The 58,732-nt window shown below is 39.3% G+C and overlaps 7 protein-coding genes and 1 pseudogene across 8 annotated transcripts; 5 read left to right on the forward strand and 3 right to left on the reverse strand.

Annotated features, from left to right (window-relative positions):
- Positions 1 to 3,352: 3,352 nt before the first annotated feature.
- LOC311496539 (CD209 antigen-like protein 2) lies at positions 3,353 to 3,691 on the forward strand (the record flags this gene model as incomplete). The annotated part of the gene is made up of 1 exon (XM_084556426.1): positions 3,353 to 3,691. One exon carries the CDS (start codon positions 3,353 to 3,355, stop codon positions 3,689 to 3,691), a length of 339 nt encoding a protein of 112 aa, XP_084412552.1.
- Positions 3,692 to 6,637: 2,946 nt separating this feature from the next.
- Positions 6,638 to 10,456, reverse strand: LOC311496540 (uncharacterized protein C8orf76-like; the record flags this gene model as incomplete). The annotated part of the gene is made up of 7 exons (XM_084556427.1): positions 6,638 to 7,759; positions 8,576 to 8,666; positions 8,792 to 8,927; positions 9,063 to 9,207; positions 9,281 to 9,355; positions 9,649 to 9,792; positions 10,337 to 10,456. 7 exons carry the CDS (start codon positions 10,454 to 10,456, stop codon positions 7,598 to 7,600), a joined length of 873 nt encoding a protein of 290 aa, XP_084412553.1. The 3' UTR covers positions 6,638 to 7,597.
- Positions 10,457 to 10,877: 421 nt separating this feature from the next.
- On the forward strand, positions 10,878 to 13,778 carry LOC311496625 (uncharacterized protein). Its single transcript, XM_084556523.1, has 5 exons — positions 10,878 to 11,171; positions 11,320 to 11,343; positions 11,480 to 11,753; positions 12,185 to 12,336; positions 12,716 to 13,778. The coding sequence occupies exons 1-5, from the start codon at positions 11,138 to 11,140 to the stop codon at positions 13,057 to 13,059; spliced, it is 828 nt and encodes a 275-aa protein (XP_084412649.1). The 5' UTR covers positions 10,878 to 11,137; the 3' UTR covers positions 13,060 to 13,778.
- Positions 13,779 to 18,017: 4,239 nt separating this feature from the next.
- Positions 18,018 to 19,824, reverse strand: LOC311496541 (zinc fingers and homeoboxes protein 1-like; the record flags this gene model as incomplete). Its single annotated transcript, XM_084556428.1, has 5 exons — positions 18,018 to 18,295; positions 18,431 to 18,575; positions 18,649 to 18,699; positions 19,017 to 19,223; positions 19,705 to 19,824. The coding sequence occupies 5 exons, from the start codon at positions 19,822 to 19,824 to the stop codon at positions 18,141 to 18,143; spliced, it is 678 nt and encodes a 225-aa protein (XP_084412554.1). The 3' UTR covers positions 18,018 to 18,140.
- A 421-nt stretch (positions 19,825 to 20,245) lies between these two features.
- Positions 20,246 to 23,762, forward strand: LOC311496713 (uncharacterized protein). Its single transcript, XM_084556672.1, has 5 exons — positions 20,246 to 20,539; positions 20,688 to 20,711; positions 20,848 to 21,121; positions 21,559 to 21,710; positions 22,090 to 23,762. Exons 1-5 carry the CDS (start codon positions 20,506 to 20,508, stop codon positions 22,431 to 22,433), a joined length of 828 nt encoding a protein of 275 aa, XP_084412798.1. The 5' UTR covers positions 20,246 to 20,505; the 3' UTR covers positions 22,434 to 23,762.
- Positions 23,763 to 29,041: 5,279 nt separating this feature from the next.
- LOC311496542 (C-type lectin lectoxin-Lio3-like) lies at positions 29,042 to 29,404 on the forward strand (the record flags this gene model as incomplete). The annotated part of the gene is made up of 1 exon (XM_084556429.1): positions 29,042 to 29,404. The coding sequence occupies one exon, from the start codon at positions 29,042 to 29,044 to the stop codon at positions 29,402 to 29,404; it is 363 nt and encodes a 120-aa protein (XP_084412555.1).
- Positions 29,405 to 30,037: 633 nt separating this feature from the next.
- Positions 30,038 to 51,391, reverse strand: LOC311497028 (uncharacterized protein C8orf76-like; annotated as a pseudogene). The gene is made up of 7 exons: positions 50,749 to 51,391; positions 31,436 to 31,579; positions 31,127 to 31,177; positions 30,909 to 31,053; positions 30,640 to 30,775; positions 30,370 to 30,502; positions 30,038 to 30,231 (listed from the first exon to the last, which is right to left on the reverse strand). The product of its transcript is annotated as an uncharacterized protein C8orf76-like (transcript).
- On the forward strand, positions 36,860 to 40,199 carry LOC311497033 (zinc fingers and homeoboxes protein 1-like). The gene is made up of 5 exons (XM_084557132.1): positions 36,860 to 38,269; positions 38,808 to 38,951; positions 39,269 to 39,319; positions 39,393 to 39,534; positions 39,670 to 40,199. Exons 1-5 carry the CDS (start codon positions 38,150 to 38,152, stop codon positions 39,822 to 39,824), a joined length of 612 nt encoding a protein of 203 aa, XP_084413258.1. The 5' UTR covers positions 36,860 to 38,149; the 3' UTR covers positions 39,825 to 40,199.
- Positions 51,392 to 58,732: the final 7,341 nt, after the last annotated feature.

Genomic DNA, 58,732 nt, shown 5'->3' on the forward strand with positions numbered 1-58,732 from the left:
TGAAAAGATTTATATTTTATACTTGTTTGAGGACAAAACCCAATAAATTTTAATCAAAAGATGTTCACTTGTGAGAGGCATTTTAAGATAAGACATGTTTATTGATCCCACGTATGGGAAATTAACTTGTCACAATAGCACAGAATTTGTCAAAATATACAAAACAGTGACGAATAAAAAAAACACAAGTACTGACTGGAAAAATATATACAAAAAAATAACAACAAATATAAAGACATTCTGTATATACACTGTGGTGGTGGAATAATAAATTTACAAATAAATAGATTGCTAAAAACTTTAGGAAAAACTATAAGTTGGTGAGGTCGTGGTTTGTGCAAAAGGCAGTGCAAAAAGGCAGATTTATTTGTGCAAAATGACAGTTCTTATTGACTCAGACTGGTGTTGTACAGCCCGATGGCAGTTGGAATGAATGACCTGCGGTAGCGTTCTTTCTTGCAGCGTGGATGCAGCAGTCTGCTGCTGAAGGAGCTGCTGAGGTCTGAAACAGTCTGATGCAGTGGGTGAGAGGGGTTGTCCATGATTGATGTCAGCTTGGCAAACATCCTCCTCTCACCCACCTCCTCGATGGAGTCCAGAGAGCCGTCCAGGACAGAGCCCGCCCATCTGACCAGCTTGTTCAGTCTCTTCCTGTCCCTCTCTGAGCTTCCACTGCTCCAGCAGACCACTGCATACAGGATGGCAGAAGCCACCACAGAGTCATAAAAAGTCCTGAGCAGATGCTTTTTACATGTTTTGCTTTAAATAAATGCAGTATGAAACGGTCTGGACTAATGTCTATACAGAGGATACAGTGCTGCCTACTAACACCTTACTTTATATTTGACTCAGGTTTATTCATCAATGTAGCTACTTATTAGTTATTTAATGAATGATTACTCTGTTGACTTTGAAACATGCTTACAGGAAATGTTATTTTTATTCCTTCAGTCTAACAAATGTCTGCCTTTTGAACTCATTCATTCATTCATTCATTCATTCTTCTTCTGTACCCGCTTATTCCTGTTAAGCATCGCGGGGGTCTGCTGGAGCCTAGCTGTCACTGGGCGAGAGGCGGGGGTACACCCTGGACAGGTTGCCAGTCTATCGCAGGGGCAACACAAAGAGACGGACAACCATTCACACTTACACGCACACCTACAGCCAATTTAGAATCACCAATTAACCTAATGAGCATGTCTCTGGAAGGTGGGAGGAAGCCGGAGCACCCGGAGAGAACCCACGCAGACACAGGGAGAACATGCAAACTCCACACAGAAAGGAACCAGTCAGACTTCTCACTAAAAACATAAAAACAACATTACTTTATTCAGGGACAGGGATGATGTCCCACAGTAAAATGGCTCATTACACAACACCCTCCACTGGTGATGCAAATTTCAAATTGTACTTATATGTGTTGAAACTTTGTGAACTTTATGGGTATAACATGTTGACTGATGCAAATGAGCTGCTTTGACGAATGAAAACAACCTGAGCAGAAACAAGAATGAATAATGTTAGTGTGTTTCAATGTGGGAAGCTGTGGAGGAAGAGAAATAAATGTGGCTTTGTCAAGGAGAGGGGTTCATTTTAAAACTGGTGGATCTAGAGGTAGCTGAGCACCACCTGGATTGTCAGTTTTTGGTGCTTTGAGATAGAGGGGAGACATTTGTGCAAAGCCTTTGTGATTTCCAGTCATTGGTCTGTGGTCATTTGTGTCGAGCATCTAGTCAACAGTTACTGCAGTTTCTTCTCCTTCAAAGCAAAGATGCTGTGGACTCTGCTGTTCTTCTGTTTGATTGGTAAGTTGCTCCTTTGGTTCACGGATGCACAGAGTCAAATGTGAATGTGAGAAAGTAAATGATTGACAAAATAATAAGATAAGCATGTATGTGACGAGAATGATAAAAGAAATTCTGATGTAATTCTCTGACACTTCACATTTCACAGGGAGGTCTGCTCAGGACCAAGGAGGTAGAGTTAAATGCATTTCTTTGCTCTACTCTGTTTCATCTCTCTTGAGTCATGTCATAAAGTATAACAGCATTGCTGCTGAAGATGTATATGGGTCAATATTATGAAGTGAACTATTTTCTGTTTTCTGCTACAGCTAGCTGCAAAACAGGAAAACTGATACAGGGAGGAAAAACAAGTCAGTCTTCAACCTACATCCATCACTATTCTGACAGAGCTATTGATGGGAAATATGGTCAGTGTGCTCACACTGAAAACCAGACCAACTCCTGGTGGACAATGGATTTACTGGGTCTATATGAAATTTCCTGTATCAACATCAACAACACTTCTGGCAATATTAACCTAATGAATGCTCGGATCCTCATTGGGAACTCATCTGAAGGAAATTTTTCCCACCACAATGTGTAATGCCTTCACTCTACTATGAACCATAGGACAACCTTTTACAATAGTCTAGTGCTGCTTGTGATTTATCCTTTATTTATTTCTGGGATTATAATTTGTAAAAACAAACTATTATAATACGTACTGTATTCATTATATTCAGTAAGATAAGACATTCTGATATGAGTGTGATATGTGGTAATAAGGGAGAAGGATATATATAGCAGACAGTACTCAGGAGAACTGCATTCAGTACCACTAAATATCAGTTTTAAACTTTTTTAAAAGTCTGCTCTCAGACAGTTGCAGCTAACTTCACTCAACAACATTATGCTGTATTTGTGGGTGTGGGGAATTCTGTCTTCTATTGATACTTAATCAAACAGAGCTGGAAACAGAACTATTTCTCACAGTCCAATCTGTTTCTCTCTTTCTTTCTTTCTTCCATCCAGGTGTACAACTATTAATGACACCACCAACGGAAAAAATCTAACATTTACATGTGACAATGGACCAATATCTGGGCGCTACGTGACCGTACACTTAGAAAGAACATATTTTTTAGTGTTGTGTGAGATGAAGCTCTACAGTACAAAGAAATATGGTAAGATAAAATGTTCTCAGGTAACTGGTCAGTTAATAAACAAACTTGCAGAAAATGTCTCTATTGCAGATTACAATCCACTGTATGTTTAATAGCAGATGTGTTTTATTAATACAACATGTTAGACAACGCCACTCATAGAGGAGCAAACATTCACACTGACAACTCTTTATTATTTTTCATCACTGAATGGTCACAACGTTTTATACATGATTTGATTCATGATCGATTCTTTTTTTATTCTCTAAAACCTTAGGACTAGAACGTATGTTTGAGGAATCTTGCAAATTATACACCATATAATCAGGTGTAGTTTTTAAACTTCTTTTTCTACTTAATTGTCAATGTTCAGCTTATTAGATGTCTCTCTTTACTCAAGGCTTGATGCTGGTCCAAGAGAACAGGACCTGGGAAGACGCCCTGTACCACTGCAGAGACTTAAACATGGATCTGGTGTCCATCCTCGATGAAGAGACCCAAGGCTGGGTTGAGTTGGAGGCCAGAAATGCTTCCAGTCCCTTTGTATGGCTGGGTCTTCACTACAGCTGCACCCTGGATTTGTGGTTCTGGGTCGATGATCATGTCGTATCATTTGAACGCTGGGGTCCAGGAGAGAAAGAAATAGAAGACTGTGACATGAGTGCTGTCATGGACACAGAAGAAAAACACTACTGGTTCAAGAAGTCTGACTATGATAAGTTTAATTTCATCTGCGCAGAGTAAAAGGCTTGTTTAGCTTTGCTTACTGAGTAGTGGACTTCCCTCTAATATACTACATATCATATGTGAGGGGTCCTGGCCCAGAGTAGCAGCTTTTTTAAATGTAGTAAATGCTGGTGAAATTAAATTAGTTTTTGTTTGTTTTTAACAGGTTGTAATTTTTTCTTTGTTGCAGTTACTTCACTCACTGATAATAATGTATTATGATGGTTATATGACATGAATTATTTACCTTTTGCTGGTGTGTTTTTGCTGCATATTCAAAAACAATTTTATTGATAATACAGAAATAGTTGTAATTCGTTTGAAATAAATGTGAATTCAGAGTGTAGTTTCACTTGAAAAAAGAAACTTCTTTGCCCATGTGTATCTTCTACTTGTTTGTTTATACAAAACAGTTATATTTGCATCCTTCAATGTGTATATTAGCTTGAATGGGATTTACAGAGTATGTTATTTAGGAAATGTATAGAGATATATGTAAATGCTACTTATTCGTGTATGGGTTCTTATCGAGTCTAAATAAAAGCAAAGATGTGTTTGAACAGTTTATTGTCATTATATTAATGAAGGTGACACACGAGGTTGTGTCGCATCAATATTTTTTGCGTGTGTGAAATAATTTTTAAATCAACATCTGATTCATCAATGTGAATATTTATTGTGCAAACTGCAACAGATTTGAAAAAAAACAACAACAAAAGAGAACACAACAGAACATATGCCATGTAAACAAAGGCTATATGTGATATGTGATGTATATCTGTGTGTTTTAGAGAAACAGATTTTTAACCTGTACTTCGCTGGCTCGCTGGGGACGTACCGTCTGGAATTGGAGGGGTCTCTGAAGGATACCAGCTGCTCATTAACAGAGATCTTGTCCCCTGGATTGAACAGGAGTGGGACAGTGAATGGACAGTGAAGAACGGGCGAGTCTGGTCCATCCATCTCATGCCGAGATGCTGCGCTACATTCAGGCATGATGGCAAATCTTGTGGTCCCTGACATCATGCTGGTGAGTGCCTGAATGTAGCGCAGCGTCTTGGCATGAGGTGGAGACCAGACTTGTCCATTCTTTGCAGTCCACTCACTGTTAGGAAGGACATGATCCACAGCGTCCTCTCCACTTTTAGAGGAAGGGTCAGAGGCACTCTCAGAAGTGAAGGACTCAAGGTTCAAGGTTCAAGGTTCTTTATCTGGCCATTTGTGCATAAACCAACAGTCCAGGCACATTAGAATTCTTGTGCAGGGCTCTCACAGAGTAGACAGTTTAGTTAAAAAAAACAAGTATAAATATAGAAATCACTATACAACAAAAAATATAAATACAAAATATAGAAGCTATGCAACTGTAATATTACAAGAAACAAGTATGAAGGTGAGAGGGCAATGTTGGTGACAGAGTAATAAATAATAGTAGATAGATAAACTGCTTAGACTGGTTCTCGGAATGTGAGGTGGGGGTGAGGGGAAGAGCAGGAGAGAGGGAGAGAGAGAGTAGTGGGAATATTGCACTGATGAACCCTGCACTGATGCTCCAGTGAGCATTCCATGTCAGACTCCCCCTCAAAGCTTTTGTCTTCTTCAGATGAGTCCTGCAGCTCGCTGGCAGATAAAGGCTGCATGATCATTTCTAAAGCCTCTTCTGCACTGAATCACTTGGTCATTTTTGTTCCTTCTCTTCGCTCCAGGTCTTTCTCTGCTCATCTCTTTCTTCTGTCTGTACCCGGCTTGCCTTAGGCAGATGAGTCCCTCCATATGAGCTGGGTTCTGCTCGAGGTTTCTTCCTGTTAAAAGGGAGTTTTTCCTTGCCACCGTTGCCTTCAGGCTTGCTCTGGGGGTTTCAGGCCGGGTTTTTGTAAAGTGTCTTGAGACGATTTGTATTGTTATTGACGCTATATAAATAAAATTGAATTGAATTGAATTAATGAAATGTCCCACCAGCCAAGCTGCATGTTTTTCTTTAGCTGTGAAAGCAGTTCGGTATACACACTAACAGTTGTTTTTGAGTACAGCAAAGGCAGGAGGCCATGTTTTTACTCAAGCACTTCTTCAAAAACTCATGAAAAACATCCCTCAAAAGAATATGTTCTTTTATCAACCCTGAAACGATCAGTTCATGCTACAGATTCATACTCACACTGTCTTTCTTGCACACGCGCGCACACACCCGTAAACAGACACACACACACACATTTGGGGTCCCCTGATAGTCACATGGCTCCATAATATAAATGGGAAATTTACAAGAATTTCATGCATCTACCTACAAAAGGAAAATGGTTGAATCTGATCAAATACAATAAAAATGTCAAGTATCACTAGTTTTCTTGTAAATGAAATGCTAACATTACAGAATGCATGGTTTTATACTGCAATGACAGTCAGATTAAAAACCGTGGTTATAATGGAAGTCTATGGGGCATTTTTGACCAAGAAGGTATCCAGAGGGAGTATCTGGCACTATATAAAAAATACTAATGCAATCAAATCAATTTTATTGCTAATCTTTGACATATTCAAGACTTTAATCACCACCAAAGCCCCATCCATCTACTGTTTAATTTATGGAAAATATTTCATTTTTTATTTATTTTTTATTTTTTTGGTAAACATTATATACTTCATATTTTCAGACTGGCCATTTAAGGGGTTAAAATCCTGAAAACTATTGAAATTTTGGTAGTTTTGAGCAGGTCTGAAGGTGTTTAAGAGCTTTTTGGGGAAAAAAAAAACTACTGATTTTATCGCAGTTTTTTTGGGCGTGTACATTTTTGCCACAAAGGTGTCCAGAGGGTAGTTAATTTGAGGAGGGCATAAGGGGTAACCTCAGCTAGCAAGCTAGTTCCTGCTAATTGTATTTATCCTCAACTACAAATATAAACACTAGTTAAGATCATACATTTTTAGTCTGTGACCCATGTTAAAAACAATCTCAAGCTGCATTTATATAATAAATACAGACTCGTCTTTAAATTGAGGGCAAGGTGCTCCATGGTTAGGTGTGAGATATTCCTTCATTATTTATTTATCCATCAAGCAGGTTAAAGTTTAGCCTGCCCCAAAAATCATCGAAAACAAAGTCAGACCTGTTCTGCAACGACATTATCTGATCAGATGAAACTGAGATCAACCACAATGACAGAGGGGGAAAAAGTATGGAGAGGTCTTGGAACAGCTCTTGATCTGACACATACATCATTATCCGAAAAACATGGTTAGGTAGTGTGATGCATGTCTAACTTCTACTGAATCTGGGTCACTAGTGTTTATACAATGTTTTCACTCATGTTATTGTACCTGTTAATCACGTAAACAACCTTTGTATGACATTTATAACTAATAAGTAGCTACGTTGATGAATAAACCTGAGTCAAATATAAAGTAAGGTGTTAGTAGGCAGCACTGTATCCTCTGTATAGACATTTAGTCCAGACCGTTTCATACTACATTTATTTAAAGCAAAACATGTAAAATGCCTCTCACAAGTGAACATCTTTTGATCAAAATTTATTGGGTTTTGTCCTCAAACAAGTATAAAATATCAATCAATGCTTATGACAGATACTCTCAGTTTCCAACACACTTCAGGATTTGCAGTGTAAATGTTAGTTTCACAGATAAAGAATAACACTGGTTGGGACTGTCATCTTTGACGAGATCCACTACAAAAAAACACAAGTTCATCAGTTTTACTCCCACATCTCCATCTAGTGGTCAGTCTGGGTAAGGCGTACCGGATCATGGGGGATTTAATGGACTGAGTTCACAGCTTATGCTTTAAAATATGTGGATCTAAAAACCACGTATATGTCAGTTAAAATCAGGAGTGATCTTTTAAATTGGCTAAAAGAACATTTATGAAGGCAAAGCATACACTTAGATCACTGAACATTCAACAGAGGAGCATCAGGACTTGTATCTGTGTGTCCCATCAGTCTCCAACATGTCTGTCAGTAAGATCTTGTTCCACCAGCGCTCTTTGAAGCTCTGCAAACACACACTGGTCAGATTCTCTCCGTCCTGGTAGTCCTCCCTCATCTTCTCTGGGATCAAGTCCTCTGACATCACCTGACTCTGTAAGGAAGAAGGCCCAGCAGAGGCTGTACTTTCTGCGTCAGCTCAGGAAGTTCAACCTGCCTCAGGAGCTGCTGATAATCTTCTACACTGCAATAGTCCAGTCTACCCTGACCACATCCATCACAGTCTGGTTTGGATCCGCCACCAGGCATGAGAGGGACAGACTGCAGAGAACAGTCAGGGCTGCAGAGAAGATCATTGGTTCTGACCTTCCCTCCATCCAGGACCTGTACCAGTCCAGGGTCAGGAAGCAAGCCAGTAAAATCACCACAGACCCCTCACACTCTGGTCTCAATCTGTTTAGACTCCTCCCCTCAGGCTGGCGTTACAGAGCACTGTACACCAAAACCACCCGTCACAAGGACAGTTTCTCACCCTGGGCTGTCGCTCTGATGAACTCTGAGCAGTCACAGAGTGTGAGACCATTCGCATGAACAAACAATAACTCTGCACTACTGTACATAGTCACTGTACAAAACCCTGGTTTGGTGTATATATCTGCTCCTATTCTATATTTTATGTGTATAGATGAAGATTTATTTTATTTTATTTTAATTTAAATTTTCTTTCACTTATTTAAGTTTGTGTGTTTATGTACCAGAGAGTAAAGTTACCGGAGTCAAATTTCCTGTATGTGCACATACTTGGTCATTAAAGCTGATTCTGATTCTGAGAAGAGGGAGGGGAGTGTGTAACAATATAAAACTTTAACTCTGCGCCAAATCTGCTTCCACTTGAAACTACCTGTAATTCAGGCCTTGGAGCAGCATGTCTGCACTGAACAAGTGTGTAAGTGTGTTACCTCACCTCAGTAAGAGCCTGCAGCGTTGTTTCTTTGAGATTTAGCCGCTGCAACACAAAGGAGGACTGCTGCTGCTGAATGATTCTCAACAGGAGTCTGTGGGAAGAAGAAGAGAGAAGGAGGACATAATAATTTAAGTGTAGCCCAGTGAATGTGCATGAGATTTTAATCCAACTGCTTCTGGGAAACTGGTCAACAGTATCTAAACACAGTGGCTGTACCTCGTCCTGATGAAACAGGCGCAAGCTTTGAGACGAATCCTGTCCTCACTGAGCTCTGCTGCCTCCTCTTGCTGCTCCTCAGTCGCCCCATCCTCCTGATCTGCTTCTGATTTACATCTCGTGGCAGAACAGGATCCTAATAACATACCAGAGTTAATTAACCACGGGAGTAAAACAAAAATAAAACAAAGATCAACAATCCACCTGCATAATTAACATCTTGAGAGCAGGTATGGGTGTTAAGTGAGACAGGAAGTGAAGTTAACGTTACCTGAGGTCCCGTCATTCTCCAGCAGCTGCAAACACGTCTGTCCCAGGCTGAACCAGTGCCAGGGGTTGAACGGTAGCAGGCTACACAGCTGCTGCAGACACCACGTCTTCGATCCTGCGGCTCCAAAATGCTTGTAGATGCTGACCTGTAGGAGAAGTTTAAATCAGTTTGAATACAATGGAATGACTTCATCCTTGTGTGTTCTGGCTAATGCTGACCTTAAGCAGCAGGAGGCTGGTCAGGTGACCGGTGTTGGAGGCTTCTTTGCTCTGGAAAAAAAGATTATGCAGATGTTATCAATTTAAGCTTTTAGACTGATGTCTTTACATCGCTTTAGTTTAGTTTAAAATCCACAAAATTCTGCAAATTTCCCTTTGTTAGCTCATAAGGTTCACGGAAATTAAAAATTATCCAGCTGCCATATACTAGTGGTTTTCTTAACCAATATTATTTAAAGTAAGAACTTGTAAAATGTCTTACTTAATCAATGTGACATACAGTATAAAGAATATGACAGCTCCAGGTAGTTGTATCACTTGTATGGGTCACTGTTCAGCACTGAATTTGAAATCAGGGAAAGAGTTACCAGCAAATCAGCCAAGTCCAGTGCCCTGTCTCTCTGTCCCAGTTTGGTGCAGCATCGGGCCATTCCCTCCAGTACATCTCGTCTGATGCTCAGGTTGTTGTCGGCGATCCACTGCAGGCAGCTGCTGTACGCCTCCAAGGCTTTCTGAACCACACACACCACAAGAACAGAAACAGACGCTTTCAAATCATGAGAGTAGAAGGTGGGCTGTCAAAATACAGCAGATTTGGGATTTCATTCCTTCAATCTGGTTCCCTCAAGTCTATAAATGTGTTTAAATGTCTGCTCAGAAGTTTTTTTTGAAGCAGTCAGGGAAATGTTACTGTTGAGCAACATGCTGCTAATTAAAGTCAACTTAAATTGCATTTGTGTTCTTTTGGATGAAACATATAGACTAAACTACTTTCCTGTTTAATTCTATGACTTGTTGTTTTGAAGATGATGAAATGGTGAATTATGGAAACAAGGCTACTGATACGCTCTCTGTATTTGTTGTTAACAACATAGAAACATTCAAATTCAGGGAAGTAAAGTAGTGAATAAACAGACTGGGAAAATTTTTCATTTTTATTTCCTGAAGGCCATGAACTCAGAGTGTTTCTGTGGAATGCCTCCAACGTTGCTGGTGATTTTTCAGTAATACCTGGTGACTGGACTTAGAAAGACTGAGCTGAATGACTTTAATTACCTGATAGTTCCCTTGTCTAACGGCCAAGTCTCCTCTAAACTTGTAGACTTTCTGCTTCTCCAAAAAATCGTCAGTATCCAGAGCAGCACTCTCACAAAACCACTGCAGACAGAAACACATCACGGAGCAGCTTCAGCCAGCTGACGTATCTTCACTTCTACTCTGTTTATTTACATGGATGTCCTTAAATATGCTCATCTAGACAGTGTTTCTCCACACGTGCAGTTAAATGAGTGATTACTCTGATGACTTTGAAACATGTTTACTGGAAATGTTATTTTTATTCCTTCAGTCTAACAAATGTCTGTCTTTTTAACTTCTCACTAAAAACATAAAAACAACAGTACTTTTTTCAGGTTCAGGGATGATGTTCCACAATAAAGTTGCTCATTACACAACCAGCCTCCAGTTGGTGAAGCAAATTTCAAATTGTACTTATATGTGTTGAAACTGTGTGAGCTTTGTGGGTATAACGTGCTGACTGATGCAAATACTCTTGAGGTGCTTTGACTAATGAAAAGTACCCGAGCAGAAACAAGAATGAATAATGTTAGTGTTTTTCAATGTGGGAAGCTGTGGAGGAAGAGAAATAAATGTGGCTTTGTCAAGGAGAGGGCTTCATTTTAAAATTGGTGGATCCAGAGGTAGCTGAGCACCACCTGGATTGTCAGTTTTTTGTGCTTTTAGATAGAGGGGAGACATTTGTTAAAAGCCTTTGTGATTTCCAGTCACTGGTCTGTGGTCATTTGTGTCGAGCATCTAGTCAACAGTTACTGCAGTTTCTTCTCTTTCAAAGCAAAGATGCTGTGGACTCTGCTGTTCTTCTGTTTGATTGGTAAGTTGCTCCTTTGATTCACGGATGCACAGAGTCAAATGTGAATTTGAGAAAGTAAATGATTGACAAAATAATACGATAAGCATGTACGTGACAAGAATGATAAAAGAAATTCTGATGTGATTCTCTGACACTTCACATTTCACAGGGAGGTCTGCTCAGGACCAAGGAGGTAGAGTTAAATGCATTTCTTTGCTCTACTCTGTTTCATCTCTCTTGAGTCATGTCATAAAGTATAACAGCATTGCTGCTGAAGATGTATATGGGTCAATATTATGAAGTGAACTATTTTCTGTTTTCTGCTACAGCTAGCTGCAAAACAGGGAAACTGATACAGGGAGGAAAAACAAGTCAGTCTTCAACCTTCGACAATCTCAATTCTGACAGAGCTATTGATGGGATACATGATCAGTGTGCTCACACTGAAAACAAGCCCAACTCCTGGTGGACAATGGATTTACTGGGTCTATATGAAATTTCCTGTATCAACATCTACAACTCTGATTCTCAAAATATTGACCTAACAAATGCTCGGATCCTCATTGGGAACTCATCTGAAGGAAATTTTTCCCACCACAATGTGTAATGCCTTCACTCTACTATGAACCATAGGACAACCTTTTACAATAGTCTAGTGCTGCTTGTGATTTATCCTTTATTTATTTCTGGGATTATAATTTGTAAAAACAAACTATTATAATACGTACTGTATTCATTATATTCAGTAAGATAAGACATTCTGATATGAGTGTGATATGTGGTAATAAGGGAGAAGGATATATATAGCAGACAGTACTCAGGAGAACTGCATTCAGTACCACTAAATATCAGTTTTCAACTTTTTTTTTAAAAGTCTGCTCTCAGTTGCAGCTAACTTCACTCAACAACATTATGCTGTATTTGTGGGTGTGGGGAATTCTGTCTTCTATTGATACTTAATCAAACAGAGCTGGAAACAGAACTATTTCTCACAGTCCAATCTGTTTCTCTCTTTCTTTCTTTCTTCCATCCAGGTGTACAACTATTAATGACACCACCAACGGAAAAAATCTAACATTTACATGTGACAATGGACCAATATCTGGGCGCTACGTGACCGTACACTTAGAAAGAACATATTTTTTAGTGTTGTGTGAGGTGAAGCTCTACAGTACAAAGAAATATGGTAAGATAAAATGTTCTCAGGTAACTGGTCAGTTAATAAACAAACTTGCAGAAAATGTCTCTATTGCAGATTACAATCCACTGTATGTTTAATAGCAGATGTGTTTTATTAATACAACATGTTAGACAACGCCACTCATAGAGGAGCAAACATTCACACTGACAACTCTTTATTATTTTTCATCACTGAATGGTCACAACGTTTTATACATGATTTGATTCATGATCGATTCTTTTTTTATTCTCTAAAACCTTAGGACTAGAACGTATGTTTGAGGAATCTTGCAAATTATACACCATATAATCAGGTGTAGTTTTTAAACTTCTTTTTCTACTTAATTGTCAATGTTCAGCTTATTAGATGTCTCTCTTTACTCAAGGCTTGATGCTGGTCCAAGAGAACAGAACCTGGGAAGACGCCCTGTACCACTGCAGAGACTTAAACATGGATCTGGTGTCCATCCTCGATGAAGAGACCCAAGGCTGGGTTGAGTTGGAGGCCAGAAATGCTTCCAGTCCCTTTGTATGGCTGGGTCTTCACTACAGCTGCACCCTGGATTTGTGGTTCTGGGTCGATGATCATGTCGTATCATTTGAACGCTGGGGTCCAGGAGAGAAAGAAATAGAAGACTGTGACATGAGTGCTGTCATGGACACAGAAGAAAAACACTACTGGTTCAAGAAGTCTGACTATGATAAGTTTAATTTCATCTGCGCAGAGTAAAAGGCTTGTTTAGCTTTGCTTACTGAGTAGTGGACTTCCCTCTAATATACTACATATCATATGTGAGGGGTCCTGGCCCAGAGTAGCAGCTTTTTTAAATGTAGTAAATGCTGGTGAAATTAAATTAGTTTTTGTTTGTTTTTAACAGGTTGTAATTTTTTCTTTGTTGCAGTTACTTCACTCACTGATAATAATGTATTATGATGGTTATATGACATGAATTATTTACCTTTTGCTGGTGTGTTTTTGCTGCATATTCAAAAACAATTTTATTGATAATACAGAAATAGTTGTAATTCGTTTGAAATAAATGTGAATTCAGAGTGTAGTTTCACTTGAAAAAAGAAACATCTTTGCCCATGTGTATCTTCTACTTGTTTGTTTATACAAAACAGTTATATTTGCATCCTTCAATGTGTATATTAGCTTGAATGGGATTTACAGAGTATGTTATTTAGGAAATGTATAGAGATATATGTAAATGCTACTTATTCGTGTATGGGTTCTTATCGAGTCTAAATAAAAGCAAAGATGTGTTTGAACAGTTTATTGTCATTATATTAATGAAGGTGACACACGAGGTTGTGTCGCATCAATATTTTTTGCGTGTGTGAAATAATTTTTAAATCAACATCTGATTCATCAATGTGAATATTTATTGTGCAAACTGCAACAGATTTGAAAAAAAACAACAACAAAAGAGAACACAACAGAACATATGCCATGTAAACAAAGGCTATATGTGATATGTGATGTATATCTGTGTGTTTTAGAGAAACAGATTTTTAACCTGTACTTCGCTGGCTCGCTGGGGACGTACCGTCTGGAATTGGAGGGGTCTCTGAAGGATACCAGCTGCTCATTAACAGAGATCTTGTCCCCTGGATTGAACAGGAGTGGGACAGTGAATGGACAGTGAAGAACGGGCGAGTCTGGTCCATCCATCTCATGCCGAGATGCTGCGCTACATTCAGGCATGATGGCAAATCTTGTGGTCCCTGACATCATGCTGGTGAGTGCCTGAATGTAGCGCAGCGTCTTGGCATGAGGTGGAGACCAGACTTGTCCATTCTTTGCAGTCCACTCACTGTTAGGAAGGACATGATCCACAGCGTCCTCTCCACTTTTAGAGGAAGGGTCAGAGGCACTCTCAGAAGTGAAGGACTCAAGGTTCAAGGTTCAAGGTTCTTTATCTGGCCATTTGTGCATAAACCAACAGTCCAGGCACATTAGAATTCTTGTGCAGGGCTCTCACAGAGTAGACAGTTTAGTTAAAAAAAACAAGTATAAATATAGAAATCACTATACAACAAAAAATATAAATACAAAATATAGAAGCTATGCAACTGTAATATTACAAGAAACAAGTATGAAGGTGAGAGGGCAATGTTGGTGACAGAGTAATAAATAATAGTAGATAGATAAACTGCTTAGACTGGTTCTCGGAATGTGAGGTGGGGGTGAGGGGAAGAGCAGGAGAGAGGGAGAGAGAGAGTAGTGGGAATATTGCACTGATGAACCCTGCACTGATGCTCCAGTGAGCATTCCATGTCAGACTCCCCCTCAAAGCTTTTGTCTTCTTCAGATGAGTCCTGCAGCTCGCTGGCAGATAAAGGCTGCATGATCATTTCTAAAGCCTCTTCTGCACTGAATCACTTGGTCATTTTTGTTCCTTCTCTTCGCTCCAGGTCTTTCTCTGCTCATCTCTTTCTTCTGTCTGTACCCGGCTTGCCTTAGGCAGATGGGTCCCTCCATATGAGCTGGGTTCTGCTCGAGGTTTCTTCCTGTTAAAAGGGAGTTTTTCCTTGCCACCGTTGCCTTCAGGCTTGCTCTGGGGGTTTCAGGCCGGGTTTTTGTAAAGTGTCTTGAGACGATTTGTATTGTTATTGACGCTATATAAATAAAATTGAATTGAATTGAATTAATGAAATGTCCCACCAGCCAAGCTGCATGTTTTTCTTTAGCTGTGAAAGCAGTTCGGTATACACACTAACAGTTGTTTTTGAGTACAGCAAAGGCAGGAGGCCATGTTTTTACTCAAGCACTTCTTCAAAAACTCATGAAAAACATCCCTCAAAAGAATATGTTCTTTTATCAACCCTGAAACGATCAGTTCATGCTACAGATTCATACTCACACTGTCTTTCTTGCACACGCGCGCACACACCCGTAAACAGACACACACACACACATTTGGGGTCCCCTGATAGTCACATGGCTCCATAATATAAATGGGAAATTTACAAGAATTTCATGCATCTACCTACAAAAGGAAAATGGTTGAATCTGATCAAATACAATAAAAATGTCAAGTATCACTAGTTTTCTTGTAAATGAAATGCTAACATTACAGAATGCATGGTTTTATACTGCAATGACAGTCAGATTAAAAACCGTGGTTATAATGGAAGTCTATGGGGCATTTTTGACCAAGAAGGTATCCAGAGGGAGTATCTGGCACTATATAAAAAATACTAATGCAATCAAATCAATTTTATTGCTAATCTTTGACATATTCAAGACTTTAATCACCACCAAAGCCCCATCCATCTACTGTTTAATTTATGGAAAATATTTCATTTTTTATTTATTTTTTATTTTTTTGGTAAACATTATATACTTCATATTTTCAGACTGGCCATTTAAGGGGTTAAAATCCTGAAAACTATTGAAATTTTGGTAGTTTTGAGCAGGTCTGAAGGTGTTTAAGAGCTTTTTGGGGAAAAAAAAAACTACTGATTTTATCGCAGTTTTTTTGGGCGTGTACATTTTTGCCACAAAGGTGTCCAGAGGGTAGTTAATTTGAGGAGGGCATAAGGGGTAACCTCAGCTAGCAAGCTAGTTCCTGCTAATTGTATTTATCCTCAACTACAAATATAAACACTAGTTAAGATCATACATTTTTAGTCTGTGACCCATGTTAAAAACAATCTCAAGCTGCATTTATATAATAAATACAGACTCGTCTTTAAATTGAGGGCAAGGTGCTCCATGGTTAGGTGTGAGATATTCCTTCATTATTTATTTATCCATCAAGCAGGTTAAAGTTTAGCCTGCCCCAAAAATCATCGAAAACAAAGTCAGACCTGTTCTGCAACGACATTATCTGATCAGATGAAACTGAGATCAACCACAATGACAGAGGGGGAAAAAGTATGGAGAGGTCTTGGAACAGCTCTTGATCTGACACATACATCATTATCCGAAAAACATGGTTAGGTAGTGTGATGCATGTCTAACTTCTACTGAATCTGGGTCACTAGTGTTTATACAATGTTTTCACTCATGTTATTGTACCTGTTAATCACGTAAACAACCTTTGTATGACATTTATAACTAATAAGTAGCTACGTTGATGAATAAACCTGAGTCAAATATAAAGTAAGGTGTTAGTAGGCAGCACTGTATCCTCTGTATAGACATTTAGTCCAGACCGTTTCATACTACATTTATTTAAAGCAAAACATGTAAAATGCCTCTCACAAGTGAACATCTTTTGATCAAAATTTATTGGGTTTTGTCCTCAAACAAGTATAAAATATCAATCAATGCTTATGACAGATACTCTCAGTTTCCAACACACTTCAGGATTTGCAGTGTAAATGTTAGTTTCACAGATAAAGAATAACACTGGTTGGGACTGTCATCTTTGACGAGATCCACTACAAAAAAACACAAGTTCATCAGTTTTACTCCCACATCTCCATCTAGTGGTCAGTCTGGGTAAGGCGTACCGGATCATGGGGGATTTAATGGACTGAGTTCACAGCTTATGCTTTAAAATATGTGGATCTAAAAACCACGTATATGTCAGTTAAAATCAGGAGTGATCTTTTAAATTGGCTAAAAGAACATTTATGAAGGCAAAGCATACACTTAGATCACTGAACATTCAACAGAGGAGCATCAGGACTTGTATCTGTGTGTCCCATCAGTCTCCAACATGTCTGTCAGTAAGATCTTGTTCCACCAGCGCTCTTTGAAGCTCTGCAAACACACACTGGTCAGATTCTCTCCGTCCTGGTAGTCCTCCCTCATCTTCTCTGGGATCAAGTCCTCTGACATCACCTGACTCTGTAAGGAAGAAGGCCCAGCAGAGGCTGTACTTTCTGCGTCAGCTCAGGAAGTTCAACCTGCCTCAGGAGCTGCTGATAATCTTCTACACTGCAATAGTCCAGTCTACCCTGACCACATCCATCACAGTCTGGTTTGGATCCGCCACCAGGCATGAGAGGGACAGACTGCAGAGAACAGTCAGGGCTGCAGAGAAGATCATTGGTTCTGACCTTCCCTCCATCCAGGACCTGTACCAGTCCAGGGTCAGGAAGCAAGCCAGTAAAATCACCACAGACCCCTCACACTCTGGTCTCAATCTGTTTAGACTCCTCCCCTCAGGCTGGCGTTACAGAGCACTGTACACCAAAACCACCCGTCACAAGGACAGTTTCTCACCCTGGGCTGTCGCTCTGATGAACTCTGAGCAGTCACAGAGTGTGAGACCATTCGCATGAACAAACAATAACTCTGCACTACTGTACATAGTCACTGTACAAAACCCTGGTTTGGTGTATATATCTGCTCCTATTCTATATTTTATGTGTATAGATGAAGATTTATTTTATTTTATTTTAATTTAAATTTTCTTTCACTTATTTAAGTTTGTGTGTTTATGTACCAGAGAGTAAAGTTACCGGAGTCAAATTTCCTGTATGTGCACATACTTGGTCATTAAAGCTGATTCTGATTCTGAGAAGAGGGAGGGGAGTGTGTAACAATATAAAACTTTAACTCTGCGCCAAATCTGCTTCCACTTGAAACTACCTGTAATTCAGGCCTTGGAGCAGCATGTCTGCACTGAACAAGTGTGTAAGTGTGTTACCTCACCTCAGTAAGAGCCTGCAGCGTTGTTTCTTTGAGATTTAGCCGCTGCAACACAAAGGAGGACTGCTGCTGCTGAATGATTCTCAACAGGAGTCTGTGGGAAGAAGAAGAGAGAAGGAGGACATAATAATTTAAGTGTAGCCCAGTGAATGTGCATGAGATTTTAATCCAACTGCTTCTGGGAAACTGGTCAACAGTATCTAAACACAGTGGCTGTACCTCGTCCTGATGAAACAGGCGCAAGCTTTGAGACGAATCCTGTCCTCACTGAGCTCTGCTGCCTCCTCTTGCTGCTCCTCAGTCGCCCCATCCTCCTGATCTGCTTCTGATTTACATCTCGTGGCAGAACAGGATCCTAATAACATACCAGAGTTAATTAACCACGGGAGTAAAACAAAAATAAAACAAAGATCAACAATCCACCTGCATAATTAACATCTTGAGAGCAGGTATGGGTGTTAAGTGAGACAGGAAGTGAAGTTAACGTTACCTGAGGTCCCGTCATTCTCCAGCAGCTGCAAACACGTCTGTCCCAGGCTGAACCAGTGCCAGGGGTTGAACGGTAGCAGGCTACACAGCTGCTGCAGACACCACGTCTTCGATCCTGCGGCTCCAAAATGCTCATAGATGCTGACCTTTAGGAGAAGTTTAAATCAGTTTGAATACAATGGAATGACTTCATCCTTGTGTGTTCTGGCTAATGCTGACCTTAAGCAGCAGGAGGCTGGTCAGGTGACCGGTGTTGGAGGCTTCTTTGCTCTGGAAAAAAAGATTATGCAGATGTTATCAATTTAAGCTTTTAGACTGATGTCTTTACATCGCTTTAGTTTAGTTTAAAATCCACAAAATTCTGCAAATTTCCCTTTGTTAGCTCATAAGGTTCACGGAAATTAAAAATTATCCAGCTGCCATATACTAGTGGTTTTCTTAACCAATATTATTTAAAGTAAGAACTTGTAAAATGTCTTACTTAATCAATGTGACATACAGTATAAAGAATATGACAGCTCCAGGTAGTTGTATCACTTGTATGGGTCACTGTTCAGCACTGAATTTGAAATCAGGGAAAGAGTTACCAGCAAATCAGCCAAGTCCAGTGCCCTGTCTCTCTGTCCCAGTTTGGTGCAGCATCGGGCCATTCCCTCCAGTACATCTCGTCTGATGCTCAGGTTGTTGTCGGCGATCCACTGCAGGCAGCTGCTGTACACCTCCAAGGCTTTCTGAACCACACACACCACAAGAACAGAAACAGACGCTTTCAAATCATGAGAGTAGAAGGTGGGCTGTCAAAATACAGCAGATTTGGGATTTCATTCCTTCAATCTGGTTCCCTCAAGTCTATAAATGTGTTTAAATGTCTGCTCAGAAGTTTTTTTTGAAGCAGTCAGGGAAATGTTACTGTTGAGCAACATGCTGCTAATTAAAGTCAACTTAAATTGCATTTGTGTTCTTTTGGATGAAACATATAGACTAAACTACTTTCCTGTTTAATTCTATGACTTGTTGTTTTGAAGATGATGAAATGGTGAATTATGGAAACAAGGCTACTGATACGCTCTCTGTATTTGTTGTTAACAACATAGAAACATTCAAATTCAGGGAAGTAAAGTAGTGAATAAACAGACTGGGAAAATTTTTCATTTTTATTTCCTGAAGGCCATGAACTCAGAGTGTTTCTGTGGAATGCCTCCAACGTTGCTGGTGATTTTTCAGTAATACCTGGTGACTGGACTTAGAAAGACTGAGCTGAATGACTTTAATTACCTGATAGTTCCCTTGTCTAACGGCCAAGTCTCCTCTAAACTTGTAGACTTTCTGCTTCTCCAAAAAATCGTCAGTATCCAGAGCAGCACTCTCACAAAACCACTGCAGACAGAAACACATCACGGAGCAGCTTCAGCCAGCTGACGTATCTTCACTTCTACTCTGTTTATTTACATGGATGTCCTTAAATATGCTCATCTAGACAGTGTTTCTCCACACGTGCAGTTAAATGAGTGATTACTCTGATGACTTTGAAACATGTTTACTGGAAATGTTATTTTTATTCCTTCAGTCTAACAAATGTCTGTCTTTTTAACTTCTCACTAAAAACATAAAAACAACAGTACTTTTTTCAGGTTCAGGGATGATGTTCCACAATAAAGTTGCTCATTACACAACCAGCCTCCAGTTGGTGAAGCAAATTTCAAATTGTACTTATATGTGTTGAAACTGTGTGAGCTTTGTGGGTATAACGTGCTGACTGATGCAAATACTCTTGAGGTGCTTTGACTAATGAAAAGTACCCGAGCAGAAACAAGAATGAATAATGTTAGTGTTTTTCAATGTGGGAAGCTGTGGAGGAAGAGAAATAAATGTGGCTTTGTCAAGGAGAGGGCTTCATTTTAAAATTGGTGGATCCAGAGGTAGCTGAGCACCACCTGGATTGTCAGTTTTTTGTGCTTTTAGATAGAGGGGAGACATTTGTTAAAAGCCTTTGTGATTTCCAGTCACTGGTCTGTGGTCATTTGTGTCGAGCATCTAGTCAACAGTTACTGCAGTTTCTTCTCTTTCAAAGCAAAGATGCTGTGGACTCTGCTGTTCTTCTGTTTGATTGGTAAGTTGCTCCTTTGATTCACGGATGCACAGAGTCAAATGTGAATTTGAGAAAGTAAATGATTGACAAAATAATACGATAAGCATGTACGTGACAAGAATGATAAAAGAAATTCTGATGTGATTCTCTGACACTTCACATTTCACAGGGAGGTCTGCTCAGGACCAAGGAGGTAGAGTTAAATGCATTTCTTTGCTCTACTCTGTTTCATCTCTCTTGAGTCATGTCATAAAGTATAACAGCATTGCTGCTGAAGATGTATATGGGTCAATATTATGAAGTGAACTATTTTCTGTTTTCTGCTACAGCTAGCTGCAAAACAGGGAAACTGATACAGGGAGGAAAAACAAGTCAGTCTTCAACCTTCGACAATCTCAATTCTGACAGAGCTATTGATGGGATACATGATCAGTGTGCTCACACTGAAAACAAGCCCAACTCCTGGTGGACAATGGATTTACTGGGTCTATATGAAATTTCCTGTATCAACATCTACAACTCTGATTCTCAAAATATTGACCTAACAAATGCTCGGATCCTCATTGGGAACTCATCTGATGGAATTTTTTCCCACCACAAAGTGTAATGCCTTCACTCTACTATGAACCATAGTACAACCTTTTACAATATCCTAGTGCTGCTTGTGATTTATCCTTTATTTATTTCTGGGATTATTGTTTGTAAAAACAAACAAACTATTATAATACGTCCTGTATTAATTATATTCAGTAAGATAAGACATTCTGATATGAGTGTGATATGTGGTAATAAGGGAGAAGGATATATATAGGCAGACAGTACTCAGGAGAACTGCATTCAGTACCACTAAATATCAGTTTTAAACTTTTTTTTAAAAGTCTGCTCTCAGACAGTTGCAGCTAACTTTACTCAACAACATTATGCTGTATTTGTGGGTGTGGGGAATTCTGTCTTCTATTGATACTTAATCAAACAGAGCTGAAAACAGAACTATTTCTCACAGTCCAATCTGTTTCTCTCTCTTTCTTTCTTCCATCCAGGTGTACAACTATTAATGACACCACCAGAGGAAAAAATCTAACATTTAAATGTGACAATGGAACAATATCTGGGCGCTATGTGACCGTACGCTTAGAAAGACAAGATTTCGTAATTTTGTGTGAAGTGAAGATCTATGGCATTAAAAAAGATGGTAAGATAAAATGTTCTCAGGTAACTGGTCAGTTCATAAACAAATTTACAGAAAATGTCTCTATTGCAGATTATAATCCACCGTATGTTTAAAAGCAGATGTGTTTTATTAATTCAACATGTTAGATGACGCCACTCATAGAGGAGCAAACATTCACACTGACAACTCTTTAACATTTTTTTATCACAAATGGCCGCAACGTTTTATACATGATTTGATTCATGATCGATTATGTTTTTATTCTCTAAAACCTTAGGACTAGAACGTATGTTTGAGGAATCTTGCAAATTATACACCATATAATTAGGTGTAGTTTTACAATTTTTTTTTCCAGTTAACTGTCAATGTTCATCTTATTAGATGTCTCTCTTTACTCAAGGCTTGATGCTCGTCAAAGAGAACAGAACCTGGGAAGAAGCCCTGTACTACTGCAGAGACTTAGACAAGGATCTGGTGTCCATCCTCGATAAAGAGACCCAGGGCTGGGTTGAGCTGGAGGCCAAACAGGCGGACAGTCCCTTTGTATGGCTGGGTCTTCACTACACCTGCACCCTGGATTTGTGGTTCTGGGTCGATGATCATGTCGTATCATTTGAACACTGGGGTCCAAGAGAGGAAGAAATAGAAGACTGTGACATGAGTGCTGTCATGGACACAGAAGAAAAACACTACTGGTTCAAGAAGTCTGACTATGATAAGTTTAATTTCATCTGCGCAGAGTAAAAGGCTTGTTTAGCTTTGCTTACTGAGTAGTGGACTTCCCTCTAATATACTACATATCATATGTGAGGGGTCCTGGCCCAGAGTAGCAGCTTTTTTAAATGTAGTAAATGCTGGTGAAATTAAATTAGTTTTTGTTTGTTTTTAACAGGTTGTAATTTTTTCTTTGTTGCAGTTACTTCACTCACTGATAATAATGTATTATGATGGTTATATGACATGAATTATTTACCTTTTGCTGGTGTGTTTTTGCTGCATATTCAAAAACAATTTTATTGATAATACAGAAATAGTTGTAATTCGTTTGAAATAAATGTGAATTCAGAGTGTAGTTTCACTTGAAAAAAGAAACATCTTTGCCCATGTGTATCTTCTACTTGTTTGTTTATACAAAACAGTTATATTTGCATCCTTCAATGTGTATATTAGCTTGAATGGGATTTACAGAGTATGTTATTTAGGACTTATATGGAAATGTATGGAGATATATGTAAATGCTACTTATTCATGAATGGGTTCTAAACTAGCCTAAATAAAAGCTGAGATGTGTTTGAGCAGTTTATTTTTGTTGTATTAATGAAGGTGACGCACAAGGTTGTGTCACAAATGTCACTGCTATATTACATAATTTAGCCCCCTGGGAAAGATATTTCTGCAATTGAGTCAAATATGCAGCATTCCTCTTGTTGTTGTTTTTTTTACTGGCGTAGGGTTCAATTATTGTGGAGAGGTCCACATGCTGTTGTCAACATTTGTTGAAGTGTTAAGGTAGGTCATAATTAAAGAACAACATAAGACTTTGCAGTTCTGATCCATAATTATGTGATCCACTATCTAAAAAAATATGCTAAAAAGTATTATGAGCTTTTCTAACATCAAAACGTTATGTCAATAAAACAGTGAAGAACTGCAGGAAACTGGACACCTCCTTTAGTGTCTGGCTTGTATCTAGATGGCAATAGAAGGGAATAGTCACAACCTTGTAACTGAGATGCACCCAGTTTATTTTACATCCAATAGATGAGTTTTCCTCCTGAAGAAAAAAAGTAATTGATGATACTGGACACTTTTTGGTGAATAGACATGAAACTTTTCATTTAATGACACAAGTCAAGTTTCTTAACAGGGTTCCTCTAAAAAGCGAAAGACAAATAATGTGCGTCACACTAAAAACGTGTTGGTCACTGACACCACTCAAAAGCTCAGTACACATGCTTTAAAAACACATACAAACTCATACTCATATCAAAACTCATATTGTCATAGTCTCTTCTCGCATGTCCATCAGTCCGTAGCTGGATGTGACTCGATGTGACAGTCCTTTTCTCAGCGAACGTCTGAACCGGGAAAATCTAGATCTCGCCTGGATACAGCAATGCTATTTTTTGATTGGCTGTTCAGTAGCTATATTCTTTTTATTTGATTGGCTGGTGCGTGACAGGCGCCTTCTGAACTCTACAGGAACCTGCTTGATTCCTACCTGTTCCACTGTTTTAAAAAATAGCGGCGCAACTTGGTGGGCGTTATCCTGGTAATTTCTCTGCGTGAGAAATACAAGGTGTGGTGTGTGAACGTGTGAACGGGTTGAAATGCGTGTGTGTCACGCCCAATGCGTGAGACTTGACAGCTTTGCATGGTACCAAACAGTCCATACACTACCAGTCAAATTTTGGACACACCTTCGTATTTAATGGTTTTTCTTTATATCTATGATTATTTACATTGTAGATTCTCACTGAAGGCATCAAAACTATGAATGAACACATATGGATGAATGTAGTAAACATAAAAAGTGTGAAATAACTCTAAATATTATTCATATTTTAGATTCTTCAAAATAGCCACCCTTTGATTACTGCTTCGGCAGCAGCAGTCCTCCTTTGTGTTGCAGCGCAGTGAAAGCACACTACAGATGTCAGAAGATGTGCTGAAGTGGCTAAATCCCAAAGAAACAATGATGCTCTCACTGAGGTGAGGTAACACACTCACACACTTGTTTAGTGCAGACATGCTGCTCCAAGGCCTGAATTACAGGCAGTTTCAGGTGGAAGCAGATTTGGCGCAGAGTTAAAGTGTAATATTGTTACACACTCCCCTCCCTCTTCTCAGGTGATGTCAGAGGACTTGATCCCAGAGAAGATGAGGGAGGACTACCAGGACGGAGAGAGTCTGACCAGTGTGTGTTTGCAGAGCTTCAGAGAGCGCTGGTGGAACAAGATCTTACTGACAGACCTGTTAGAGACTGACGGGACACACAGATACAAGTCCTGATGCTCCTCTGTTGAGTGATCTAAGTGTATGCTTTGGCTTAATAAATGTTATTTTATCCATTTTAAAAGATCACTCTTGATTTTAACTGACATACTGACATGTTTGAGGACAAAACCCAATAAATTTTGATGAGAAGAAGATGTTCACTTGTGAGAGGCATTTTACATGTTTTTCTTTAAATAAATGCAGTATGAAACGGTCTGGACTAAATGTCTATACAGAGGATACAGTGCTGCCTACTAACACCTTACTTTATATTTGACTCAGGTTTATTCATCAACGTAGCTACTTATTAGTTATTTAATGAGTGATTACTCTGTTGACTTTGAAACATGCTTACTGGAAATGTTATTTTTATTCCTTCAGTCTAACAAATGTCTGTCTTTTGAACTTCTCACTAAAAACATAAAAACAACAGTACTTTATTCAGGGGCAGGGACAATGTCCCACAATAGAGAGCCGAAGTCCCGCCCCCTCTACTTCCGGGTTATGGGACCTATGTTTCGAAAAAATATGAACGGCAGTTTATGGCGAAAGATAAATTATTTTCTGGTCCCGATCGACTTGTGCCTTGGATTATACATATGTTGTTTTTCAGAATAAAAAATGATTTTATATGTCAAGAATGTCACAGTTTGTCGCAAGATAGTTCAGTAAAACGCTATGGAAAATACGTAATTAAACGAACTACAAGTCCCGCATGCTGGCGCGTACAGAACCGACCAAAACTCCCTTCATGTAACTACAGCTCTCGACATGACCCGATTTATAATGATTTTCACCTCGTTTGATGCTTCTGCCTTCGTCCTGGAAGAAGACGGTAAAGATCAACAAGGAGACAGCCATAGTTCTCTAGTGATCTCTAGAGAGATGTAGTTCACTGAGCGATCTCATACAAAACCTAATGTTGTTCAGCGTATTTACGTCAAATAATTTATCTCTTGACGTGAAAAATTATCTTTTAAATTCACACACATCATATGTGAAATTCATGCCACAAGTCGATCGGGACCAGAAAATAATTATGATCTCTCCATAGACCGCCGTTCATATTTTTTCGAAAGATAGGTCCCATAACCCGGAAGTAGGGGGGCGGGACTTCGCCTCTCTATAATGTTGCTCATTACACAACCAGCCTCCAGTTGGTGAAGCAACTTTCAAATTGTACTTATATGTGTTGAAACTGTATTCGTGAGCTTTGTGGGTATAACGTGCTGACAGATGCAAATACTCTTGAGCTGCTTTGACTAATGAAAATGATCTGAGCAGAAACAAGAATGAATAATGTTAGTGTGTTTCAATGTGGGAAGCTGTGGAGGAAGAGAAATAAATGTGGCTTTGTCAAGGAGAGGGCTTCATTTTAAAATTGGTGGATCCAGAGGTAGCTGAGCACCACCTGGATTGGCAGTTTTTGGTGCTTTGAGATAGACGGGAGACATTTGTTCAAAGACTTTGTGATTTCCAGTCATTGGTCTGTGGTCATTTGTGTGGAGCATCTAGTCAACAGTTACTGCAGTTTCTTCTCTTTCAAAGCAAAGATGCTGTGGACTTTGCTGTTCTTCTGTTTGATTGGTAAGTTGCTCCTTTGATTCACGGATGCACAGAGTCAAATGTGAATTTGAGAAAGTAAATGATTGACAAAATAATACGATAAGCATGTACGTGACAAGAATGATAAAAGAAATTCTGATGTAATTCTCTGACACTTCACATTTCACAGGGAGGTCTGCTCAGGACCAAGGAGGTAGAGTTAAATGCATTTCTTTGCTCTACTCTGTTTCATCTCTCTTGAGTCATGTCATAAAGTATAACAGCATTGCTGCTGAAGATGTATATGGGTCAATATTATGAAGTGAACTATTTTCTGTTTTCTGCTACAGCTAGCTACAAAACAGGAAAACTGATACAGGGAGGAAAAACAAGTCAGTCTTCAACCTTCGACAATCTCAATTCTGACAGAGCTGTTGATGGGATATATGTTGATTGTTCTCACACCAAAGACAAGCCCAACTCCTGGTGGACAATGGATTTACTGGGTCTATATGAAATTTCCTGTATCAACATCAACAACATTGATCATCACAGTATTGACCTAAGTAATGCTCGTATCCTCATCGGGAACTCATCTGATGGAAATATTTCCCACCACAATGTGTAATGTCTTCATTCTACTATGAACCATAGTACAACCTGTCACGGGGATGCCCCGTGACCTCTAATGGAACAATTAACTCAATGCTTGTCCACCTCTAGTCACCTTTAAAAACCATCTAGCCGGCAGGTGTCTGAGGTTGGTAATTAGCACACATTTAAACAGATTAGTTGGGTAGTTGTGTTTAGTGCTTTTGTGCCATAGTCTCATAGATGAATTAGAGATCAAAAGTCAGAGCATATGGTGTTTTAAATATCTTTATTTGATTAATTCTTTTGGCATTTCTCACCTCTCCTCTAGACTGCACTTGGCCATCCTCCCCTGTGGACTCAGGAACTGCCAAACCAGGCCACACCCATGGGAATGCCATTTATGGTCCAGTTCCCGGGGGAATGCGCCAAGTGTAGTATGGATAAGGGGGAGTTTTGGGAGATGTTGGTATAAGTAGGTATTTTGAGCAGTTGACTGTCATATTTACTCTTTTGAATTATGTAACAATGTATTTTTCACTGTTAACTTATGGAAACATTTTCAGGAGTATGAATTAATCACTGCCAAACGTTAATTGATTGAATAATTGTATTTCCCTTGTGTAGGAGGAGCCACAGTCTATATAAGCAGGAGATGGCGTTTCTCAGGGGAGAATTTTAGATGTGACTGGCCAGCAGGCCACAGTGATCGCCATTGCCAGGGGCCCAGATTTGAAGGGGGCATAGCCTAGTGCAGCTTTCTGGTTTGACCTTTAGATTTGTTTGTTTGTTTGTATCTGAATTAGCTGGATTTCAGTTATTTTCTTTTGATTTCTTTTTTCTTTAGTCTAGTTTTTCTTCAGTTTGGCCAAGCTGACCTGCACTGTATATACTGGACCATGCTCACTTCTGGGAAAAAGGGAAAATAAAATAAAATGGACTGTTGAACGGTATAGAGTTCTCCTCCTTTTTGCCTTCACCGCTCGACCAACCTTACACCTTTTACAATAGTCTAGTGCTTCTTGTGATTTATCCTTTATTTATTTCTGGGATTATAATTTGTAAAAACAAACAAACTACTATAATACGTCCTGTATTAATTATATTCAGTAAGATAAGACATTCTGATATGAGTGTGATATGTGGTAATAAGGGAGAAGGATATATATAGGCAGACAGTACTCAGGAGAACTGCATTCAGTACCACTAAATATCAGTTTTAAACTTTTTTTAAAAGTCTGCTCTCAGACAGTTGCAGCTAACTTTACTCAACAACATTATGCTGTATTTGTGGTTGTGGGGAATTCTGTCTTCTATTGATACTTAATCAAACAGAGCTGGAAACAGAACTATTTCTCACAGTCCAATCTGTTTCTCTCTCTTTCTTTCTTCCATCCAGGTGTACAACTATTAATCACACCACCAGCGGAAAAAATCTAACATTTACATGTGACAGTGGACCAATATCTGGGCGCTATGTGACCGTACACTTAGAAAGAACATTTTTTGTAGTGTTGTGTGAGGTGAAGATCCACGGTATTAAAAGAGATGGTAAGATAAAATGTTCTCAGGTAATAAACAAACTTGCAGAAAATGTCTCTGATGTTGATTACAATCCACCGTATGTTTAATAGCAGATGTGTTAATAGTTAACTACAGAGTCTAATCTACAGTTGCCACGTATAATTTGGACACTTTAAGTTCATATTCATGGTTGGAGCTAAGCACAACCTTTTTGACACATTGCATTCACTGAGCTGATAGTTGTATGAAACAAGGAAAAAGATAAATGTAGTTTTGAATAAATGTTAAATATTAGAGCAGAATGTCGTATTCAGTTTGCTGTTGGAGAGATCCACTTTAACGTGTATTAAATATCAACCAGAGAAAAAGCTAAATCTAATCTAACTACTAATGAGCGTTTCCTCCAGCACTGAACTTAGCTTGGATATCATCAGAGCTTCCATTTACACCTTGAACCAGTTCTACTGCTCTGCATACAGGAGCATACATTCACACTGACAACTCTTTATTATTTTTCCTCACCAAATGGCCGCAACCTTTTATACATGATTTGATTCATGATTAATTCTTTTTTTATTCTCTAAAACCTTAGGACTAGAACGTATGTTTGAGGAATCCTTCAAATTATACACCATATAATCAGGTGTAGTTTTAAATTTCTTTATTTAGGTAATTGTCAATGTTCAGCTTAATAGATGTCTCTCTTTACTCAAGGCTTGATGCTGGTCAAAGAGAACAGAACCTGGGAAGAAGCCCTGTACTTCTGCAGAGACTTAGACAACGATCTGGTGTCCATCCTCGATGAAGAGACCCAGGGCTGGGTTGAGTTGGAGGCCAGAAAGGCTGACAGTCCCTTTGTATGGCTGGGTCTTCACTACACCTGCACCCTGGATTTCTGGTTCTGGGTCGATGATCATGTTGTATCATTTGAACACTGGGGTCCAGGAGAGAAAGGAAAAGAAGACTGTGACATGAGTGCTGTCATGAACACAACAGGAAATCACTACTGGATCAAGAAGTCTGACCATGAGAAGTATAATTTCATCTGTGCAGAGTAAAAGGCTTGACTTCCCTCTAATATACTATATATCATATGTGAGGGGTCCTGGCAGCTTTTTTTAAATGTAGTAAATGCTGGTGAAATTAAATTAGTTTTTGTTTGTTTTAAACAGGTTGTAAGTTTTTCTTTGTTGCAGTCACTTCACTCACTGATAATAATATATTATGATGGTTATATGACATGAATTATTTACCTTTTGCTGGTGTGTTTTTGCTGCATATTCAAAAACAATCTCATTGATAACACAGAAATAGTTGTAATTCGTTTGAAATATGAATGAATTCAGAGTGTAGTTTCACTTGAAAAAAGAAACTTCTTTACCCATGTGTATCTTCTACTTATTTCTTTATAAATATTAAATATTAGTTTGACAGACAAAGAATAACACTGGTTGGGACTGTCATCTTTGACTCGATCCACTACAAAAAAACACAGGTCAGTCAGTTTTACTCCCACACCTCCATCTAGTGGTCAGTCTGGGTAAGGTGTTCTGGATCATGGTGGATTTAACAGACTGAGTTCACAGCTTATGCTTTAAAAAACGTGGATCTAAAAACCACGTATATGTCAGTTAAAATCAGGAGTGATATTTTAAATTGGCTAAAAGAACATTTATTAAGGCAAAGCATACACTTAGATCACTGAACATTCAACAGAGGAGCATCAGGACTTGTATCTGTGTGTCCCGTCAGTCTCTAACATGTCCGTCAGTAAGATCTTGTTCCACCAGCGCTCTCTGAAGCTCTGACAACACACACTGGTCAGACTCTCTCCGTCCTGGTAGTCCTCCCTCATCTTCTCTGGGATCAAATCCTCTGACATCACCTGAGAAGAGGGAGGGGAGTGTGTAACAATATTACACTTTAACTCTGCGCCGAATCTGCGTCCACCTGAAACTGCTTGTAATTCAGGCCTTGGAGCAGCATGTCTGCACTAAACAAGTGTGTGAGTGTGTTACCTCACCTCAGTGAGAGCCTGCAGCGTTGTTTCTTTGGGATTTAGCCGCTGCAGCACATCTTCTGACATCTGTAGTATGCATTCACTGCGCTGCAACACAAAGGAGGACTGCTGCTGCTGAAGGATCCTCAACAGGAGTCTGTGGGAAGAAGAGGAGATGAGGAGGCATGAGGACATAATGATTTACTCTAAGTGTAGGCCTGTGGATGTGCATGAGATTTTAATCCAACTGGTTCTAGGAAACTGGTCAACAGTATCCAAACACAGTGGCTGTACCTCGTCCTGATGAAAAAGGCGCAAGCTTTGAGACGAATCCTGTCCTCACTGAGCTCTGCTGCCTCCTCCTGCTGCTCCTCAGTCGCCCCATCCTCCTGATCTGCTTCTGATTTACATCTCGTGGCAGAACAGGCTCCTAATAACATACCAGAGTTAATTAACCACGGCAGCAAAACAAAAATAAAACAAAGATCAACAATTCACCTGCATAAAACATCTTGAGAGCAGGTATGGGTGTTAAGTGAGACAGGAAGTGAAGTTAACGTTACCTGAGGTCCCGTCATTCTCCAGAAGCTGCAAACACGTCTGTCCCAGGCTGAACCAGTGCCAGGGGTTGAACGGTAGCAGGCTACACAGCTGCTGCAGACACCACGTCTTTGATCCTGCGGCTCCAAAATGCTTGTAGATGCTGACCTTTAGGAGAAGTTTAAATCAGTTTGAATACAACAGAATGACTTCATCCTTGTGTGTTCTGGCTAACGCTGACCTTAAGCAGCAGAAGGCTGGTCAGGTGACCGGCGTTGGAGGCTTCTTTGCACTGGAAATAAAAGATTATGCAGATGTTATCAATTTAAGCTTTTAGACTGATGTCTTTACATCGCTTTAGTTTAGTTTAAAATCAAAAAAAATTCTATAAATTCCCCTTTGTTAGCTCATAAGTTTCACAGAAGAACATGTGAAATGTCTTACTTAATCAATGTGACATACAGTATAAAGAATATGACAGCTCCAGGTAGTTGTATCACTTGTATGGGTCACTGTTCAGCACTGAATTTGAAATCAGGGAAAGAGTTACCAGCAAATCAGTCAAGTCCAGTGCCCTGTCTCTCTGTCCCAGTTTGGTGCAGCATCGGGCCATTCCCTCCAGTACATCTCGTCTGATGCCCAGGTTGTTGTCAGCGATCCACTGCAGGCAGCTGCTGTACGCCTCCAAGGCTTTCTGAACCACACACACCACAAGAACAGAAGCAGATGCTTTCAAATCATGAGAGTAGAAGGTGGGCTGTCAAAATACAGCAGATTTGGGATTTCATTCCTTCAGTCTGGTTCCCTCAAGTCTATAAATGTGTTTAAATGTCTGCTCAGATGTCTTTTTTGAAGCAGTCAGGGAAATGTTACTGTTGAGCAACATGCTGCTAATTAAAGTCAACTTAAATTATATTTGTGTTCTTTTGGATGAAATATATAGACTAGACTACTTTCCTGTTTAATTCCATGAGTTGTTGCTTTGAAGATGATGAAATGGTGCATTATGGAAACAAGGCTACTGAAACGCTCTCTGTATTTGTTGTTGACAACATAGAAACATTCAAATTCAGGTAAGTAAAGCAGTGAATAAACAGACTGCGGAAATGTAAATTCCTGAAGGCCATGAACTCAGAGTGTTTCTGTGGAATGCCTCCAACGTTGCTGGTGATTTTTCAGTAATACCTGGTGACTGGACTTAGAAAGCTAAACTTGTAGACTTTCTGCTTCTCCAGAGAATCGTCAGTATCCAGAGCAGCACTCTCACGAAACCACTGCAGACAGAAACACATCACGGAGCAGCTTCAGCCAGCTGACATATCTTCACTTCTACTCTGTTTATTTACATGGATGTCCTTAAATATGCTCATCTAGACAACGTTTCTCCACACGTGCAGTAAATGTCATACACAGGTTGTTACGTGATTAACAGATACAATAACATGAGTGAAAACATTGTATAAACACTAGTGACCCAGATTCAGTAGAAGTTAGACATGCATCACACTACCTAACCATGTTTTTCAGATAATGATGTATGTGTCAGATCAAGAGCTGTTCCAAGACCTCTCCATACTTTTTCCCCCTCTGTCATTGTGGTTGATCTCAGTTTCATCTGATCAGATAATGTCGTTGCAGAACAGGTCTGACTTTGTTTTAGATGATTTTTGGGGCAGGCTAAACTTTAACCTGCTTAATGGACAAATAAATAATGAAGGAATATCTCACACCTAACCATGGAGCACCTTGCCCTCAGTTTAAAGATAAGTCTGTATTTATTATATAAATGCAACTTGAGATTTTTTTTAAACATGCGTCAGTGTCTAAAAACATATGAGCATAACTACTGCTTATATTTGTAGTTCAAGATAAATAGAATTAGCAGGAACTAGCTTGCTGGCTGAGGTTACCCCTTATGCCCTCTTCAAATTAACTACCCTCTGGACACCTTTGTGGCAAAAATGTACACGCACAAAGAAACTTTTTCTACTTTGTTTTCAAAAAAGCTCTTAAACAACTTCAGAACTGCTCAAAACTACCAAAACTTCAAAAGTTTTCAGGATTTTAACCCCTTAAATGCCAGTCTGAATATATGAAATATTAAATGTTTTTTACAAGAAAACACAAAAACTGAATTATTTTCCATAAAATAAACAGTAGATGGATGGGGCTTTGGTGGTGATTAAAGTCTTGAATATGTCAAAGATTAGCAATAAAATTGATTTGATTGCATTAGTATTTTTATGTAGTGCCAGATACTCCCTCTGGATACCTTCTTGGTCAAAAATGCCCCATAGACTTCCATTATAACCACGTTTTTTAATCTGACTGTCATTGCAGTATAAAACCATGCATTCTGTAATGTTAGCATTTCATTTAGAAGAAAAGTAGTGATACTTGACATTTTTACTGTATTTGATCAGATTCAACCATTTTACTATTGTAGGTAGATGCATGAAATTCTTGTAAATTTCCCATTTATATTATGGAGCCACCTGACTATCAGGGGACCCCAAGTGTGTGTGTGTGTGTGTGTGTCTGTTTGCGGGTGTGTGTCTGTTAGCGGGTGTGTGCACATGTGTGTGCGCGTGTGCAAGAGAGACAGTGTGAGTATGAATCTGTAGCATGAACTGATCGTTTCAGGGTTGATAAAAGAACAAATTCTTTTGAGAGATGTTTTTCATGAGTTTTTGAAGAGGTGCTTGAGTAAACATGGCCTCCTGCCTTTGATGTACTCAAAAACAACTGTTAGTGTGTATATACACCTAACTGCTTTCACAGCCAAAGATAAACATGCAGCTTGGCTGGGGGGACATTTCATTAATGAGCAGAGAAAGACCTGGAGCGAAGAGAAGGAACAAAAATGACCAAGTGATTCAGTGCAGAAGAGGCTTTAGAAATGATCATGCAGCCTTTATCTGCCAGCGAGCTGCAGGACTCATCTGAAGAAGACAAAAGCTTTGAGGGGGAGTCTGACATTGAATGCTCACTGGAGTTCTTCACTTCTGAGAGTGCCTCTGACCCTTCCTCTGAAAGTGGAGAGGCCGCTGTGGATCATGCCCTTCCTAACAGTGAGTGGACTGCAAAGAATGGACAAGTCTGGTCTCCACCTCATGCCAAGACGCTGCCCTACATTCAGGCACTCACCAGCATGATGTCAGGGACCGCAAGATTTGCCATCATGCCTGAATGTAGCGCAGCATCTCGACATGAGATGGATGGACCAGATTTGCCCGATTTTGGCTTTCCATTCACTGTCTCACTCCTGCTCAATCTAGGGGACAAGATCTCTGTTGATGAGCAGCTTGTACCCTTCCGAGACCCCTCCAATTCCAGACGGTACGTCCCCAGCAAGGCAGCGAAGTACAGGTTAAAAATCTGTTTCTCTAAAACACACAGATATACATCACATATCACATATAGCCTTTGTTTACATGGCATATGTTCTGTTGTGTTCTCTTTTGTTGGTCTTTTCAAAGTTGTTGCAGTTTGCACAATAAATATTCACATTGATGAATCAGATGTTGATTTAAAAATTATTTCACACATGCAAAAAAAATATATCGATGCAACACAACCTCGTGTGTCACCTTCATTAATATAACGACAATAAACTTTTCAAACACATCTTAGTTTTTATTTAGACTCAATAAGAACCCATGCACGAATAAGTAGCATTTCCATATATCTCTATACATTTCCATATAAGTCCTAAATAACATACTTTGTAAATCCCATTCAAGCTAATATACACAATGAAGGATGTAAATATAACTGTTTTGTATAAACAAACAAGTAGGAGATACACATGGGCAAAGAAGTTTCTTTTATCAAGTGAAACTACACTCTGAATTAATTCATATTTCAAACAAATTACAACTATTTCTGTATTATCAATAACATTATTTTTGAATATGCAGCAAAAACACCTCAACAAAAGTTAAATAATTCATGTCATATAACCATCATAATACATTATTATCAGTGAGTGAAGTAACTGCAACAAAGAAAAAATTACAACCTGTTAGAAACAAACAAAAACTAATTTAATTTCACCAGCATTTACTACATTTAAAAAAGCTGCTACTCTGGGCCAGGACCCCTCACATATGATATATGGTATATTAGAGGGAAGTCCACTACTCAATAAGCAAAGCTAAACAAGCCTTTTACTCTGCACAGATGAAATTATACTTATCATAGTCAAACTTTTTGAACCAGTAGTGATTTTCTTCTGTGTCCATGACAGCACTCATGTCACAGTCTTCTAGTTCTTTCTCTCCTGGACCCCAGAGTTCAAATGATACGACATGATCATTGACCCAGAAAAAATATTTGTGGGTGCAGTTGTAGTGAAGACCCAGCCATACAAAGGGACTGTCAGCCTTTCTGGCCTCCAACTCAACCCAGCCCTGGGTCTCTTCATCGAGGATGGACACCAGATCCATGTCTAAGTCTCTGCAGTAGTACAGGGCTTCTTCCCAGGTTCTCTTCTCTTTGACCAGCATCAAGCCTTGAGTAAAGAGAGACATCTAATAAGCTGAACATTGACAATTAAGTAGAAAAAGAAGTTTAAAAACTACACTTGATCATATTGTGTATACCGTAATTTGCAAGATTCCTCAAACATACCTTCTAGTCCTAAGGTTTTAGAGAATAAAAAAAGAATCGATCATGAATCAAATCATGTTTAAAACGTTGTGACCATTCAGTGAGGAAAAATAATAAAGAGTTGTCAGTGTGAATGTTTGCTCCTCTATGAGTGGCTTCATCTAACATGTTGTATTAATAAAACACATCTGCTATTAAACATATGGTGGATTATAATCTGCAATAGAGACATTTTCTGCAAGTTTGTTTATTAACTGACCAGTTACCTGAAAACATTCATTACAGATACTGACACCTTACGAGCCAGCGCGCAGCCTTAGGTCCTCAGGTGGTTCCCGTCTGGCTGATCCAAGGTCGAGGCGACCGGGCGTTTGCCATAACGGCCTCTCGACTTTGGAATGCCCTGCCTGACGATAGGCTTGCACAAACAGTGAATTCTTTTAAATCACTTCTTAAAACTCATTTTTATAGACTTGCTTTTATGTGAGATTTGTCTTTTAACTTTCTTTTTTAACTTTTAACTTGAATTAAATCATTCTATTTTACTGTGTTTTATTTTATTTATATTTATTATTTTTGTTTTGTGGTTGTTTATGTTATTTAATTTTTAATTGCTATTTATTGTCTTCTCAAAAATTGTTGGTTGTTCTTATGTTGCCTGAGTATTTTATTCATGCGTGATTGTCAAAGCACTTTGTAAAGGCTGTTTTTAAAGGTGCTATATAAATAAAGGTATTATTATTATTATTGTTGTTATTTTATCTTACCATCTCTTTTAATACCGTGGATCTTCACCTCACACAACACTAGAAAGTATATTCTTTCTAAGTGTACGGTCACGTAGCGCCCAGATATTGTTCCATTGTCACATTTAAATGTTAGATTTTTTCCGTTGATGGTTTCATTAATAGTTGTACACCTGGACGGAAGAAAGAAAGAGAGAGAAACAGATTGGACTGTGAGAAATAGTTCTGTTTCCAGCTCTGTTTGATTAAGTATCAATAGAAGACAGAATTCCCCACACCCACAAATACAGCATAATGTTGTTGAGTAAAGTTAGCTGCAACTGTCTGAGAGCAGACTTTTAAAAAAAAGATTAAAACTGATATTTAGTGGTTCTGAATGCAGTTCTCCTGAGTACTGTCTGCCTATATATATCCTTCTCCCTTATTACCACATATCACACTATCAGAATTTCTTATCTTACTGAATATAATTAATACAGGACGTATTATAATAGTTTGTTTTTACAAATTATAATCCCATAAATAAATAAGGGATAAATCACAAGCAGCACTAGACTATCATAAAAGGTTGTACTATGGTTCATAGTAGAGTGAAGGCATTACACATTGTGGTGGGGGGAAAAATTTCCATCAGATGAGTTCCCAATGAGGATCTGAGCATTCGTTAGGTCAATATTGTACTGATAAACGTTGTAGATGTTGATACAGGAAATTTCATATAGACCCAGTAAATCCATTGTCCACCAGGAGTTGGGCTCATGTTCGGTGTGAGCACACTGATGATATATCCCATCAATAGCTCTGTCAGAATAGTGATTGGTGTAGGTTGAAGACTGACTTGTTTTTCCTCCCTGTATCAGTTTTCCTGTTTTGCAGCTAGCTGTAGCAGAAAACAGAAAATAGTTCACTTCATAATATTGACCCATATACATCTTCAGCAGCAATGCTGTTATACTTTATGACATGACTCAAGAGAGATGAAACAGAGTAGAGCAAAGAAATGCATTTAACTCTACCTCCTTGGTCCTGAGCAGACCTCCCTGTGAAATGTGAAGTGTCAGAGAATTACATCAGAATTTCTTTTATCATTCTTGTCACATACATGCTTATCGTATTATTTTGTGAATCATTTACTTTCTCACATTCACATTTGACTCTGTGCATCCGTGAATCAAAGGAGCAACTTACCAATCAAACAGAAGAACAGCAGAGTCCACAGCATCTTTGCTTTGAAAGAGAAGAAACTGCAGTAACTGTTGACTAGATGCTCGACACAAATGACCACAGACCAACGACTGGAAATCACAAAGGCTTTGAACAAATGTCTCCCCTCTATCTCAAAGCACCAAAAACTGACAATCCAGGTGGTGCTCAGCTACCTCTAGATCCACCAGTTTTAAAATGAACCCCTCTCCTTGACAACGCCACATTTATTTCTCTTCCTCCACAGCTTCCCACATTAAAACACACTAACATTATTCATTCTTGTTTCTGTTCAGGTTGTTTTCATTAGTCAAAGCACCTCAAGAGTATTTGCATCTGTCAGCACGTTCTACCCACCAAGCTCACAAATACAGTTTCAACACATATAAGTACAATTTGAAATTTTCTTTACGAACTGGAGCCTGGTTGTGTAATGAGCAACTTTATTGTGGGACATCGTCCCTGCCCCTGAATAAACTACTGTTGTTTTTATGTTTTTAGTGAGAAGTTCAAAAGACAGACATTTGTTAGACTGACGGAATAAAAATAACATTTTCAGTAAGCATGTTTCAAAGTCAACAGAGTAATCACTCATTAAACTGCACGTGTGGAGAAACGCTGTCTAGATGAGCATATTTAAGGACATCCATGTAAATAAACAGAGTAGAAGTGAAGATACGTCAGCTGGCTGAAGCTGCTCCGTGATGTGTTTCTGTCTGCAGTGGTTTTGTGAGAGTGCTGCTCTGGATACTGACGATTCTTTGGAGAAGCAGAAAGTCTACAAGTTTAGAGGAGACTTGGCCGTTAGACAAGGGAACTATCAGGTCATTAAAGTCATTCAGCTCAGTCTTTCTAAGTCCAGTCACCAGGTATTACTGAAAAATCACCAGCAACGTTGGAGGCATTCCACAGAAACACTCTGAGTTCATGGCCTTCAGGAAATTACATTTTCCCAGTCTGTTTATTCACTGCTATATTTACCTGAATTTGAATGTTTCTATGTTGTTAACAACAAATACAGAGAGTGTTTCAGTAGCCTTGTTGCTATAATGCACCATCATCATCATCTTCAAAACAACAAGTCATGGTGTTAAACAGAAAAGTAGTTCAGTCTATATATTTCATCCAAAAGCACACAAATGTAATTTAAGTTGACTTTAATTAGCAGCATGTTGCTCAACAGTAACATTTCCCTGACTGCTTTAAAAAAAGACTTCTGAGCAGACATTTAAACACATTTATAGACTTGAGGGAACCAGAATGAAGGAATGAAATCCCAAATCTGCTGTATTTTGACAGCCCACCTTCTACTCTCATGATTTGAAAGCGTCTATTTCTGTTCTTGTGGTGTGTGTGGTTCAGAAAGCCTTGGAGGCGTACAGCAGCTGCCTGCAGTGGATCGCCGACAACAACCTGAGCATCAGACGAGATGTACTGGAGGGAATGGCCCGATGCTGCACCAAACTGGGACAGAGAGACAGGGCACTGGACTTGGCTGATTTGCTGGTAACTCTTTCCCTGATTTCAAATTCAGTGCTGAACAGTGACCCATACAAGTGATACAACTACCTGGAGCTGTCATATTCTTTATACTGTATGTCACATTGATTAAGTAAGAGATTTTACAAGTTCTTTCTTCAAATAATTTTGGTAAAGAAAACCACTAGTATACAGTAGCTGGATAATTTTTAATTTCTTTGAACTTAATGAGTTAACAAAGGAAAATTTGCAGAATTGTTTGGATTTTAAACTAAACTAAAGCGATGTAAAGACATCAGTCTAAAAGTTTAAATTGATAACATCTGCATAATCTTTTTTTCCAGAGCAAAGAAGCCTCCAACACCGGTCACCTGACCAGCCTCCTGCTGCTTAAGGTCAGCGTTAGCCAGAACACACAAGGATGAAGTCATTCTGTTGTATTCAAACTGATTTAAACTTCTCCTAAAGGTCAGCATCTACGAGCATTTTGGAGCCGCATCGAAGACGTGGTGTCTGCAGCAGCTGTGTAGCCTGCTACCGTTCAACCCCTGGCACTGGTTCAGCCTGGGACAGACGTGTTTGCAGCTGCTGGAGAATGACAGGAACTCAGGTAACGTTAACTTCACTTCCTGTCTCACTTAACACTCATACCTGCTCTCAAGATGTTAATTATGCAGGTGAACTGTTGATCCTTGTTTTATTTTTGTTTTACTGCCGTGGTTAATTAACTCTGGTATGTTATTAGGATCCTATTCTGCCACGAGATGTAAATCAGAAGCAGATCAGGAGGATGGGGCGACTGAGGAGCAGCAGGAGGAGGCAGCAGAGCTCAGTGAGTACAGGATTCGTCTCAAAGCTTGCGCCTGTTTCATCAGGACGAGGTACAGCCACTGTGTTTAGATACTGTTGACCAAAGCAGTTGGATTAAAATCTCATGCACATCCACAGGCCTACACTTAGAATAAATCATTATGTCCTCATGCCTCCTCGTCTCTTCTTCTTCCCACAGACTCCTGTTGAGAATCTTTCGGCAGCAGCAGTCCTCCTTTGTGTAGCAGCACAGTGAAAGCGTACTACAGATGTCTGAAGATGCGCTGCAGCGGCTAAATCCCAAAGAAACAACGCTGCAGGCTCTCACTGAGGTGAGGTCACACACTCACACACTTGTTTAGTGCAGACATGCTGCTCCAAGGCCTGAATTACAGGAAGTTTCATGTGGAAGCAGATTTGGCGCAGAGTTAAAGTGTAATATTGTTACACACTCCCCTCCCTCTTTTCAGGTGATGTCAGAGGACTTGATCCCAGAGAAGATGAGAGAGGACCACCAGGACGGAGAGAGTCTGACCAGTGTGTGTTTGCAGAGTTTCAGAGAGCGCTGGTGGAACAAGATCTTATTGACAGACATGTTGGAGACTGACGGGACACACAGATACAAGTCCTGATACTCCCGCTTTTCTGGGCCATGAAACACCTACACTGGACTACTGAATACTGGAAGAAGGTATTATGGACTGATGAATCAAAATTTCAAATCAAGATCTTTGTACGCCGTCGAGTAGGCGAGAGGATGGTTCCACAGTGTGTGACATCAACTGTCAAACATGGAGGAGGAAGTGTGATGGTCTGGGGCTGTTTTGCTGGATCCAGGGTCAGTGACTTGTACAGAGTGAGAGGCATCCTGAACCAAAACAGCTACCACAGCATTCTGCAGCGCCATGCAATACCCACTGGTATGCGCCTTCGTTGGTCAGAGGTTCATCCTACAGCAAGATAATGACCCAAAACAAGTCCAAGCTATGCCACAACTACCTCAGGAAAAAAGAACAAGATGGTGAGCTTGAAAACACGGAGTGGCCAGCACAGTCTCCAGACTTAAAGCCCGTCGAGCTGGTTTGGGATGAACTGGACAGAAGAGTGAAAGCCAAGCAAATCACAAGTGCCACACATTTATGGGAACTTCTGCAACAGACTTGGGAAGAACTTTCTGAAGAATGTTTGATTTCTATTGTAGAAAGAATGCCACGAGTGTGTTCAGCTGTTATATCTGCCAAAGGTGGCTACTTTGATGAGTCAAAAGTTTAGAATACATTTTGGTCTATAAATTGATTCCATGATTTCTTTTTAAACTCAAATTTCTCATTTGTTCCATGCTTTCATTTCACAGTGCAATGAGACACTAAACTGAATAATTTTCAGTAAAAAAATGGAAAAAGTGTGGTGTTCTAAAACTTTTGACCAGTAGTGTACGTGGTTTTTAGATCCATGTTTTTTAAAGCATAAGCTGTGAACTCAGTCTGTTAAATCTACCATGATCCGGTACGCCTTACCCAGACTGACCATTAGATAGAGTTCTGGGAATAAAACTGACTGACTTTGTTTTTTTTACAGTCGATCTAGTCAAAGTTGACAGTCCCAACCAGTGTTATTCTTTGTCTGTGAAACCCCAGCTGTTATTGAGGCTGTGGCTTGATTTCTAACTTGAACTTGAAAAGATTTATATTTCATACTTGTTTGAAGACAAAACCCAATACATTTTGATCACTTGGGAGAGACATTTTACATGTTTTGCTTTAAATAAATGCAGTATGAAACGGTCTGGACTAAATGTCTATACAGAGGACACAGTGCTGCCTACTAACACCTTACTTTATATTTGACTCAGGTTTATTCATCAACGTAGCTACTTATTAGTTATTTAATGAATGATTACTCTGTTGACTTTGAAACATGCTTACTGGAAATGTTATTTTTATTCCTTCAGTCTAACAAATGTCTGTCTTTTGAACTTCTCACTAAAAACATAAAAACAACAGTACTTTATTCAGGGGCAGGAATGATGTCCCAGAATAAAATGGCTCATAACCAGCCTTTGAAATATCAAATTTCAAATTGTACTTATATGTGTTGAAACTGTATCCGTGAGCTTTGTGGGTATAACGTGCTGATGCAAATACTCTTGAGGTGCTTTGGCTAATGGAAAGAACCTGAGCAGAAACAAGAATGAATAACGTTAGTGTGTTTCAATGTGGGAAGCTGTGGAGGAAGAGAAATAAATGTGGCTTTGTCAAGGAGAGGGGTTCATTTTAAAACTGGTGGATCCAGAGGTAGCTGAGCACCACCTGGATTGTCAGTTTTTGGTGCTTTGAGATAGAGGGGAGACATCTGTGCAAAGCCTTTGTGATTCCCAGTCACTGGTCTGTGGTCATTTGTGTCGAGCATCTAGTCAACAGTTACTGCAGTTTCTTCTCTTTCAAAGCAAAGATGCTGTGGACTCTGCTGTTCTTCTGTTTGATTGGTAAGTTGCTCCTTTGATTCATGGATGCACAGAGTCAAATGTGAGTGTGAGAAAGTAAATGATTCACAAAATAATACGATAAGCATGTATGTGACGAGAATGATAAAAGAAATTCTGATGTAATTCTCTGACACTTCACAGCGAGGTCTGCTCAGGACCAAGGAGGTAGAGTTAAATGCATTTCTTTGCTCTACTCTGTTTCATTTCTCTTGAGTCATGTCATAAAGTATAACAGCATTGCTGCTGAAGATGTATATGGGTCAATATTATGAAGTGAACTATTTTCTGTTTTCTGCTACAGCTAGCTGCAAAACAGGAAAACTGATACAGGGAGGAAAAACAAGTCAGTCTTCAACCTTCGACAATCTCAATTCTGACAGAGCTATTGATGGGATATATGGTGATTGTTCTCACACCAAAAACCAGACCAACTCCTGGTGGACAATAGATTTACTGGGTCTATATGAAATTTCCTGTATCAACATCTGCAACACTAATCAGCACAATATTGACCTAACGAATGCTCGGATCCTCATTGGGAACTCATCTGATGGAAATTTTTCCCACCACAATGTGTAATGCCTTCACTCTACTATGAACCATAGTACAACCTTTTACAATAGTCTAGTGCTGCTTGTGATTTATCCTTTATTTTTTTCTAGGATTATAATTTGTAAAAACAAACAAACTATTATAATACGTCCTGTATTAATTATATTCAGTAAGACATTCTGATATGAGTGTGATATGTGGTAATAAGGGAGAAGGATATATATAGGCAGACAGTACTCAGGAGAACTGCATTCAGTACCACTAAATATCAGTTTTAATCTTTTTTTTAAAAGTCTGCTCTCAGACAGTTGCAGCTAACTTTACTCAACAACATTATGCTGTATTTGTGGGTGTGGGGAATTCTGTCTTCTATTGATACTTAATCAAACAGAGCTGGAAACAGAACTATTTCTCACAGTCCAATCTGTTTCTCTCTCTTTCTTTCTTCCATCCAGGTGTACAAATATTTCTGAGACCACCAAACAAAAAAATCTAACATTTACATGTAACAATGGACCAATATCTGGGCGCTATGTGACCGTACACTTAGAAAGAACATTTTTTCTAGTGTTGTGTGAGGTGAAGATCTACAGTACAAAGAAACATGGTAAGATAAAATGTTCTCAGGTAACTGGTCAGTTAATAAACAAACTTGCAGAAAATGTCTCTATTGCAGATTACAATCCACCGTATGTTTAATAGCAGATGTGTTAATAGTTAACTACAGAGTCTAGTCTATGGTTGCCACGTATAATTTGGACACTTTAAGTTCATATTTAGGCTGGAGCTAAGCACAACCTTTCCAACACGATGCATTCACTGAGCTGATAGTTGTATGAAACAAGGAAGAGCAGAATGTCGTATTCAGTTTGCTGTTGGAGAGATCCTCTTTAACGTGTATTAAATATCAACCAGAGAAAAAGCTAAATCTAATCTAACTACTAATGAGCGTTTCCTCCAGCACTGAACTGATATCATCAGAGCTTCCATTTACACCTTGAACCAGTTCTACTGCTCTGCAGAGTGTGATATCAGTGACACGCTGTGTGATTATGAATTAATACAACATGTTAGATGACAGCACTCATAGAGGAGCAAACATTCACACTGACAACTCTTTATTATTTTTCCTCACTGAATAGCCGAGACGTTTTATACATGATTTGATTCATGATCGATTCTTTTTTTATTCTCTAAAACCTTAGGACTAGAACGTATGTTTGAGGAATCTTGCAAATTATACACCATATAATCACGTGTAGTTTTAAAATTTATTTTTCTACTTGATTGTCAATGTTCAGCTTATTAGATGTCTCTCTTTACTCAAGGCTTGATGCTGGTCAAAGAGAACAGAACCTGGGAAGAAGCCCTGTACTACTGCAGAGACTTAAACATGGATCTGGTGTCCATCCTTGATGAAGAGACCCAGGGCTGGGTTGAGTTGGAGGCCAGAAAGGCTGACAGTCCCTTTGTATGGCTGGGTCTTCACTACACCTGCACCCTGGATTTCTGGTTCTGGGTCGATGATCATGTTGTATCATTTGAACACTGGGGTCCAGAAGAGGAAGGAAAAGAAGACTGTGACATGAGTGCTGTCATGGACACAAAAGAAAATCACCATTGGTTCAAGACATCCGACTATGAAATGTATAATTTCATCTGTGCAGAGTAAAAGGCTTGTTTAGCTTTGCTTACTGAGTAGTGGACTTCCCTCTAATATACTATATATCATATGTGAGGGGTCCTGGCCCAGAGTAGCAGCTTTTTTAAATGTAGTAAATGCTGGTGAAATTAAATTAGTTTTTGTTTGTTTTTAAGAGGTTGTAAGTTTTTCATTGTTGCAGTTACTTCATTCACTGATAATAATATATTATGATGGTTATATGACATGAATTATTTAACTTTTGCTGGTGTGTTTTTGCTGCATATTCAAAAATAATGTTATTGATAATACAGAAATAGTTGTAATATGAATTAATTCAGAGTGTAGTTTCACTTGAAAAAAAGAAACTTCTTTGCCCATGTGTATCTTCTACTTATTTGTTTATTCAAAATAGTTATATTTGCATCCTTCAGTGTGTATATTAGCTTGAAGGGGATTTACAGAGTATTTTATTTAGGACTTATATGGAAATGTATAGAGATATATGTAAATGCTACTTATTCGTGTATGGGTTCTTATCGAGTCTAAATAAAAGCTAAGATGTGTTTGAACAGTTTATTGTCGTTATATTAATGAAGGTGACACACGAGGTTGTGTCGCATCAATTTTTTTTACGTGTGTGAAATAATTTTTAAATCAACATCTGATTCATCAGTGTGAATATTTATTGTGCAAACTGCAACAACTTTTAAAAGACCAACAAAAGAGAACACAACAGAACATATGCCATGTAAACAAAGGCTATATGTGATATGTGATGTATATCTGTGTGTTTTAGAGAAACAGATTTTTAACCTGTACTTCGCTGGCTCGCTGGGGACGTACCGTCTGGAATTGGAGGGGTCTCTGAAGGGTATCAGCTGCTCATCAACAGAGATCTTGTCCCCTGGATTGAGCAGGAGTGGGACAGTGAACGGACAGCGAAGAACGGGCAAATCTGGTCCATCCATCTCATGTCGAGATGCTGCGCTACATTCAGGCATGATGGCAAATCTTGTGGTCCCTGACATCATGCTGGTGGGTGCCTGAATGTAGCGCAGCGTCTTGGCATGAGGTGGAGACCAGACTTGTCCATTCTTTGCTGTCCACCCACTGTTAGGAAGGGCATGATCCACAGAGTCCTCTCCACTTTCAGAGGAAGGTTCAGAGGCACTCTCATAAGTGAAGGACTCCAGTGAGCATTCCACGTCAGACTCCCCCTCAAAGCTTTTGTCTTCTTCAGATGAGTCCTGCAGCTCGCTGGCAGATAAAGGCTGCATGATCATTTCTAAAGCCTCTTCTGCACTGAATCACTTGGTCATTTTTGTTCCTTCTCTTCACTCCAGGTCTTTCTCTGCTCATTAATGAAATGTCCCCCCAGCCAAGCTGCATGTTTATCTTTGGCTGTGAAAGCAGTTAGGTATATACACACTAACAGTTGTTTTTGAGTACAGCAAAGGCAGGAGGCCATGTTTCTACTCAAGCACCTCTTCAAAAACTCATGAAAAACATCTCTCAAAAGAATATGTTCTGTTATCAACCCTGAAACGATCAGTTCATGCTACAGATTCATACTCACACTGACTCTCTTGCACACGCGCGCACACACGCACACACCCGTATACAGACACACACGCACACACATGCACACAAATCGCAAACAGACACACACCCGCAAACAGGCACACAACATTACAGAATGCATGGTTTTATACTGCAATGACAGTCAGATTAAAAAACGTGGTTATAATGGAAGTCTATGGGGCATTTTTAGCCAAGAAGGTATCCAGAGGGAGTATCTGGCACTACATAAAAAATACTAATGCAATTAAACCAATTTTATTGCTAATCTTTGACATATTCAAGACTTTAATCACCACCAAAGCCCCATCCATCTACTGTTTAATTTATGGAAAATATTTCAGTTTTTCTTTCTTTTTTTTTTTTGGAAAACATTTAATATTTCATATTTTTCAGACTGGCATTTAAGGGGTTACAATCCTGAAAACTATTGAAGTTTCTGTAGTTTTGAGCAGGTCTGAAGTTATTTAAGAGCTTTTTTGAAATGAAAGTCGAAAAAGTATTGATGTAAGAGGATTTTATGGCAGTTTCTTTGTGCGTGTACATTTTTGCCACAAAGGTGTCCAGAGGGTAGTTAATTTGAGGAGGGCATGAGGGGTAACCTTAGCTAGCAAGCTAGTTCCTGCTAATTGTATTTATCTTCAACTACAAATATAAACACAAGTTAAGATCATACATTTTTAGTCTGTGACACATTTTAAAAACAATCTCTTTATTTTAACAGCTCTTGATCTGACACATACATCATTATCTGAAAAACATGGTTAGGTAGTGTGATGCATGTCTAAGTTCTACTGAATCTGGGTCACTAGTGTGTATACAATGTTTTCACTCATGTTATTGTATCTGTTAATCACGTAAACAACCTTTGTATGACATTTATAACTAATAAGTAGCTACGTTGATGAATAAACCTGAGTAAAATATAAAGTAAGGTGTTAGTAGGCAGCACTGTATCCTCTGTATAGACATTTAGTCCAGACCATTTCATACTACATTTATTTAAAGCAAAACATGTAAAATGCCTCTCACAAGTGAACATCTTCTGATCAAACTTTATTGGGTTTTGTCCTCAAACAAGTGTAAAATAGCTAGAAATGAAGCCAGAGCCTCAATAACAGCTGGGGTTTTAAATTAACATTGCACAAATTGTCAGTCTCACAGCTGGTAGCTCCAAGCTGAAGATTGCAGGGGACGCAAAGAATTATTTTGTAGCTTTCTGAAGCAATACTGCATGAGTGATCACACATACATACTGTGTTCAATCAATGCTTATGACAGATTCTCTCAGTTTCCAACACACTTCAGGATGTGCAGTGTAAATGTTAGTTCCACAGACAAAGAATAACACTGGCTGGGACTGTCGTCTTTGACTAGATCCACTACAACAAAACACAGGTCAGTCAGTTTTACTCCCAGAACTCCATCTAGTGGTCAGTCTGGGTAAGGGGTACCGGATCATAGTAGATTTAACAGACTGAGTTCACAGCTTATGCTTTAAAAAACGTGGATCTAAAAACCACGTATATGTCAGTTAAAATCAGGAGTGATGTTTTAAAATGGCTAAAAGAACATTTATTAAGGTAAAGCATACACTTAGATCACTGAACATTCAACAGAGGAGCATCAGGACTTGTATCTGTGTGTCCCGTCAGTCTCCAACAGGTCTGTCAGTATGATCCGTGTTCCACCAGCGCTCTCTGAAGCTCTGTAAACACACACTGGTCAGACTCTCTCCGTCCTGGTAGTCCTCCCTCATCTTCTCTGGGATCAAGTCCTCTGACATCACCTGAAAAGAGGGAGGGGAGTGTGTAACAATATTCCACTTTAACTCTGCGCAAAATCTGCGTCCACCTGAAACTGCCTGTAATTCAGGCCTTGGAGCAGCATGTCTGGACTAAACAAGTGTGTGAGTGTGTTACCTCACCTCAGTGAGAGCCTGCAGCGTTGTTGTTTCTTTGAGATTTAGCCGCTACAGCGCATCTTCTGACATCTGTAGTACGCTTTCACTGCGCTGCGACACAAAGGAGGACTGCTGCTGCTGAATGATTCTCAACAGGAGTCTGTGGGAAGAACAAGAGACGAGGAGGCAAGAGGACATAATGATTTACTCTAAGTGTAGGCCTGTGGATGTGCACGAGATTTTAAGCCAACTGCTTCTGGGAAACTGGTCAACAGTATCCAAACACAGTGGCTGTACCTCGTCCTGATGAAACAGGCGCAAGCTTTGAGACGAATCCTGTCCTCACTGAGCTCTGCTGCCTCCTCCTGCTGCTCCTCAGTCGTCCCATCCTCCTGATCTGCTTCTGATTTACATCTCGTGGCAGAACAGGATCCTAATAATAGTTATCCTAATAGTTAACGTTACCTGAGGTCCTGTCATTCTCCAGCAGCTGCAAACACGTCTGTCCCAGGCTGAACCAGTGCCAGGGGTTGAACGGTAGCAGGCTACACAGCTGCTGCAGACACCACGTCTTCGATCCTGCGGCTCCAAAATGCTCGTAGATGCTGACCTTTAGGAGAAGTTTAAATCAGTTTGAATACGACAGAATGACTTCATCCTTGTGTGTTCTGGCTAACGCTGACCTTAAGCAGAAGGAGGCTGGTCAGGTGACCGGTGTGGGAGGCTTCTTTGCTCTGGAAAAAAAGATTATGCAGATGTTATCAATTTAAGTTTTTAGACTGATGTCTTTACATTGCTTTAGTTTACCTTAATATCCAAATATTCTACAAATTTCCCTTTGTTAGCTCATAAGGTTCAAAGAAATTAAAAATGATCCAGCTACCATATACTAGTGGTTTTCTTTCCCAAAATTATTTAAAGTAAGAACTTGTAAAATGTCTTATTTTTTTGTTTATAATAATATTTATTGAATTTTAACAAGTATACAAATAATGACAATAACAGCAGGAAAGTCCGGATTTTGGGTTATAGGGGAAAGCAGAGATTTAATGTTTTTCCTTCCCATATACTTAGTTAAGTCATGCCATACCCTGACACTGCTGTATATAATAGGATTACTCTTAACTTCTGGGTTTATCTTGCTTGCATCACAAGTAACCAGGCTCCAGGGGGAGTGCGGGAAGCAAGCCCAGGAATCAATACAGGTCTCTCTTTTAAGGTATGCATGTAACCATAGCCAGCAGTGGCATGCATGACAGGCCCAGTTATAAAATATCAAGTTTGGCACAGAAAGGCCACCCATATCTCTGGGTAGCTGCAATTTCTTGAACTTCTGACTTGGTTAAATTACCATGCCAAATAAATTTCGAAAGTACTTTCTCTAAATCCTGGTTAATTTTCTTGGTTATATACAGGGGGAGCATCTGAAGGGGATATAGTAGGCGAGGGAGGACATTCATTTTAATGAGACTGATCCAACCCATCAGAGACAGTGGAAGTTCGTGCCAACGCTCCAAATCCTTTTTAACTGATAAGCATATTGGGGCAAAATTTAATTTCGACATATCCTTCAGATCGGGGGGCACTTTTATTTCCGAGATATGTGAAACTACTGACAGTCCACTTAAAAGGAAAGTCGTCTGAAACAGCTAATGGTTCTAATGCTAGGGCAAAGAGGAGGGGACGAAGTGGACTCCCCTGGCGAACGGCTCTTGCCAAAGGGAAAGTTTCGGAGCGCCTTCCATTTGTTATCACACTAGCTGTTGGGGAGTGGTATATGGTTCGGATCCACTTAAGGAAATCCCCCAGTCCCAATCTAAAAAAAAGAATCTAAAAACATGTCTTACTAATATCTTACCAAATGTTTTGAAAAATTCAGGCCCAAAGCCATCCGGTCCAGGGGCCTTGCCGCCCCTGAGAGAGGATATAGCCTCCAAGACTTCATCCTTGCTTATCGGCCGACATAGAGCCGCCTGTTGTTCATCGGATAAGGACAGGAGCCTTATCTTATTCAGAAATTCTGCTCTAGCCTCATCAGAAGATGAAGTAAAATGTCTTGTTTAATCAATGTGACATACAGTATAAAGAATATGACAGCTCCAGGTAGTTGTATCACTTGTATGGGTCACTGTTCAGCATTGAATTTGAAATCAGGGAAAGAGTTACCAGCAAACAGCCAAGTCCAGTGCCCTGTCTCTCTGTCCCAGTTTGGTGCAGCATCGGGCCATTCCCTCCAGTACATCTCGTCTGATGCTCAGGTTGTTGTCGGCGATCCACTGCAGGCAGCTGCTGTACGCCTCCAAGGCTTTCTGAACCACACACACCACAAGAACAGAAACAGACGCTTTCAAATCATGACAGTAGAAGGTGGGCTGTCAAAATACAGCAGATTTGGGATTTCATTCCTTCATTCTGGTTCCCTCAAGTCTATAAATGTGTTTAAATGTCTGCTCAGAAGTCTTTTTTAAAGCAGTCAGGGAAATGTTACTGTTGAGCAACATGCTGCTAATTAAAGTCAACTTAAATTACAATTGTGTTCTTTTGGATGAAATATATAGACTAAACTACTTTTCTGTTTAATACCATGACTTGTTGTTTTGAAGATGATGAAATGGTGCATTATAGCAACAAGGCTACTGAAACGCTCTCTGTATTTGTTGTTGACAACATAGAAACATTCAAATTCAGGGAAGTAAAGCAGTGAATAAACAGACTGGGAAAATTTTTCATTTTAATTTCCTGAAGGCCATGAATCGAGTGTTTCTGTGGAATGCCTCCAACGTTGCTGGTGATTTTTCAGTAATACCTGGTGACTGGACTTAGAAAGACTGAGCTGAATGACTTTAATTACCTGATAGTTCCCTTGTCTAATGGGCCAAGTCTCCTCTAAACTTGTAGACTTTCTGCTTCTCCAAAGAATCGTCAGTATCCAGAGCAGCACTCTCACAAAACCACTGCAGACAGAAACACATCATGGAGCAGCTTCAGCCAGCTGACGTATCTGCACTTCTACTCTTTTTATTTACTTGGATGTCCTTAAATATGCTCATCTAGACAGTGTTTCTCCACACATGCAGTTTAATGAGTGCTTACTCTGTTGACTTTGAAACATGCTTACTGGAAATGTTATTTTTATTCCTTCAGTCTAATAAATGTCTGTCTTTTGAACTTCTCACTAAAAACATAAAAACAACAGTACTCTATTCAGGGGCAGGGACGATGTCCCACAATAAAATGGCTCATTAAACAACCTCCAGTGGTAAAGAAAATTTCAAATTGTACTTATATGTGTTGATACTGTGTTTGTGAGCTTTGTGAGTATAACGTGCTGACAGATGCAAATACTCTTGAGCTGCTTTGACTAATGAAAACGATCTGAGCAGAAACAAGAATGAATAATGTTAGTGTGTTTCAATGTGGGAAGCTGTGGAGGAAGAGAAATAAATGTGGCTTTGTCAAGGAGAGGGGTTCATTTTAAAACTGGTGGATCTAGAGGTAGCTGAGCACCACCTGGATTGTCAGTTTTTGCATCCTTTGAGATAGAGGGGAGACATTTGTGCAAAGCCTTTGTGATTTCCAGTTGTTCGTCATTTGTGTCGAGAATCTAGTCAACAGTTACTGCAGTTTCTTCTCTTTCAAAGCAAAGATGCTATGGACTCTGCTGTTCTTCTGTTTGATTGGTAAGTTGTTGCTTTGATTCACGGATGCACAGAGTCAAATGTGAATGTGAGAAAGTAAATGATTCACAAAATACTACGATAAGCATGTATGTGACGAGAATGATAAAAGAAATTCTGATGTAATTCTCTGACACTTCACATTTCACAGGGAGGTCTGCTCAGGACCAAGGAGGTAGAGTTAAATGCATTTCTTTGCTCTACTCTGTTTCATCTCTCTTGAGTCATGTCATAAAGTATAACAGCATTGCTGCTGAAGATGTATATGGGTCAATATTATGAAGTGAACTATTTTCTGTTTTCTGCTACAGCTAGCTGCAAAACAGGAAAACTGATACAGGGAGGAAAAACAAGTCAGTCTTCAACCTACGAAAATCTCAATTCTGACAGAGCTATTGATGGGATATATGGTGATTGTGCTCACACCGAAAACCAGACCAACTCCTGGTGGACAATGGATTTACTGGGTCTATATGAAATTTTCTGTATCAACATCAGCAACGTTAATCATGTCAGTATCAACCTAACGAATGCTCGGATCCTCATTGGGAACTCATCTGATGGAAATTTTTCCCACCACAAAGTGTAATGCCTTCACTCTACTATGAACCATAGTACAACCTTTTACGATAGTCTAGTGCTGCTTGTGATTTATCCTTTATTTATTTATGGGATTATAATTTGTAAAAACAAACTATTATAATACATCCTGTATTAATTATATTCAGTAATTTAAGACATTCTGATATGAGTGTGATATGTGGTAATAAGGGAGAAGGATATATATAGGCAGACAGTACTCAGGAGAACTGCATTCAGTACCACTAAATATCAGTTTTAAACTTTTTTTAAAAGTCTGCTCTCAGACAGTTGCAGCTAACTTTACTCAACAACATTATGCTGTATTTGTGGGTGTGGGGAATTCTGTCTTCTATTGATACTTAATCAAACAGAGCTGGAAACAGAACTATTTCTCACAGTCCAATCTGTTTCTCTCTCTTTCTTTCTTCCGTCCAGGTGTACAACTATTAATGACACCACCAGCGGAAAAAATCTAACATTTACATGTGACAATGGAACAATATCTGGGCGCTATGTGACCGTACGCTTAGAAAGAACTTTTTTTGTAGTGTTGTGTGAGGTGAAGATCCACGGTATTAAAAGAGATGGTAAGATAAAATGTTCTCAGGTAACTGGTCAGTTAATAAACAAACTTACAGAAAATGTCTCTATTGCAGATTACAATCCACCGTAAGTTTAATAGCAGATGTGTTTTTATTAATACAACATGTTAGATGACGCCACTCATAGAGGAGCAAACATTGACGCTGACAACTCTTTATTATTTTTCATCACCAAATGGCAGCGGTGTTTTATACATGATTTGATTCATGATCGATTATTTTTTTATTCTCTAAAACTTTAGGACTAGAACGTATATTTGAGGAATCTTGAAAATTATACACCATATAATCAGGTGTAGTTTTTAAACTTCTTTTTCTACTTAATTGTCAATGTTCATCTTATTAGATGTCTCTCTTTACTCAAGGCTTGATGCTGGTCAAAGAGAACAGAACCTGGGAAGAAGCCCTGTACTACTGCAGAGACTTAAACATGGATCTGGTGTCCATCCTTGATGAAGAGACCCAGGGCTGGGTTGAGTTGGAGGCCAGAAAGGCTGACAGTCCCTTTGTATGGCTGGGTCTTCACTACAACTGCACCCATAAATATTTTTTCTGGGTCGATGATCATGTCGTATCATTTGAACACTGGGGTCCAGGAGAGAAAGAAATAGAAGACTGTGACATGAGTGCTGTCATGGACACAAAAGGAAAACACTACTGGTTCAAGAAGTTTGACTATAATAAGTATAATTTCATTTGTGCAGAGTAAAAGGCTTGTCCGGCTTTGCTTATTGAGTAGTGGACTTCCCTCTAATATACTATATATCATATGTGAGGGATCCTGGCCCAGAGTAGCAGCTTTTTTAAATGTAGTAAATGCTGGTGAAATTAGTTTTTGTTTAGTAGTTTTGTGTTTTTAACTTTGTTGAAAATGTTTTTTCTCTTTGTTGCAGTTACTTCACTCACTAATAATAATATATTATGATATATTATTATCAGTGAGTGATGGTTATATGACATGAATTATTTAACTTTTGATTGTGTGGTTTTGCTGAATATTCATTTCAGTTAATTTACTGAAATTGTATACTTGGCTATCGGCTGTGGGTTTTTTTTTCATGTTTATTTTAATTCTGCTATCAAAAAACAAAAAAGATGTAATTGATAATACAAAATGATTGCCATTTGTTTGAAATTTCAATAAATTCAGGATGCAGTGTCATTTTGTTTATACAAAAAATTTAAAAATTAAATCTGCATCCTTCAGTGTGTATATTAGCTTGAATGGGATTTACAGAGTATGTTATTTAGGACTTATATGGAAATGTATGGAGATATATGGAAATGCTACTTACTCGTGTTTTGGTTCTTATCGAGTCTAAATAAAAGCTAAGATGTGTTTAAACAGTTTATTGTCATTATATTAATGAAGGTGATACACGAGGTTGTGTCGCATCCAGAGGCATCACTAGGTTGTAAGGACGGGGGGGGGCTTAGCCCCAAGGAGATGCACAGGATGTGAGCAAACGAGTGCGCGAGCACAAAATTTCACAAACAGCTAGTAAAGACTGAGAAATTATTTATTAGTTATTAGTAGTTATTTATTACTATTTATTATCAGTCTGTGGAGTTAGGGTTAGAGTATTAGTGTAATTATTATTATTATTATTATTATTATCCACTGATGATAATCATACGTGAATGAGCTCAGCTGCTGTTTCACGGTGTGCATCCATGCGTAAAGTGAGAAACACAGCTGATGCTCCAGAAGGAAGTCACCCCAAAGATATGGTAAGGAGAGTGCACACTGAACTCAGTAAACAACCAGGTCCTTCACAGTGCATTTCAGACTAACTAGTTATAAGTAGCAGCGTTCTTTTACAGCTGGAATGTAACTTTTGACCCAAAACAACAAAGGTAAGACTTGCGCAGAGGTTGTCTGTAATGTGTAAGCCAGGTTTTTATTTGTCAAACATGGAGCATTTCATTAATTACATGGGACTTTCTGCTGTTAGCTGGGGGCTGGAGCCAACTAATTGTTACTACCAGCAGTGATGAATACTTACTTTCCTGAAAGACTTTCTTATCTCCATTTGCGCATCCATCCATCCATCCATTCATGTTCATCTCCTAACAGGTTATATGATTACTTATTTAAACTGATATGCTGGCCGCTTCATATTGAATTTGTCGGCATTTTTTTGCAGGGGGCGAGTGACTTGGGACCCCCTCATGGGAGCCCTGGGTCCAGGAACCGGGCACCTGCAGGTCTGACAGGCTTTGCACTGTTCACACCGCCGTCGTATGTCTCGCAACATGAAGGGCCAGTAGCAAGATTGCCGGGCCTTTTCCCACACACGTTCAGCAGAGAAGTGTGCCACAGCTGGCCCCCCATGCAACTGCTGAAGGAGCTCTGGCACCATGGAGGCAGGAACCACCACTGAATTTGCTTCTCTCCAGTAGTTACAGGCAGCGCTGTGCGACACAGCAGTCCATCAATCAGAGAGAGACGGTGGAACTCCAGTCGAACGGGTCCAACTCCAGTATCCATCTACTTCTTCGACCAGTGGGGTCATTATCAATGGCCATGCGCCTGTGGCCCAGCAGAGGGCGATGGTCAGTTACTATGGAGAATGCAGATAGTCCCACATAATGTTTAAATTCACGCACTGTCACCAATGTAGCCGAGCGTCCTGGGTTCGCCTATACAGCAGTTATTAATAAAACAATAAACGAGACCGGAGACCTGAGCGTATTTTTCCACCGTCACTCGGTATTCCCGTTTACTCCGAACTCTTCTCTTGAACCACCTGTGAGACGCACCCACAATATTCCACACCTGAACATCAGCCCTACGGCAACTCAGAGGGACACTTTCCATGTCATACGAAATAATCTGTTAGGCTACATTAACAACAGAGATCGTAGGCTATCAGTAGCCTTATTTCCATAATGCACCATTTCATCATCTTCAGAACAACATGTCATGGTATTAAACACAAAAGTAGTTTAGTCTATACACTACCAGTCAAAAGTTTGGACACACCTTTTATTTAATGGTTTTTCTTTATTTTCATGATAATTTACATTGTAGATTCTCACTGAAGGCATCAAAACTACGAATGAACACATATGGATTTGCTTTGCTTCGATTACTGCTTCAGCAGCAGCAGTCCTCCTTTGTGTTGCAGCGCAGTGAAAGTGTACTACAGATGTCAGAAGATGCGCTGCAGCAGCTAAATCCAATTCAATTCAATTTTATTTATATAGCATCAATAAGAATACAAATTGTCTCAAGACGCTTTATCACATCTGGTCTGAAACCAGGCTGAAGGTGACAGTGGTAAGGAAAAACTCCCCTTCAACAGGAAGAAACCTTGAGCAGATCCCAGCTCATATGGAGGGACCCATCTGCCTAAGGTCAGCCGGGTAGAGACAGAAAAGAGAGCAGAGGACAGCAGGAAAATGAGATAAACATACATCTGTCTAAATCGTACATGTAGAATCTGATGATGATACAAATACAACACATAGCTGATGATGTTACATGACAGGTTAAGAATATGAGAGAAATCATAGGGAAGTTGGAGAATTGTTCATTCAGGTAGGAGTGGATAACTGCAGGAGGCCATGAAGACTGGGCAGGTTGATGAGATCATGACAACAGATGTAGTATGGAGCTCCACAGGAAACACACAAGTCCAGGCCATTCACAAGAATCTCAAAGAAACAACACTGCAGGCTCTCACTGAGGTGAGGTAACACACTCACACACTTGTTTAGTGCAGACATGCTGCTCCAAGGCCTGAATTACAGGCAGTTTCATGTGGAAGCAGATTTGGCGCAGAGTTAAAGTGTAATATTGTTACACACTCCCCTCCCTCTTCTCAGGTGATGTCAGAGGACTTGATCCCAGAGAAGAAGAGGAAGGACTACCAGGACGGAGAGAGTCTGACCAGTGTGTGTTTGCAGAGCTTCAGAGAGCGCTGGTGGAACAAGATCTTACTGACAGACATGTTGGAGACTGATGACACAGATACAAGTCCTGATGCTCCTCTGTTGAATGTTCAGTGATCTAAGTGTATGCTTTGCCTTAATAAATGTTCTTTTAGCCATTTTAAAAGATCACTCCTGATTTTAACTGACATATATGTGGTTTTTAGATCCACGTCTTTTAAAGCATAAGCTGTGGCAGCGCCAGGGAGGAGCTCGGTGGTGCTGTAGCTCCCCCTATAAAATGTCTGTGATTTTTTTATATTTATATTTTAATGTCATATTTGAATAGTCTTTTTCATGTGGTTTAAAAATGTGAATTAAATAATAATAAAATAATATTTTAGTCTAAAAAAATAAAAGCGGCCCAAACAGGTGATCTTCTTTGGCCAATGGGCTCAGCGAGCGGTGAACCTCGTTACGGTTTGTGCAGCAGGTGATATTAGCAATTATTCATCATTAGACTAGTGTTGGTAACTGGCTGTGTGAGTTCGTGATCGGAGCATTTTAGGCCGAAGCGTGCACAGTGTTGCCTTCTGTTGCTGCTGTTTGCTGCTCCGTTGTATTCAGGACTCGACTGTGACAGAATTGTGTGAAACAGTGGGTTTACATTGGCAGGCTCATGTATGTTGTATCTATAGTCATTGTGTTTAGGGTTGCCAACCGTTCCTTGAAAAACGGAATCGTTCCGTATTTAGAAACAAAAGTAGGGTACACGTCCCGTATTGAGCTGAAACGGGACGCACTTTGTCCCGTATTACCGTGAGAATCAAAAATAGTCTGTAAAAAGTCAATGGAATGAATGAATAACAGGGCGCTTTACGTGAACATTTACGGTAAACTTATTCCCAGGCCGTCTCCTGCTCTGTGACCAATGAGATGACAGCTTGAATACCGCTCATCTCATTGGTCGAGGTACTGTCGCTTGAGAAGAAGATACCGAAAGACAACAATTGTTTTATATTAATTTATACAGTTTTAAGTTCAGCAGGACAGGTTTCTGTTTAAGAAAGATATTTATTTTATTTTATTTTAAAAATAAATTGTTGAATAATAATTGGTTTTCCATGTGTTCATATCACTCAGAAATATGCATCTAATTAAATTCGGGTTCGAGTCAAATAGATAGTAGATAGATAGATAGATAGTTTCTTTATTAATCCCAAACTAGGAAATTTCTCAGTTGCAGCAGCAATGTACAGGCATTCAACCATACATAAATATAACAAAAGCTAAAATCAGCAATAAAAATAAAAATAAGTATACACAATATTAACAAGATTATAAGATAAGTGAATAAGTGAAATAGTTAAAATATAATTTCACAGTCACAAAATAAGGGCTAAAATTTTTTACCACGCCAGCATGGGTGAAGGCAACCGGGTCGGCCGGCCCTGACAATGACGTTTCCCTTATTTATTTTTCAGGGAGTTGGCAACCCTACTTGTGTTGAATACTTTTACATATATTGGTATATATGTATAGTAGGCTATAGTTAATGTGGGCGTGTACGTGTGTGTGTATACCAAGGGTGGTCCGATGTGACCTCCATAATGAAACGCACCAAAATGTAAAGCACCTCTTCTTAAGTGTTGAGCACCCCCATAGCACCTGCAACAGAAAATCTCTGGAGCCGCCACTGAGCATAAGCTGTGAACTCAGTCTGTTAAATCCACCATGATCCAGTACGCCTTACCCAGACTGACCACTAGATAGAGATCTGGGAGTAAAACTGACTTGTGTTTTTTTTTGTAGTAGATCTATTCAAAGACGAAAGTCCCAACCAGTGTTATTCTTTATCTGTGAAACTAACATTTACAGTGCACATCCTGAAGTGTGTTGGAAACTGAAAGTATCTGGCATAAGCATTGATTGAACACAGTATGTATGTGTGATCACTCATGCAGTATCGCTTCAGAAAGCTACAAAATAATTCTTTGCGTCCCCTGCAATCTTCAGCTTGTAGCTACCAGCTGTGAGACTGACAATTTGTGCAATGTTAATTTAAAACCCCAGCTGTTATTGATCTGTCTTGATTTCT

The sequence above is a fragment of the Chelon labrosus genome, assembly GCF_963514085.1.
Source record: "Chelon labrosus genome assembly, chromosome: 12".
In the NCBI taxonomy this organism is placed as follows: Eukaryota; Metazoa; Chordata; class Actinopteri; order Mugiliformes; family Mugilidae; genus Chelon; species Chelon labrosus.

Coding starts and splice junctions, on each gene's coding strand:
- LOC311496625 (XM_084556523.1), top strand. CDS start 11,138: ATGCTGTGGACTCTGCTGTTCTTCTGTTTGATTG. Junction 11,172..11,319: donor GCTGTTCTTCTGTTTGATTG/GTAAGTTGCTCC, acceptor CACATTTCACAG/GGAGGTCTGCTCAGGACCAA. Junction 11,344..11,479: donor GTCTGCTCAGGACCAAGGAG/GTAGAGTTAAAT, acceptor TTTCTGCTACAG/CTAGCTGCAAAACAGGGAAA.
- LOC311496713 (XM_084556672.1), top strand. CDS start 20,506: ATGCTGTGGACTCTGCTGTTCTTCTGTTTGATTG. Junction 21,122..21,558: donor ATTTTTTCCCACCACAAAGT/GTAATGCCTTCA, acceptor TCTTCCATCCAG/GTGTACAACTATTAATGACA. Junction 21,711..22,089: donor CTATGGCATTAAAAAAGATG/GTAAGATAAAAT, acceptor TCTTTACTCAAG/GCTTGATGCTCGTCAAAGAG.
- LOC311497033 (XM_084557132.1), top strand. CDS start 38,150: ATGTGTTTCTGTCTGCAGTGGTTTTGTGAGAGTGCTGCTCTGGATACT. Junction 38,270..38,807: donor TTAGACAAGGGAACTATCAG/GTCATTAAAGTC, acceptor TGTGTGGTTCAG/AAAGCCTTGGAGGCGTACAG. Junction 38,952..39,268: donor TGGACTTGGCTGATTTGCTG/GTAACTCTTTCC, acceptor CTTTTTTTCCAG/AGCAAAGAAGCCTCCAACAC.